Below are 72,089 nucleotides of genomic sequence, written 5' to 3' on the forward strand. Positions count from 1 at the left end.
GGAATTTGACGTCCTGTAGGACGTATTTTTTGTTTTAGGACGTATTTGATGGTGGCTGAAAATTTTTCCACGTCAGATTTGACGTGTCCTATAAAACTGCAACCCGTCGTTTTGACGTCTAGTTTCAGAGTTAAACCGTCAAAAACTATAATACCACTCTGGGCTTGGTACCGATACACAAGACAATTTAATGCTATTTAAATTCTACAGCATTTGACTGCCTAGTAGCCAGTACCTAATAGTAGTAACTCTCTCATCGACCATAGGCTAGTACCTAAAAAGTGTAACTCTCTCATCTACCATCTGCAGCTTTGGCCATACGAACGATATGTGCAAATTTAATCTACAACTACCATTACCATTAATTACTGGTTTGTACTCAGTGCAGAATTGGAGACAAATGTGGTTTTAAAGTTTGCTTGGACGCCATGCTAAACCTAATCTGATGAAACGTGCAAATTGCAATATTTAACTATTCATCACCCAGGTTCCAAGGACTGCGTGCAATCTCACTATCGTTTTCACGAAAATGTTCACTGTCCAGGTCATTCTCACTGTTGTTTTCACGAAAATGTTCACTGTCCATGCCATTGACAGCTGAATTAGTGGCAACCGTCATTCTCACTGTTGTTTTCACGAAAATGTTCACTATCCAGGCCATTGACAGCTGAATTAGTGGCAACAGTCATTCTCACTGTTGTTTTCACGAAAATGTATACTGTCCAGGCCATTGACAGCTGAATTAGTGGCAACCGTCTATCATCAATCTACATGAATTTGAAGTTATCTACCTGATTTCCCAAGAAAATGGAATGGTGGCTTTGTTCCATGATTCATCCATTAGAATGGAGGAAGTACAATTACAGGCAAGGAAGAAATAGGCAATGGGCATGTTCATGTGTCATCACTGAGGTAATACACTTTCTTCTTTGCCCTGACCATTACCCCAAGGCTTATTCTTGCAAGTTGTTGCAGTAATCCTTGTCGTTTGATTGGCTTGGACGTTTCTTTGTGGACATGCAGCTCTGGTGCTCCTTGGCAGATTGAAGATCTCCGGTTGAAATTTGAGGAGGCCTGGATGCTCAACAAGGTTAACTTATTAGCAAGAAACCCAACTCGCCATTTCAACTAGCTCTGTAAAAAAAATTTCGACAAGTTTTTCAGGTCAGATCATAACACTAAATTATTTTCTGAGTAGAGTTTAATTCGAGTGTTTTCTTATTACATGAAACAACTTTATAATGGTGTATAGATTTTATTACCTCACCATAATCTTGCTTGAGGAGAAATATATAACATAGCAATGCAATCACATCTCTACAACAACCCAGAACCTCGGAAAATGCTTCAGTACTATGAGACAATGTAATACTTTGAGGTAGTGCTGAGTGAAAGATTTATGTCCCGACCCTTAACCCTAGTGAACTCTTCAACGAAATCATGCCCATTTTCTATGAATAGCAGGGATGTATAGGAACACCGCTTAAAACATTTGGGTGGTTTTGAGAGAATAGGTTTCTCTCATCCAATGCTTCTCAGGCCTCGTCTATAAAACCGTGGGTGATTTTTTTAAGTCTAGAGTTTGTTAAAAGGTCCACTTTGTTAATTACTTTGTTGTCAACTAATTGAAAGGATCCCTACAATATCGCTGCTTGCCACAAAGTGATCCACACCTCTACAATATCGTTGCTTGCCACAAAGTGATCCACACCTCTTTAGGTTGCAGTAATCGTATTTAGTGTAGTTTTATTTTTTTATATAATGTAATGTTGTGAGCATGAAATCAATATAAAAACAATATAAAAATTAGAGAAACTTGTATTGAGCAAAGGAATGTAAACCATGTAAATTAATAACTTTCTTTAATTACAATCACAAAAGTGGATTCTACTTGGTTTTCTTGATATTATATAATAGTTGTTTATTTTTTATTTGTTGTAATACCCCACTTAAATCTTATCCTACAAATTGTGTTAATATTTACATTATCTGAAAATATTGAGAAATATTGGTCTAAAATAAATTTATGATTTCCATTATTCAAATTCCCCACTTACCTTCTCAATTGAATATTGTGTGGGATATGGTCTCCTTCCATTAATTCAAAATATATTTATTCATTCACACACCCCAATGTACCCTCACATTTAATAAGGAGAAGACAAAGTCCTCTCCATCATATCATCAATATATATTTATTCATTTCACATTCCCCAATGTACCCTCACATTTAATAAGGAGAAGACATGGTCCTCCCCATGTAATTACACTTCACATTCCCAAATGTACTTTCCCATTAAATTCTCAATTTTAAATTCATATCACAATTCCAAATGTACTCTAGCTTGGAAGAGAAGTCAACCAAGGATGGGTGAGAGTTAATGACATTTAATGAGAGGTGGTTGAGGAAAGAGGATATAAAAGGGAAGGGGGAAGGAAGAAGAGGGGGGGAGTTTTGCTTAGGATTGTGGGGGTTGGTTGTGATTGTTGGCCTTGTTATGATTTTTGGGAGACCTTGGAAACCTGTGGAGGTTTCTTGGGTTTGAGAGGAGGAAAGTATCATTACCTAGTTTTGCACATTCTTTTTGAGGACACACTATATCTGGTTGGACTTGGGCACGGAGGGCTAGGGAACCTGTGGAGGTTTCCTGGGCTAGGAATTTATTTCCTAGTTGGCTGGGAGGTAAATCCGGTTGGGTCGGCCAGAAGGAGCGTTCAGCTGGAGCTATCAGACAAAGGTATCGTCATCAACCGCCGGAACAGGTATTTTTCCATGGACTACTCTTGTTAAGTTGATATCAATGGAATGCTCACCTTAATTTATGTTGCTTATGATAAAATGATTAGATGTTAAATGTTTAAAGATATGTGAAAAGGTTAGCAAGCTCCTTTTATTATTTATAAATTAACAGGAAAATAGATATGTTAGGGTATAACGAAATAAAGGCTCTAATAATAGGATTCAGGTTCTTACACATGGTATCAGAGCCAAGTTCAAAATCTGGACCCAAAGTCCACTAAACCCCAAATTCTGCTATAAAGAGCTTGTAACCTTCCTAAGGACTTGTAATCCTAAAATATATTCATATAACAAATTGTTTTTAAAATGAAAAAAAAGGGATACCCTCTTTATCGCCATAAAAAGCAATACTCACAACGCTGACACAATGTGCACCAGGCCATCGGTACAATGATGGCGAGGCCGAATAGCAGCGTGCAGAAAAAAAAGCTTCATCCCCATCACTAATATTTCTCACTACTATCCACTGTAGTCTACTCAATCTGAACGGTCCGTTGTAAGACTTTGGTGGAGGGTGGAGCTTATTTGAATAAGATCGAGTAGAGTGAGCGATGCATGTAGTTGATCTTTCAGCTTGCTCGTCTTGTCTTTTCTGTAATTTTGTCTCATTTCTTTTTTTTCGCTTTAGGTCGTGAACATTTCAATATAGTCAAAGCTCTAGGCTGCCTCTGTTATTTATGCCGAGTGTTTTCACTCTGACTTTTCATTTTTAGAAGTAGTCCCGGTCGCAATCTTGGGCATGTTCTAAGCAACCCTTTCTTTTCAGTCGTGGGAAAGCTTGTCATAAGTTTTGCCTTCTAAATTTCCTTGTTTTTCTAGATTCTTTGAGTCCCTTGGACTGTAAAATGTATATTCTGGATGTTTTTCTGGTCATTTTCTTTTAATCAAATGATTTATGCAATTTTGCTTAATTTTCGGTCTTTGTTCTAGATTCTTCGAAATCCTTGACTTTAAAATATCTATATTTTACACGTTATTTTTGGTCATTTTCTTTTAATCAAATCTTTTAACTGTACGAGGACTTTTGCTTCTAGATGACGAGGGTTTCGGAAATGGCTAAAGTTTGCTTTGTAAGCAAGTTTTGAGGTCATTTCCTTTAAACTTGTACCTTTGTAGTTGTATCTAAAAGACGATTACTGCTTATCGTGATTGTTGAAAACCCATACAATGGAATTTTTGCCTTTTTGGCTTATGCACAGCGTAACTACAACGGTTTTCTCATCTTCATCGAGTTAGAGGTTTTGTTGAACTTAACGTTACTTATGTGAAAGTTCTGCAATTCATACATGTCAGTAGCACCATGTCCATCCATGCGAAGGCCAATTCATAGGCTCTGTAATTTACTACACACAATATTGCAGGGATACAGACTTTAAAAGCCACATAGCAAGCAGAGAATGCCAATTTCTCAGCCTTATAAAACAAGAAGGCTTCGTTCCCAATACCTGGCGATGTCCCAAAACCTTTCCAGCCCTTGGGGGTACTTGTGATTTACGGGTTGCTTTGAGACTACTTGCTCTCTCCATTGCCAATGCAAACATCCAGGATCCTATAATTACACAGCACACCCTATTCATGTTAATCGTGACATCGGTAATTTAATGACCAATCATCAACTACTTCTCCACAGCAATGCAGTCAGTAATATCTATGTTCCATGCCCACTGAATAAAAGATTCTGTTTGAACTCACGCTCAAAGCAAAAAGGTCTATGCTATTTTATGGTACCCAATTTAAACTCTGGGTACATGCAGAGAATTCTGGTTGTGCCCAAGTGTTGGTATCTGCCAAGAAAGATCAAGTCCTATCAGCTGGCAGCCTATCTTGCAAAGCAGTGCATAAACAAGCTTTAGGACTCCAAAAACTTACTAGACTGCCCAGCGCAACAAGGAAACAATACAGCGACCTGTAGTCCCTCTGTCTTCTTTGCTTCTTATTGGGGATGCATTCAATACCCTTTTTAGCCTTTTACTATACAAAAGCAAAGCAGTGCACTGACTAGACTCGAAGACTGACTACTATTATTTGGGGTTGCATATTAGCATTAGGCACAGTAGGGGCAGCAAAGGTTGCACGTTTGGCACAAATGGAGCATTATGTGGGATGGAAGTTGGAAACACCTCCATTGGTTACACATACATGCAAGAAGAGGATGCTTGACATAAAGAGAATATGTCTTTTAAACATATGGGTAACCGACAAGTGAAGGGACAACAAACTTTCGTTGATTGACTCCAATGGAAATACAACTTTAGGAATGAGTTTATATATAATTAGAGGGAAAGTCTTTAATCTAGCACCAACCCATTCCATGTTGCTGTGGTATTTGCATGTGGGAAAACTTTGCAAATTATGGCTGTCTACATCCATTATTTCCTCGATGAAAAGAAGTTTTGGGTAGTCTTTTTCTATGGGATCTTCAATGCAAATCTTACATTGTGTCTTCGCTGCACTAACAAGGTAGTGATTCCCTGCATGTCTTATCCAACATGCTCGGAAGATAATTCCATTCATTTTTTTTTTGCCTTGAGCTTTAGGCTGCTAAGATGTGCTGCCACAGAGGACAAACAATCTCAACTCCTACTTCATATCTCCGACAAGATTGCTCAATTGCGACCTTGTCAAGCTTCCCATACTCCTCGTGGCTACAATGTCTCTCCTTTCTCTGCTTATGGGATGTTCAGATTCTTTCCTCCCTATTTTTGTGAGCAATTTAATATTGAAGGTATGGAGTTTGGATATCTTCGAGGAACTGCGGGGCAACATCTCCACTGGCCATAATATCAAGCCAAATGCAGGAATCTTCCTGATTTCTAACAAGAAAAACAGTTTTTAGGTCTCTATACCACGCCTATGCAGCGGACATTTCTGAAGCACATACTGCAGGTTATCCAAATAATCTCCTAGGTTGCTTCTCATTGCTTGAAGCACAAAATTTGTTCTTTAGGATCTATTGCCTATTAATATTCCTGATACTTCTCCACTTCTCCAAAACAATTTGTTTTATTTCCTTGCATGTATTTATCCAATCCTTTTCTAAACTCGTAAACCACCTCATGCCAGAATATTTTAAACGAGAATGGAACAAATTTAATTTCTGCACATTTTTACGTAACCATACCCGTGAAACAATACTTCAAATTGATATAAACATGCATGAAGGCCTTCACGAGTTTCACATGTGACTCAGGGCAGTGCATTAAACATGCATGAAGGCCTTCATTCTCTTTCTTTTTCCTATAGAATTATAGTTTGTTGGTAGGACCGTAGGAAAACGGGAAAGATGATGGAATCATTACTGCTCTTCCCCACATTGCTTCTGGTGACAACCATACTGTTTCCTGTAATGGCTATCTCAGTAGTTTCCTCAGAAAAGAGGGAGAGGGTGTCATGTGCCACCAATCACCATTTTCTCCGCTCAGATTAAAAAAATAGATTGAGACCTGAAATTTTTTGTCCAAAGGTGTGAGGCACATGTCCCTATAACAAAGCCAAAAGATGACAGAAGTTTCCCCAGATAAAAAAAAAATTGCAATAAGCAATCCACTGACATCCATCACTGTTGAGATCAATTTAATGTGTAATTAGTGTCTGAATTGTATGAATGCTGTCTGCTACAACTGCAAGGTGCAGATTGATTGTGGAAAGGTACTTTTCCAGGGACGTTATTTAGTTCATGGATCTTTTTGGCAAAATTGAGTTTGCTGTTATTTTACTCTTCAACACTTGAATGAATGAGAGACCAATAAACAGAAATCCAGAGATAAGTTGCTCTCCCCAGTCTTGTTGCAACAATTGGAGAGATCTATGATCAAATGGACGGGCACTTCTTCCAACTATAATGTGCACCAAAGATGCAAAACTAAAACCCATGTTGCTTGCATACATAGATGGACATCAAACTTTCCATTACATGTCATTGCATGAGGTTTGCCCCAAATTTGCCTGCAAACAAAGATATTGCTAGTTCTATGTGTGACTTCCCAGATCCACGCTTAAATATATTTAAAGTCCCCCAAAAAAAAAAAAAAGTACAACCCTATAAGCAAGTAGGAAGGTTGCTCATTGTCACTGCAACAACTCTTCCTCTCACTTTAGTCTGGCTCTCCTCTTGTTCGAGGGGGCATTCCCTAGAAAAGAATGTGAAAGATAATATATGCTTTAAAATTAAATGGGATGGTGGATTGATGGAGTCAAGAAAAAAAAAACAATAGGGATTGAACAGTGTGGAAGGAGGCATAGTGAGGCTGTTACAGACATGCTCAAACTAACCATATGGATTTACTTTAACATGCCAAAGATTAAAGGAGCACTATTCCAAAGATACTCCTCACAACAAGTACAAAAGTCAGCCACGTAATAATGTGTAACCATGAATTATTAGGAGGGACAAGCACAAATGAAATCATAAATGAAGTAGACACAAGTAGGAAGCTCTCTTTATAGAATGATCAACCAACAATGCATCTGTCTTCAAGTATAATTTCACCCCAGATCAAGAGAACTTAAGGGTGTTGCACTTAACTTGAACCCTAGCTAGGGTAACCCTAAAAATAGAGTGAACCATCCCTAACTGAGACATTAAGACAACGGATATTATTCAAATAAATCGAATAATTACAAAAAGACAAAAGGAGGGTTTCATTCAACCCTAACATCCCCTTATTGGAGAAATGATGCTCTTCTACAAATATTATTCCAGCGGATTTGTATTAGTAATTTCCAGCCATCAAATCAACCCAATGAAACAAAAAAAAATGATGAAGAACTTTACATCAAATGCCCCTTGACATCCTCCTCCCAACAAATCTTCAACTAAGTGTGGAGGGGATCTCCACAACTCCAACCATGCCTCTAGCAAATGAAACTCCCCTCGATTTTATATCTTTTAAATCAAAAGCTAATTTATAAATAATATTTCTGTTTTTAGAAGGTCCTATAATCGTCCTTGAATGTAGCACTCATTTTTTTCCTTTTGAATGACTAAATTGGGTATATATTGCCACTGGCCATCTTTCTATCTCATTGAGGTCCTTTTGAATCTTGTATTTATTATTTATTTGAGGGTAAACAATGCCACATGGCCTCTCCTCATGAAAAGATCTTTCCTCCAAATATTGTGTAAATGCCTCGAACAAAATGTTCTCATCCAAAAGTCCCTCTCAAAGGTGAAACATGCCTCTAAATCTGTGACAATGTTTAAAATTTAAATAATGCAGCCTTAGCCCCAAAAGTTCTCCTCAAAGGGGGGACATGTCTCCATTCTTAAAAATTTCTCTTTATCATAATGATAAATACAAATTTTCTTTTCATCTGTAATCAGCATTTATGTTTTCATTTGTAATCAGCATTCATGTTTTTCATCGAGGTGGAGGTGGAGGAATTGTATAGAGAATTAAAAGTGGTTGAAATCTGGTAAAAATATATATATATATATATTTGCCAAAAGACTTATAACTATATTTAAATATCTCCTTCCAACCCTTTCAACCGGTGATTAGCACTACACGGTTCTTGCTGTCATAGGGGACAAATATTTTGTTCTCCTCATCTTTCATCCATTTTCACTGAATTGAAGTTGAATATTCACTATCCATGTATGAAATGCTTGAAATTGCTACAGAATTTTGATTTTGGTTGCTTGAAGAGCTAAATTTGACATTTGGGAAAATCTAAATTATTGCATTGATATAACTGTCTTGATGTCATCATGTTAATTTGTATCGTTACAAGAGGAAATCGTGGAGCCTCACTAAGGTCAGAGGAACCACATAAATTAACAGTATCCATATTTCTTCTGGTTATCACATAAGCCCCAATTTATGCAATCAGAAATATTGGGCACCCATTCACATTAGCTGAAACTAGCAAAGGTGATTGTTGGTTTAAAAGACTTGAATCAAATGATATCAGTGGGTAGCAATTCTGTAGAGAGTCAGGATTTGGTGCCAAATCTTTTCTAGCATCAGCATTTGGTGGCTCATGTCACTTGATACCTCTGAATGCACAGAAACACTAAACCACTTGATCAGAGGCTTGGAAAGAACCTGCAGTTACAAAGAAGCAGTAAAACGGAAACTGTTAGAAAAATTAACAACAGACATGTAAACATGTATCAAGAACAAAATGACAATTCCACACTAAATTGATCTAGGTTATAAATCTTATAATATCACCGTATCGAGCTAGAATTACAGCTAGGTTATCAACCTGCATAAACGCCAGTGTATCATGTTGCAGCTTGAGAAAATTGGGAAAAGAAAATGAGTGACACGCAGACCCTACATAAAACAAGCTGTGCTGTAAAATCCAAGAACAGAGTACATAGGTGTAATTCAAACCAACGACACTTTTACACAGTCAATCCTGTCATGGTTGAAAGTTTCTCTGTTCGGACTGATGCTTTCCAGATTTGCGTGATAACACGTCCCTATCCAATCTGTTTGTATTTTGCTTCAAATGCTCACTTAAATTTTGTGAAGCCGTTGATTGTAAAGATGCTCCAAAAATGAAGATTTATAAATGCTTCAAGTGCATGATCTCCAATTCCTGTCTAAGTCTGCCTGCCTGTTCTGAAAATATAACAAGCTTTATCTGAGAGAAACAGACATAAGCTCAAAATACGATAAGTAAGCCCTTTGTAAAGAAGAAATTTACAAATCAATGGCAAGGACAAATGTTATACCACTATAAACGTCTAATTCCAGACATGCTTCAGACGCATGCCCTGTGCTTCCTATGCATGCATCAGTGTACTGGCTTTCAACCATGGAAGCTATATTTTAAAATTCACATTGAAATAAGGTAGGAATGCAGTTAAACAACATCTCTCTGTCCTGTGATCCTAAGGCATTTACAGATTGTCCCTGCGGCCTTAGTCTAATCATTAAGAGTAATTTGGTGACAAACATGTGAAACATACGTAGCCCCTTGATTTATCTATCTTGCGGCCTAGGTCTTGTTCTAAAATACTCCTGTGGTCTTGTTTTACTAAACCTGGGCATGATTTCTGAATCACCTTAAAGTAAATCGCATGATTGATGTTTATACTTCAGCAACCTTGATCTACTCCTAAGGCATCCTTATATATGCGGTCTCATTTTTGGACAATTTAGATGTTACAATGGCTTGATGGTCGCATCGTTTGGATCTTTTCTCAGTGCCTCGTAGGCCAGCAAAGGAGGTGAAGTTCGTGCATGATCCATAGCATAATTGCGATATGTTTGAACTCCATAAAAGAGCAGAGACTTATCTCGCATTACTGGATGAATTTTGTGGACAATCTCTGAAATTGAAGTGTTGTCTGAGCTTCTGTGATAGCATTTAAGGCTTGCGACCTTGACTGGTTGGCATTGGTCCCTCATAAATCACTCGTTGGTTGGACCTTGCGTGACAATTCTTATATAGCGAATTTGATTCTCGGCCTATTCTGAAAAGGTATCACTCCTGTAGCAATGTGTTTTCTCTTCAACAGTGAAAGGTTGTGCCTTATCTACAGCGATATGGATATGAAGTGTCTTGTATATATATTCTTGTTTTGTGTCTGCCCAAAGAAGTCGAACTGTGCAAATTCTATGCTTTCATCTTATTCTTCAGATCGGCCTATGAACAAGGAAGTTTGCACATTTACCTATTGTCTAATTACACTCTAATCATTTCAAGCGAGAGTTGATTCTTGTGACCTAGATTCAAATCTAATATATTCTTGTGGCCACATTCCAATCTATGATATATCACATGTACACATTAATGGCATGCCCGTAGGCAGCGCTGAATGTGTGCACTGCACCAGCCTACAGTCTGATCATCCAATCATCAGCATTAATTTTGTCTCCCAGCAAAGCGGAAGGTGTCACTTGCCAGATCGAGTCCCATCGTTACCTTGCAGCAGCACTAGGGTTATATATATACCTGACAGGCATCAATTCTGAGTGAAAATTCAAAAGACAGATCAATAATAAGGATGTCAGCAGTCGGGCCTTCACCATTTCACTATATCATTGTTATAAGTCATTCTCATCAAAGAATAGGCAGAGAAGGTATGCTTGAATGTTGCTTGTTGAATTGTTTCAGTTTCAGTCCCGTAATTGAAAGATGCCTTCCTGTAGATGTGCAAATTTGTGGACAGATTGTGATATATGCGTAGACCTGCAGTTAACCTTATCACGATAAAGTGACCGAAACTTTTCATAAATAACTGTGACATGGATGAAGAAATCCAAACAATTGAGAAAAATGAGACCTGAGAGATAGTAAATCTTCTAGAAGAAAAAGGAGTTATTAGTGTGAGGTGAGTTTATAAACCCATGAATGATGTATAATGCATAATTGACAGGCACAAAGCACAACTTGTAGTCAAGGGTACAAACGACAATATGGAAGAGAATATAATCAAACCTTTGCTCTTGTACAAAGAATGGAAACCGTTACAGTTGTCATGGCAATAGTAGCTCAATACAAATGATAAGTCCATCAAATGGATGTAAAATCAACTTTTCCCAATGACGTATAAGTTAAGAAAAGCATTGTGTGGGTTCAAGCAGTTGCCAAATGCTTGGTTTAGCTGCATTGACTCGTAACTATTGAGCAATGGTTTTAGTAAAAGTAGCAGGAAGCCAAACAGTTTACATCAAAGTTAGCAATGAAGGTGAAATTATCAAAGTTAGCAATGAAGGTGAAATTATAATTATTTGCTTGTATGTAGATGATTTTATTTTTACAGGAAATAATCTATCCATAGAAGAATCTAGATTAGCAGTCGAGAAAGAATTTGTAATAACAAAAATGGGATTATTGAGATATTTTTTGGTATTAAAGTCGAACAAACAAATGAAAGTATCTTTATATCTCGAACCAAGTATGCAGGGGTTATCTTGGAAAAATTTAGGAAGATGAATAGCAAGCTAATGCCAACAATTATTGCATGGTGCATAACAGATGGAGGCCTTACAAAGATGGTCTAGTGGGGTAGAATTTTCTAGTGAAAATATTAGGATACACATTTACCCTTATTCTAGTGTTGAATAAAAATATCGTGAAAAGTAATGTGTTGCTAGTTTTGGATAAAAAGACCCTCAACTTTCTTCGCAACTTTGTGGTCACTGGCCACTTATGAAAGGAGTAGGCATCTTTAGAAATGCGGTGCCATTTAGAGGAAATACTAATAGCAACAGGGAAAAGGAAATTATTCCGTTCATTTAATTATTTTTCAATTGTCTGGTCATATTGTGAGCTGCAATATATATCACAAGATTGTTTTAGTACTAGTAAACAATGATTAAATATATAATAAATTTGAACCTTTTGACATTTACAGGACATTCCTCTCAATTTACAAAAAAATAAAGTATGAAAATCATGTTGGAAACAGTTCTGAAGTTTGGAGTTTTTATTTTATTTCAAGATTAATTAAATGGGTCTGGAAGATTGGGACTTATCTATTCACTAAGGTTTTAAAGAAATTATATGCATAAAACTTATACTAACACCTCCTAGTGGAATTGATAGTGCACTAATTTGTTGCTTGCTATTATCTTGGTTTTGGTACCACCTTATAGCATATACGGGTTCAAATTCTATTTTCCATGATGGACAGTTGAATCTGTTCCAACTCTAATTATTATTGAGGGGTTCCACGAGGATGACACATGAGCGTTTATGATGCCCATTTTAACATAGATAGCCACATATGTTAAGGTTCTATTGTGCAGTTCCATGTTGTTATTTATGAACATTATATACATTTGATTGGACACTTGAAAATCAATTGATGGATTTGGTATTGATGATGGAAATGTTGGATGTATAACCAAATGTATGACTTACTTGGTTACAATTTATCTAGTGCATGACTTGTCAAAGTCATTATTGCATCATATAGGCTTATATAGATATGATTTATCTAATCGATGACTTAGTGAAATTATGATTTATCTGATGTAAGATTTAATTCCAGTATGAACAACAAAAATTGACAAGTGGACACTGGGCTTAATAAACATGTTGTTTAAGATCATGTATCTATATCTATTTGTGGTTATATATATGCATGGATGAGAACTAAACTACAGATTGGAAAGAACCATATGATAGCCAAGATATACTATTCCATTGGGGAAGGTCGAGACAACCAATGAGGAAAGGTACGATGTACATTGTTCTATTACATTTGGTATCTACTTGATATGCACTCTTATGACATGAGTAAAATGCAAATGACAGGTGGCAAGACGACCTGACTGGATTATTCGATGACAAGTCCAACCAGCTCTGTAGTGTGGTCCGTGCTCTGAAGGAGGGGTGGAGGTGTTTCCCACCGTGTATCCTCCGAAACCTGGAATCGTGGGGAGGACAGCTGAACGCTCCCCCTAGATATGTGATGACGATTGCCAGATGCCTGCTGGGGACAGTTCGGTCGAGGTATTCGACGCTTCCACCATGTCGGTTTTATCAGTGGTTAGTATGGTCGTTGCCACTGATAGAGCAGCAGAGGATGGATAGGGTGGGAACGGAAGTAGGCCAGGGTGGATAGGAAGATATAGATCAGTTGGAGACTCTTGATGGGAAGTAATGCCATTGTCTGACTTATCGAATTTTAATGCTATAACTCTCTCTGGTCTGCTATGCTTTCAAACTCCTTGTATCTTTTCATTCTAACTTCGGGACGAAGTTTTCTGAAGGAGGGGTGTATGTAATGCCCCACTTAAATCTTATCCTACAAATTGTGTTAATATTTACATTATCTGAAAATATTGAGAAATATTGGTCTAAAATAAATTTATGATTTCCATTATTCAAATTCCCCACTTACCTTCTCAATTGAATATTGTGTGGGATATGGTCTCCTTCCATTAATTCAAAATATATTTATTCATTCACACACCCCAATGTACCCTCACATTTAATAAGGAGAAGACAAAGTCCTCTCCATCTTATCATCAATATATATTTATTCATTTCACATTCCCCAATGTACCCTCACATTTAATAAGGAGAAGACATGGTCCTCCCCATGTAATTACACTTCACATTCCCAAATGTACTTCCCCATTAAATTCTCAATTTTAAATTCATATCACAATTCCAAATGTACTCTAGCTTGGAAGAGAAGTCAACCAAGGATGGGTGAGAGTTAATGACATTTAATGAGAGGTGGTTGAGGAAAGAGGATATAAAAGGGAAGGGGGAAGGAAGAAGAGGGGGGGGAGTTTTGCTTAGGATTGTGGGGGTTGGTTGTGATTGTTGGCCTTGTTATGATTTTTGGGAGACCTTGGAAACCTGTGGAGGTTTCTTGGGTTTGAGAGGAGGAAAGTATCATTACCTAGTTTTGCACATCCTTTTTGAGGACACACTATATCTGGTTGGACTTGGGCACGGAGGGCTATGGAACCTGTGGAGGTTTCCTGGGCTAGGAATTTATTTCCTAGTTGGCTGGGAGGTAAATCCGGTTGGGTCGGCCAAAAGGAGCGTTCAGCTGGAGCTATCAGACAAAGGTATCGTCATCAACCGCCGGAACAGGTATTTTTCCATGGACTACTCTTGTTAAGTTGATATCAATGGAATGCTCACCTTAATTTATGTTGCTTATGATAAAATGATTAGATGTTAAATGTTTAAAGATATGTGAAAAGGTCAGCAAGCTCCTTTTATTATTTATAAATTAACAGGAAAATAGATATGTTAGGGTATAACGAAATAAAGGCTCTAATAATAGGATTCAGGTTCTTACATTTGTTGTAGCCTTTCTAAGAGAGTATCTTAAACGTAAGAACAACCTGCATCGTGAACTCTTTTGACGGATTTCCATGTTCATAATAGTGATTGCATTTATTATTTTGCTTTTCTAGTTGACGCACTCCCAGCCATGAAAAATCTGCCAACTCTTTCATAGGAGGGGATTATAATTGGTTTTTTTTTTATACTGTATTAGCTTTTCTCACATAACAACAACCATTGAATACACAGGTTAGCTACTTTAGCGAGGATCCAGTTTCAGTAAACCAATTTTTGTTTTCCATTCAACTACATATTTTTTTCAAATCTAGAAAACCTTTGTAAAATCGTTCAATATAAAATGACTGGGAAGGAATTTTTCATCAGCTTTCGAGCCGAAGAAAATTCTGCCAACCTTTCCAAATCATTATTATACTCCAGTAAAGGTATAACAAGGAATGGAATGGATGGCAATGAAAATATAATCAATGGCCTGCTTAGTAGACGATCATGGTTAACTTTGTCAGAATCTCAATGAACATAATGATTCCAATAAGAACTTTCTAACCTAATAGATGTTTTTCTTATTAGAGAAATAGTAGGTTTAGAACCCTTAATGTGAAAACTTTGAAATGAATACATTGAAATAGACTCTAAGAATATTATATATTCATAGTTTAAATATTAGATTGCAGTGATAATAACATATTTCAATGAAAAAAAATTGTGATATTGCTTAATCACAGTTTGGAAAATAAATAAATAAAAATTTCATTCATTTTAAAACTATCAATTATTTAAATTTTAATAAAAAATTATAAGAAATATAAAAGAAATTTCAAATATTTATTTCGTTTCTTTTAATTTAGTGAGATTGATTTTATCTATTTTAATTAATAATATAATTTTTAATAAAAATATAATGTTTTATTAAAATGGGAGCAGGTTAAGAATTTCATTGGGAGAGCCGTAAAAAAGGTTGTAAAAAAGGTTATTCCCATATTCAGCTCTTCATTTGTCCAACAATGAACTAAGATAATTGTCGTTGTGAATAGAAATTTTTCCCTTTTGGATACGATAAAAAAATTTTGTTGCTAGAATTTGGGTATGTGAGAAAGTGTACGTAACAATATTATAAAGGAGTAAGTTATAATCTAATTAGGGTGTGAATGCTTTCATGTAGTATGAGATAAATGAGTGTTTTATTCCTAAGTTGTTATATTTATTTATTTTTGTACAAGAGGAGTTGTTATTCTGACTATCTCAATTTTATAGAGTGTTGGTTGTTGAACTTTAATTCATTCCACTTTAAATTTTTCACCCATCTTTTAGATTTTTTTCCTCATATTATACATTTTCAATTATGAACTATCAAAATGCACAATTTCCCAATAATTGTTATCTAGCATGTAGAATTTGGCAAGGACTTTGTTAAGATAGGAATCTTCTTGTGTCAGCTTGTAGATTAAGGGAGGTTGACATTCATAAATTTGAGTAGAACTTAAAATGAAGGGCATGAAAAATGTAAAAACGTCAACAAATTTTCATTTGACAGGCAAAGGGAATTTGAAATTCCAGGCCTGGTTGCAACAAATCTTTCACAGATTTTCTAAAAATTCTAATTCCAATGAAAAATATTAAAATATAATAATATAATAAATAAAATAGGTTATACACCCCACTCTGTGGGATTGAAGGATGATCCGCCTGCTACACTCAAAGCTGCTAAGGCCATTGCAAATGACTCCCCAGTGTGTACTATGTTGCCACTGAGAACTGATGAGACCTTCCTCCCTTGCCTGTGGGAAATCCTCCTCTTTTATAGAGGTGGCAGTGGCCAAATTGAAAACCTGATCGCTTGCAACAGGAGGTGTGATTGACAGTGCAACATGCAGACTAGGTGGCCTGCAGGAATCATTCAGCTTTGCCCTTCTTTCCGTGACCAATGGGAACCAGTTCTCCATTGATAACCTTTCCTATTCCAATAATTCCTGCCATGCAACTTGGACCCTTCCAATGATTTTGGAGCCTCTCATGCTTCTCAACAAGCTTGATCCGCTTCTGCACCTTAATTCAAACACAAGAAACTCAGGTCTAAGCTTTGATACCAGATCCCCATTTTCTATGCCTGAAGTGCATTCCACTGATAATGTCTCTCTCCACTCTGGATGTGACGAAGCCAACACTGGCCTAGTATTCATTGTCACAGTACCACCAGCATTTTGTATATAATAGCGAACAAAGAGACTACCAGTATCCTCCTTCACATGTCTTGCTCTGACCACCTCCAACATCAACTGCATACTCTGCTGTGTATCATCAACCTGGATTTGACAATTACTAGGTCGCGGTATAACTAGTTCTTCTCTGCCCATGGCTCCAGCCCTCCAATAACGCTGACCAAATACACTTTCCCATTGCTTTCTGGTTTCTGCAAATGCTTCTCTATGCCTTGTGTGAGAATCAGTGTGAATATAGGAGCTCAACTGTGTCCTTCCTATAAGCCACTGGATTCAACTGGTGAGAGCGCCACATTAATTCTATGTCGTAGGTCGGCACATAACAAGACTCAGCCGAAATTGATTTCTTGATGAGGTACATATATCCTCTGTATCTTTCTTCTGCTACTCTTAGAAGCCTTTCATCTGCCATGTGTGGCAATGATACCTGCCATCCACAGCCAAAACAAAAAGAATTTAGATACTGCAACAAGCATTACATATATCTAAATTTCTGAAATTAAGCTAAGCTTTTGTGATTAGAATTAATTTCAAATTCATTTTCCGGATTAATTACATTAAGATTATTATGGTCTGAGTTTCGAATTATCAAGTGTGATTGATTTTCTGGATAAATTGATGATAAACCATATTGTGTGATTGATCTTCTCGAAAAATTGATAATAAACCACATTTGATAATTGATAATAAACCACACTTGATAATTCCAAAGATCAGCAACAATAATCTCAATATATCAAATCTAGTAGATAATTCTATACCAGTACTTAAATCAATGATAATGAAAACTAACCTGCTGCCAAAAGGATCGCTGCCTTCTCATAACTCTGGCCAAATTATATTGGATTTTTCTGTTGCTCATATGGTGATGACGTAGGGTATAATTAGACTTTGCAGAGCAGAATACATCCAAATCCAAAGCAAATGGTTCGTTAGCATATGCATCTTCCCACAGTTTAGCTGTCACATCCAGGGCAGAATTCCTCTCAGCAGGGGGCAGAGCATTAGTAACTAATACTTTTCCATGTAAACGTTGACAGTCCTCTGCATACTGCAGCGGATTAAGCCTGTGGCAGTGCCACACCTATTCACAGTCAAAAGGAGGAACCAATGTGGTCTCAACTTTGGCCCCGGCTAGCAAAGGAAGCCAGCAATTCTCATACCTGCAGGCAATGCAGGAAAATAGTTAATAGTTGAAATTTCTTAGTATTACAAATTCAACTATCACGAATTAAGAAAGCCTTTTTTTGGGCATCTTTATTTATATTACAGATTCCAGAATATTTATAAATTTTCTTAGTATTACAAATTCCACTATCACGAATTAAGAAAGATTTTTAAATTGGGCATCCTTATTTTTGTTACAGATTGCAGAATATTTATAAAATCTGACCCACAGTAGCAAAGACCCTGTTTGATTTCACTCTTGTAACTCAGATTTCCAGAATATTCATACTGCAATCTAGTTACGCTCCAGTCTTCCAACGCATATAATTTCATAGATATGAGTTTCATGGAACAAAAATTACCTCTGAATGGCTCTTTCCACAGCAGGGCCTTGATAGAGGCACGGATACCTATCCACAGATGCAAAAAATACAAGCTGTGCTTTAGCTGCTGCTACCAGGTCACAGGTAATGTACATGGCCTGAGCTTTCCTCCATTCGGCTTCCTGCAAACTATCCATTATGAAGTTATTTGCCAAATTTTTTGATCTCCTCTATCTGAGACTCCTTTCGAGCTTACTATGAACTCATGTTTGTTTTTAAATAATCCAAACAGATGGAGTAAAACTTATTAGATACTATAGAAAACTCGATGGCATTTAATAAGTTTACCTACTATTGGATTTGAACCAATGACTCTCCCCGTATGAAAGGGATTGTCTAACCACTGAGTTAAGTGGGTCATTTATTCTCATACGTAGAATTAGATTTATAAACGATTCTAAATCGAAATTGAATTAAATGTATAAACACTGTATGTGTCCCTGGCACAGATCAAACTTATTAGAATGTATTGGATCATAATATTGGATCATGAAATATCTACCTTGACATAAAATGATCCATCTGGTTAGTATAATAGTGTATCGCCAAGACTGGTAAGAAATGGTTATAGCTCAGCAAGGTAAAGCACCTCGTTTACACGTGCGCCAATGGTACACTAAAACGTTTGTGGTTGTGAATATGAAAACTGTTTGCAATTTATACACACATAATAGTTTATGATTACTACGAATGCCTGTTCCTCAGATTAAATTTTGTAATGGGTTCATGAACCTTTACTTTTTGGATGCGCAGAATCCTTGAAGGTCAGTGCAGATCGCCTACAATTGTCAAATTGAATGGTGGATGATATCTTGCACCAACTCACTTATTATTATGGAAAGAATGGTTGCCATCTGCTTTATAATTACTATTAAGAAGTAAGGTATATATATTTATCATTATGGAAAGAATGGCTGCCATCTACCATTTGCTTTATAATTACTATTAACAATTAAGGTATATAATGATAATAATTTACCAAAAAAAATATTTTGAAATATCAGTTAAATAAAAAATAAATTGTGATCTTGCACCAACTCACTTGTTATTATGGGAAGAATGACTGCCATTTACCATCTGCTTTATAATTACTATTAACAATTAAAGTATATATAATAATGATAATTTATATTTTTTTGGGGAAAGATTAGTTAAGATAGAAAATAAATTAGTATATGGGACATATTCTTGTTTAGATAGAAAATAAATTGGTATATGGGATATACTCTTGTTTGTGGGATAAGGAATTCAAGGACTTATCTTCACTTATCAATTTGAGATAGAAAATAAATTGGTATATGGGATATACTCTTGTTTGTGGGATAGGGAATTCAAGGACTTATGTCCACTTACCAATTTGAGAGACTGTAGAAATGTATACATAATTATTAAATTTTGCGGAATTGACTTAAAGAATAAAAAAATTAAATGATTCCATTAGTATGGTGATTATAACACCAATTTCAATATAATATCTCAATATTTAGATTGATAAAGTATTTTGTGTTAAAAACATTGCTAAAAACCTAAAACTCATTTCTAGCTTACCCAACAATTTTTTTAGAAGGATAAAACTCATTTCCAGCATACTCAACATTTTTTTTCCCTTCTTCTTTTAGGAAGGTGTTGTGCTCTACAACAACCCCCCCATTTCATAACATTTTCATTCACACAAAAAATTAACATATGGAATGGGTCCCTTTTAAAATTTTATTGGCATCAATGCTTTTGTGTTCAAAAAGGTATGATAATCAAATGAGTTTATGTATTTAAGCCTTTTTGAATAACAGTGTTCCAATAATAAAGCAATCTTTTGTTATTGCGATAAAGCGATCGCAAGATCGCATATCGCAATGACATGAGAAATACATTAAAACGACACCTTGTTCTCCACTGATGCGATATCGCTACCGGAAATCGGCAATATTCCATGCACACCTAAAAAGGGCACATAACTCACGCCCCGACGCGACGCGATATCGGCGATCGGCTATCGGCACTGCCTCATGTGGGAAGAAACGCTTTAGGTTATACGCCTGACCCGATGCGATATCGCTATCGGTCGTCGGAAGAATCCCATGCACTTTGATAAGGCGCTCGGGTCTTACCCCCGATGCGATGCGATATCGTAATCAGAAATTTGCGAATCACTTTATATGCACTTTGTAATGTTTCCACGCGCTAGTCCGATGCGATGTCGCAATCGGCACTCGGCAAGATCTTTTCCTAATGATTGTGTAGCATCTATTCCCCGATGCGATGCGATATCGCTCATTGGCGGTCGGCATTCTCAAAAACTCATCGCTTGAAGCCTTAAAGTTATATTGATATCCGGTTGATAAAGCGCAAATTTCAAAATGCCGTTAAATGCAGGGATAAGGTAATGCATGTGTATTTAAAACCTTGCCCCTTCGATTAACGAACACTTGCGTTTAACCGCCAAAATATCTGTTGCACGCTTAAGGGGGTCATTCAGCCGGATAACGGTGTGATACTTATTTAATGGGTAGCAGGCCTTAAATCACCATTAATGCATCTGCAATATCTTTCCAGTGATTGGATCCGCAGCCACTTTTGAGAAATAATCTCACCACGCTTTAAATGATATATCTTTCCCTTTATGGATTGTCATTGTTATTTCCTTGTTACGATTTCTCTTGCATTTGTGTAGAATTCATCTGTTGAGAGAAGCCTGAGCATGATGGGGAAGAAATCCAAGAGGACCGCGGGCTCCGCTGCTGCATCTGTTGCAGGACAAGCTGCCGCGGATAAGAAGAAAGGCCTAATTTCAGACACTACGTGCACTGGTCTCACTAGGACTTCATGGCAGGGCACATATAATCTATTAGAGGTTGAGCAACCGAAAGTAATAGTGACAGAAGCTAGTGTGGATGTACTGAAGAAGTCCGATGCTACTCTCAAAGACTTGGCTGATTCCTTCCTCCACAGGATAACAGCCAGAGAGCAGGTCCTTCCCTACACTGATGTAGTGCGTTGGGCAATCGAGGAAATCCCAATCATCGATAGAACGTTTCACACAAGGGATGGAAGGATTTTTGGGTCGTTCAAGCCAGAACACCTAAGGCAAATGTATCATTTGCCCGAGCCAGAGAAAATCTATAACAAAGCCTTCGTGGAGAAATTTGCAGCCGAGAATGAAGTACAATCTGAACCCATCCGAGATTGGAGGCAGAATCCGGCCAAACACAAGCACGCAAGCTCGGGTAAGTACTCTGGCGATTCTTTGGCTTCTCCCTATTGCTATGCGGGGATTATGATGTGTAGGCTATGGGGGTTACATGACTCTGCTAATTTCGACATAGAAATGGTTCCTCTGATGGAAGCAGCTGTTAACAGTATAATCATGGATTGGGCCACCATTCTTTCTGATAAGTTGGCCGTAGTTGTTCGTGACTTTAGAGCCAAATCCAGAGTTACCGAAAGGAAAATCCCACCGTTTTATTATAGTGCTTACATTATGGATACTTTGTGTTTTAATTCTGAGTTTCCTATCCTCGGTTGGAGGTGGACCACCCAAGACCCCTCACCCATTCATTTGTACCACCAGAAATTGTGGAAGTCCTCTTACAAGGACCATTTGTATCAAATTTGCAATGGTTTTATGGTTCCCATTCATTATTCCATTTTTGATCGGCCTATTCCCAAAATCTCCTATCTGGCTTCCTTCGACTTACCAGCTGTAGCAGGTTGGTTTGGAGAAGAGCATTTTACCTATATTAGGGTTTATGGGAGCCAAGCCAGGCCGCATGTTCTCCCTTTATATGTTCCAGACAAATTGTTGGCCCGAGAAATCTCCTACCAGATTATGGCCGAGAGTGTCACGCAAACTCTCAAGAAAGAGAAGAAGAGGGGCTGGCCCTCTTTTCCCTTGAGAATTGGTGTTTTTACTTTGCATGATCTCAAGCATGCAGAAAAAGAGGCAACAAAGATGCAAGCTTTATCCCTGGCCACTATCCCAAGCAGACTCTATGATCCACGTAAAACTGTCTACACTGCCCTAGAACAGGCCAAATTAACAAAAATTGACCATCAAGAGGATATGTTTGATGACCTTTTCGTCGCCACCGATACAATAGGCCAGACCAAAGAACTTGCTAGAATGAGATATAATGATGAGACATTAACTAAGTTCAATAAACTTAGAGAGCAGAGGTTGCAAACTCCGCCTCTAGATTTATTGACAACAACCCCAGCGTCTTCCTCAAGCGAGCCTGGTCGGCAACAGATGAGCCAACCTCCTGTTACAACTAATGATCAAAAGAAACAACAGGAGGAAAGGCAAAAGAAGCTGCAGACAGAAAAGCAAAGAAAAGAGCAAGCTGAGAGGCAGAAGAAGGAGCAGATAGAAAAACAACAAAAAGCGCAGAAGGATCAAGAACAGAGAAAGCAGAAAGAGATAGAGGAGCAGAGGAAGAGAGAAGAAGAGGAGAAACAAAAGAAAGAACTGGCAGATAGGCAGAAAAGGGAGCAAGAAGAGAGACAAAGAAAAGAACAAGAGGAGCAGCAGCGAAAAGAGTTAGAGGAGCAGCAGAGGTTAGAACAAGAAAAAGAGCGGAGCAAATCCCAGACAGAGCAACATAAACAGACCTCCATTGATCCTGAATTGCTCAAACAATGGAACCAATTCGATTCCATTATCAGTGGAAAGGAAGGCTCCAAAGATACAGACACCTCTAAGACAAGCGATGCGCCAGAAACCACTTCTTCTCAGGTTCTAAGCGGAACCAGCGGCCCACCCATTTCAAAGGATGTTGAGGTAATTACTATAGACCCTTCCGATCAAATTGTTCTCCAGGTGGAAGATATTCCTCCCTTGGATGTTTTCTATAGCCCAAAATATAAAGCCGTTGTTAAGCGCTCAAGGAAGAGACGAAGGCTTGATCAACCTTCTATCTTTCTTGACCAAACAATCACGGGCAATGTAGTCTGGAAGGAGGAATTGGATCCCTCCGATGATCTAACAAAGCTGTCGCAGTATGCGGGAGCTTATTCTGCAGCAACTATTGACAAAGCATCGGAGGTAAGTCTTCTATTGAAGACTAAGGACCAGGAAATTTGTGCATTACAGGCAGAAGTAACCGAGGTGAAAAACAAGGCAGTGCAGGTAGAAGAGCAGTTGCTGGCACAACAGCAAGAAAACAATATATTAACCCAGCAACTGCAGACTGAAAAACAGAGAATCGACCAGAGCGCAATACAGAAGCAGAAAGAATTGTCGGAGGCATTGGCACAGTTAAGAGAGGCGAATGAGCTGATGACGAAATCAAAAGACGAGCAAATAGCTCGACTATTAGCCCAGCTTGAAGACATCAAGGGCACCCGGAAAGTGGAGGATTTCAGAGCAGAAGCAGCTCAAATAAATGGCGCATTAATATCTCAGATTAGACTCCTATGCCAGCAACTTACAGAGGTTGAGCCATTATGCGAAATATCAACAGCAGTATGTCAGCAGATAGAGAAAGCCAGAAATGAGCTAGATCAGGCCGAAGAAACCATAACCGGATATCTTGATTGGCAAGATACTGATGTGGGGAAGGCAGCAAACTTGCCTAGAATCTATGAGACATACAAAGACATACTCTTCACGGAGTGGAACACTCAGGTGATGAAAGCGGAAAGGGCAGCTTCAAGGTGTAAAATGATTGCCAGCAATATGATTGATTTGGTCAACAATACACTCTATTTGGCAAACATGATCTCTCAGTGCACACCTAGAAGCATAACAACAGCAAACATGATTGAACAAACAAGTTATCATGACTTGGAGGAAAGGGGAAGGTTAATCGCTGGAGTAAATACTTTAACCTCCGAGGCATATTGGCTCTTTCTAATCAAGCCACACACTCAAAGGTCGGCCCTCAAATGTTTAACAGATGCTCTCGGATGCCTGATCCCCGACATTCAGGATGCCACATATGATGCCCAACTCACTTCGCGTCTCAACACTCCACCAGAAGTAGAGCCAATGCTGGCGATATGTCAACTGAGGTTTAAAGGCAAAGAGCCCACCGAATGAAGCATTGCTGCCGACTGCCAGATCGCCAAGGAAGATGGAAAAATATTTATTGATGCCAATTTAATAGCTTTTCAGTTTCTTAGATATTTAGATTAGCTTAGTATTTATAGACCCTTTCATTGTTTTGGAAAGGGTCGTAAAATTTTGTAATAGACTTAAAGGCTGAAGTTTGCACGACTGTGCTTCAGCCTATATTCTTTTGTGAAACTCGACCGATAGTTCTTAATTTAACGAGAAGGTTGTTTTATACAATTGCGCACTATTGTCTCTTGTTTGGAATGCTTTCTTGTTTGAAGGAAGGACTGCGACATAGCGATTAATATACTGGAGTGTTAAGCAGCTTACATGGTACTTTTATCTGCATCTGTCTTCTTTCCTCTTATATGAGTTGCTGTGTTATTATTTTTGCTATTGTTGAATACATGTATGCGCTGTAACAACAAATCTTCATTTCGTTCCACTATTGGATGTTTTGTGATATGCCCTCTCTTTTAATCATGCATGTAGCAATGATATGAATGACAAAGTGTAGTAATTCGCTAGTATCGCTTTGCATAACTAATTATGCAGAGCAATCTTAAATGGTTTAAACATCTATGCTTTAGTGTTAGAGTCATCTATATGCCTGCCTTAAAGCACAGATTATCAAACGCTACGCTCTAAAAATTGATAAGTGCCGGGATTAGATTATAGTTAGTATATTTCGCCAATAGTTTCAGTTGTTCGCTTATCACCACCATATATCATAAGTCACTCGTACATCCCGTTTACTTATAATTCTTGGGAGACTGGTCCCATTATCCCCAATCGGAGCCACTATTCCAAACGGAAAAGGAGTTGTACTAAGGTCCGGACCGGGTGGTTTCCCCAATGTTGTTGCAACGATTTTCGGGGCATCAACAGGAGGATAGCAATTGCTAAGGGCCTGTCCACTGTCAACCTGTGAGTATTTGATTAGTGGAATCTATTTTCAGTGGTTTACTATAGAAAAAGTTAGTTTGTTCAATCTTATCTCTGTTATTGTTGAATAAGTTTAGATTTGATAGCTAAGTGGTTTCAATGTCTATAAATGGCTATGGCTATAATATTATCTAGGCTTACATGAATATGTCTAATGCTTGAGACATCAATTTCCTGGAGATCATTTGAAATATATTTTTGATATACAAAATCTCATTTCTTTACATTAAACTATCTTATGCGAGACATCAATTTCCCAATATATAGAAATTATTTGAAGTATACTTTTGATATACAAAATCTCATTTCTTTACATTAAACTCTAAATTTAACTTGGATATTATTAGATTAAAATCTCATTTCTTTACTTTTTGATATTATTAGATTTTGTTTTCGTATTTTGACCCATTTTGTTTCTCATCATTTCTAGAGTATCTTAAATATGAGGTGTTTATAACATCTCAAAGAAAAGGTCAATGTTGGAAAATGCAGAAATTTTCTTTTCTATTTAAAATTTTGAAAAACATATTTTTGAATAACAATATGTTTGAAAGTCAATATTGGAGAATTTAGAATTTTTTTTTTTTTTTTTAATTTTGAAATATATATATATATTTTTTATTTTTTTTAAATAATAAGTTTAAATAAGTGTAATATATTTTCTATTTTATAGAAAAATTTCTATATGGAATCAAATTAGAATTAACAGTTAGAATTTGGATTTGTTAACTATAAATATGTATACTCTGTCTCTCCATTTTGATTTTAAATATGTAAATTCTTATTAAAAAAAAAAAAAAAAAAACAAAAACACCATTAAACTCCACTCAAACTACATTGAATGGCAGATCACAAACTATCCATCAAATCGTGACAGCCATGATTATAATCATACTTCGTTACAGAGATTCTGCTCCCCAGCAAGAGATCACACACTAGCAAATTGTGACAGCCATGATTATATTCTTTTTCCGTTACAAAGAAAAATGTGCATGATATTGTATTCTCATGATTACAAAGAAAAATGTACAGTCACACTTTATGGGGAAAGGGTTGAAACTGTTGCAGCCGAGGGGAGATTGATAACGATAACTATCCTGTTAAAATATGCATGAGATCTTTCATGAGAGCGACCCACATGTCGATAAAAAGGAAGCTGACTGCAGAAAATTCATAAAATATTGCACTGTGAAATATGACAGTTCTCAAAATACTATAATCAACCGATAGCCCATCCATAGCCAGCTGCTCCATCTTCTACCTTGGATTTCTTTATTGTCCATCATTTACTTTGTGCAACACAGCTTGATGAATGGGAGAGCTTCTGGCCTTAGGATTACAACTGGTGTGGACTGAAATAAATTCTAATCCTGTGTACGGTATGGCTTGTTTAATGCATTTCACCTTTTGGGGGGCCGATCCTCATCCTCTGGTCCTGGAAGGCTTCCACTATATTTTATTTTTCTATTTAGTTTCTCCACGTTTTTCACTTACTTTTTTAAATGGTCACTAATATTTACTGTGTTATTGATTATTAATGCGTTGGGACTGTATGGGCTTACAATTTGATTTAAGTAAATACATTATCCTGTCTGGTTATAAGCATATACAGCTACTCAGCGTTAATGAGTCAATAGCCCTTTAAATATTGGTTGCCTTATTGAATGTGATCATCATCCACAAACTGACTTGCATTCAATTAGATATTCCGTTTTGTTTGCATCCCACAATTTTTTTTTGAGGTGGCACTGTGATGAGAGGTTTCATTTAATTCCACTTCATGATTTTCTCAATCAATATTATTTGGTTGGATGCTTAAAAAAAAAGAAAATGGTTAATTAAAGTGTAGTCGTATGATTAAAAAAAAATTCCAATGTTAAATTAAATTCAGAATTAAATTTAAAATAAATAAATAATTTATTAAAATTTAATAAAATTATATTAATTTTTACAAAAAAATTTGAAAATATTGTAAAATATTTACATTTTAAATATAAATTTTCATTTTTAAAATTTTCCTAATTTATTTGGATTAAATTAAAATTCATTCATTACTTCAAACAATAAACAACCATTAAAAGATATATTCTTATAGTCTCTAAAGGTGAGCACAAGTATTGCAGCAATAATGCTGCAACTTCCTGGGGCTTCCTACTTTACTTTTATCAATCTGGTAGTTCGTAACAAATTTGGAAGTGATGGTATTGTATGCACAAGTACTAGCTCTCACCGCACGCTGTCACTTGGTTAGTTGACACAAGATCACTAAAAGTTTAAGCCAACTTCTATGAGTTTTCACAATAAGCTTTTAATTGTGATGAAAGAAAGCTAGCTCTACAGAGACTATTCTACTTGCAGAAAAAAGAAAGAAGACTGAAGTGTAACGCAAACCCTAGCAAACCTTAATTTTTTCAACTAACCCTACTTTTGCAGGAAAAGAGATGAAAATTGATAAAATGAGTGATATTGACTACTGAAAAGGTAAATTGCATCTATTCAAGCTATTTCTGAAAGGCAATGAGAAGAAAACATCTTTTTGTGTTTTTGAGTGTTTTTATGTGAAATTATTATGTTTGTAATTTATCTGTTTGTGATTGTAGCAGAGGTTTGGTGGCGATGGAGGATGGATTTGGTTTTTGTAGAGTTGGAGGAAGGTGTAGAAAGATCCTAAGAAGTCCCTAGTACCCTTCTGAAGACTTCCCCTGCAATCGGACTTTGAAAAATCACTTACAGGAAATTCTACAGGAGGCTATAGGGGATCTACAAGGGGAGACCGAGAGCTATTTTTTGAGGTTTTGAAGGTGGAAAAATGGTGGGAAAGGATAACTAAAGGCTAGATGAAGGTGTTGAGGTGTTTAAAGCTTGTCAAGGAAGATCAAGAGGGAACATGATGGTTAGATTTGTCCAAATGGCAGGAGGGAAGCTTATGGAGAAAAATACAGAAATTAGGGTAGATTGGTGAAATGTTGTGAATGACTTGGAAAATTTGTGAGAGGTGAGCTGATGCTGGCTGTTTTATGGATGTATGGTGAGCTGAGGTGTCCTGCAAGAGATTTGCACATCTACTTACAAAAACTAATCAAAGAAAAGACTAGCTATACCGTGAAAACATAAATTTCTCTAGCTTGACCTAATTTTTGACCTACAAACAGAAAAAGCTGAACAGTAACCTTTGAACAGAAAAGCATGCAAAGAGATCTATTGTAAAAGAACAGGAAATGATCTAGGCAACTGAATCTGAAGCAACGCATTAATTTTAGAATCAAGTCATCACACTAGAAATTGCATGGAAGAGAAAAACTGTGTTTTTAGTGGCAGCAATGGTGCCAAAACCTCAAATCATGATCCTAGAAAAGGAGAAAGGAGATTAGGGCCCACTGTTGGTCTTTCTGAATCTTAGCCTATCACTGCATTAACCTACTTGAGCAGCTAATGTTGAGATTTTCTGTTTGTAATGAAATAGGAAAAATCTGAGCTGGTGACAACAATAGGAATTCAGGTCCTAGATTAACTCCAGGTTGTTGGGAGGGAGTTAATGCCTCCTATATTTGATGTGAGGGAATTAATGAGGCTGTTAGATTCTCTAGGCTATATAACAGGCAACCATTCGGATGTTTGCTAAGAGAGTGTGAGGATTTCATGATGTAATCTCCTGATTTGATTAATAAATTCCTGATGCCTATGTTTGGTGGACGTAGCCCAGATTGGTTGGGTGAACCACGTTAAAAACTGTGTTTATGTGCTTGATTTATTTTGCTGTGTGTTTTAATTGATTTGCTGTGCCTCTGAATTCCAACAATTGGTATCAGAGCATGTTGGAGGTGCTGAGATTGATTGTTGTTGGTGCGTTTGACTGGAGGTGTCCAACATCGTTGCTGTGGTGGAGAAATCGATTGTTGCGTGCGCTGTTTGTAATCGATTGCTGTGGCTGCATAACGTGGATTGCTGGAGCCGTCCGTTGCCCTGCGCGCTGAGCGTGGATACATTTCAAACCGGCGTGGATCTGGTATACACAAACTGCGTGGAGTGGATATAAAACCTGCGTGCAGTGGAATGAATATATTGTGAATATATTGTTGCGTGCGGTGACACCTGCGTGCAGATGGAGGTAAACAGCATTAATACATATTTAAAAAAAAAGGTGCGTTAATACAAACGATGTGAACTATTTTTTAATACAAAAGGTTCAAAAGCATTAAGAAAAACGGTGTGAACTATTTTTAATACAAAAGGTTCAAAAGCATTAAGAAAAACGGTGTGAATTTATATTAGAACAGCGGGGGTATGGATTTATATCAGCGTGGATATATTTTTTTTTAAACGGCATGGATATATGTTTTAAGAAACAGCGTTCATATGTAAAACTGCCTGGTAAATTGAATACGTGCACTGTGTTGTTGTTCTTTTAATATATGCGTTGTATATATGGTGTGCTGGGATTGGCACAAAGCACAGAGGTTTATTTAATTTAGCTGTGCATCTCTCTTGAGTTTGATACTCAGTTTATATACTGGAATTTTGCACAGCAATAAGGCAGTTTTTTTTTGTAAAGGCATAGGCAGGTTTGTTCTTTGTTATGTAAAAACAAAGGCATAGGTAATTTTTTTTTAAATTGTTGGTTGGATATTGGAGATTATTGTGTTTTTTGTTGATACAAATGGCGAAAACTCAAAGTGCCCGGTTTGAAATTGAGAAATTTAATGGCAAGAATAATTTTGAGATTTGGAAGGTGAAGATGCACGATCTGCTGGTTCAACAAGGTGTGGCGAAAGCACTGTTGGGGAAAAACAAAAGACCTCCTTCCATGACGGAGGATGAATGGGATGAGATGGACGATAGAGCTCTGAGCGCAATTCGGTTATGTCTGGCGGACGATGTTCTGTTCAACATTGTGTCAGAGAAAACCGCCGCAGGCTTGTGGTCAAATCTTGAGAAGCTCTATATGACGAAATCTTTGACAAACCGGATTCTCCTGAAATGGCAGCTTTACGGTTTGCGGATGAAAGAAGGTACCTCAATTGCTAATCACCTGAATGTTTTTAATACCTTATTGGTGCAATTAGACAGTCTAGATCTGAAATTTGATTCAGAGGATAAGGCAATAACTCTATTATGTTCTTTGCTTGAATCGTGGGATCACTTTGTTACTTCCATAAGCTTTAGTACATCAGATATCCTTGAGTTTGATGATGTTGTTGGAGCCTTGTTGGCTGAGGAGACGAGGAAGAGGTCGAATGCAGATACCTCTACATCAGAGGTAATGATGGCCAGAGGTCGCTCACGAGAGAGACACTCCGGGGGAAAGCATAGTGACTCTCGTTCGAAGTCCAAAGGAAAGAAGCCAAAGGTGAAGTGCTGGCATTGTGGCAAGGCTGGACATCTAAAAAAGGATTGCTGGAAGCGAAAGCAGGCTGCTAAAGAAGGCTCTTCGACAGAAAAGAAGGAAGCCAACACCACAGATACAGGTTCAGTATCTGGTTCAGGTATGAGTGATGAGGTATTGTCAGTTAATATTTCAAAACATGATCAACATTGGTTGTTAGATTCCGGGGCATCTAACCACATGTGTATTCATAAAGATTGGTTTAAAACATATAGATCAATTGATGATGGTGTTGTGTACATGGGTAATGATGTAACATGTAATATTGTGGGAATTGGGAGCATACAACTGCAAATGTTTGATGGGACAACAAAAATATTAACTGATGTAAGGCATGTACCAGATTTAAGGAAAAATTTGATTTCATTAGGAGCACTTGATTCAAATGGATATAAAACTGTAATTCAAGGTGGAGTTATGAAAATCTATAAAGGCATCTTACTAGTTATGAAAGCTAAGAAAGTAGGAAATCTATTCCAGTTAGAAGGTAGAACTGGGTCAGATCATGTGTCTGTGTCTGAACATGACAGTAGTTCCATTCACTTATGGCATCAAAGATTGGGGCATATGAGTGAAAGAGGATTGAAAATTTTGGCTGACCGAAAGTTACTTCCTAATCTAAGATCTGGAAAATTGGATTTTTGTAAACATTGTCTGTTTGGTAAACAAAGTAAACAAAAGTTTAAAACAGGCAAACATACTAGTAAAGGCATACTTGATTATATCCATTCAGATGTGTGGGGTCCAGCTCCTACAGCGTCATATGGTGGCTCGTCATATTTTGTATCGTTTATTGATGACTTTTCTCGGAAAGTATGGGTCTACATGTTGAAAAAGAAGTCTGATGTTTTTACAGTTTTCAAGCAGTTTAGAGCATTGGTAGAAAACAACACTGGTAGAACTATAAAATGTTTAAGAACTGACAATGGTGGTGAGTTTTCCTCCAAGGAATTTGACAGCTATTGCAAGGATGCAGGGATTGAAAGACATAAGACCACGGTTTATACTCCTCAGCAGAATGGAGTTGCTGAACGCATGAATAGGACTCTTCTAGAGAGAGCAAGGTGTATGCTGAGTAACGTCGGGTTGCAAAAGGAGCTGTGGACGGAAGCAGTGGCAACAACTTGTTATGTGATAAACCGATCTCCATCAACGGCAATACGCTGCAAGGTTCCGCAAGAGGTATGGACAGGACACCCTTGTGACTATTCTAAACTCAAAGTGTTTGGTTTTGATGCATATGCTCTAGTGCCTAAACATCAGCGAACTAAATTAGATCCGAAATCGAAAAGGTATATCTTTGTTGGGTATGGTGATGGAACAAAGGGATTTAGATTGTGGGATCCTACTACCCGCAAAATCATCATTAACAGAGATGTAAAGTTTGATGAATCCTCTCTTGTACAGTTAGATGTAGATAGAAGATTGAAACAAGATGATGTATCTGATTTCCAGCATATTTAGTTTGACAGCATTTCTAATGATAGTCATAACGACCATAGTTCAGATTCTAGTCATGAACAGGTTTCAGAATCAGATTATGAACAGGGTTCAGATGGAGGACATGAACAGGTCTCAGATGGCGATCATGAAGAAATTCCTACAATTGATAGACAGCCAATTATGGAAGCACCAGAAACTTTCTTAAGGAGGTCTACAAGGATCAAACGCCCTTCGAGAAGGTATGATGATCATGTTACTTCAGTTGCTTTGATCGCTAATGATGATGAACCTTTGTGTTATTAGGAAGTTGTAGAAGGTTCGAATAGTGACAAGTGGAAAGCAGCTATGAAGGAAGAAATGATGGCCTTAGGTAAGAATGGCACGTGGGATCTGGTCGAACTTCCCAAAGGCAGGAAAACTATGGGATGCAAGTGGGTGTTCAAGCTGAAACGGGGAGTGAATGATACGGAAGACAGGTACAAAGCGAGGCTGGTTGCAAAAGGGTTTTCTCAGAAAGCTGGCATAGACTTTCATGAGATATTTTCACCAGTGGTTAAAATTGTTTCAATTAGAATTGAGTTAGCATTAGTGGCTTTGTTTGATTTGGAGTTGCAGCAATTAGATGTTAAGACTGCATTTCTACATGGTGATTTAGGTGAGGAAATATATATGGAACAACCAGAAGGGTTTGTTCAGCATCGCAATGAGAAATTTGTCTGCAGGCTCAAGAAGTCATTATATGGCCTGAAGCAGTCGCCTCGGCAGTGGTATAAGAAGTTTGATTCTTTCATGTTGAGTCAGAAATATGTAAGAAGTGAATATGATCATTGTGTTTACTTTAAGCAATTAAATAATGGCATGTTCATTATCTTAGTGTTGTATGTTGATGATATGCTTTTAGCAAGCAAAAGCATTGAAGAAATCAACAGGTTGAAGACTCAGATGGCAAGGACATTTGATATGAAAGATCTAGGAGCCGCAAGACAGATTTTGGGCATGGAGATTTTCAGAGACAGGAGCAATGGTAAGCTATGGCTATCACAACAAAAGTATGTTGAGAAAATACTTTTGAGGTTTGGTATGAATAATGTGAAGCCTGTGTCAGTCCCTTTAGCTTCCCATTTTAATCTTTCTTCGCGTTTATGTCCTAATACAAATGAAGAAAATGATTATATGTCTCGAATTCCATATGCCAATGTAGTAGGGTGTTTAATGTATGCGATGGTTTGTACTCGACCAGATATTTCACATGCAGTTGGGCTTGTCAGCAGGTACATGGCAAATTCAGGTAAAGAGCACTGGTCCGCAGTAAAATGGGTGCTTCGGTACTTGAGAGGCACAAGTAGTTATTGTATTTCTTAAAATAAGAGTAGTGAATTTGTTTGCGGATATGTTGATTCCGATTTTGCAGGTGATTTGGATAAGAGAAGATCAACTTCAGGGTACGTCTTTACTTTTGCAGGTGGAGCTATAAGCTGGATGTCAAAGCTACAGAATATTGTTGCTTTATCCACTACTGAAGCAGAATACATTGCTGCTTCTCATGCTTGCAAAGAGGCGGTTTGGTTGAAAGGTTTGCTTGCTGAGTTTGGTAGGTTACAGGAAAACATCAGGTTACTTTGTGACAGTCAAATTGCAATACATTTGGCTAAGAATCCGGCCTATCATAGTAAATCAAAGCATATTCCAATCAAATATCATTTTGTAAGACAGGTTATCACTGAAAGAGGAGTCTCTCTTGAAAAGGTGCCTACAAAGGAGAACTGTGCAGACATGTTCACGAAACCAGTTTTGTTGGAGAAGCTACGCTGGTGTTTGGCTTCTCTTGGCTTGCAGAAAAGATAAAATAATAATAACAGGGCATCAGGCGAATTGTTGTCAAGGTGGAGATTGTTGAGATTTTCTGTTTGTAATGAAATAGGAAAAATCTGAGCTGGTGACAACAATAGGAATTCAGGTCCTAGATTAACTCTAGGTTGTTGGGAGGGAGTTAATGCCTCCTATATTTGATGTGAGGGAATTAATGAGGCTGTTAGATTCTCTAGGCTATATAACAGGCAACCATTCGGATGTTTGATAAGAGAGTGTGAGGATTTCATGATGTAATCTCCTGATTTGATTAATAAATTCCTGATGCCTATGTTTGGTGGACGTAGCCCAGATTGGTTGGGTGAACCACGTTAAAAACTGTGTTTATGTGCTTAATTTATTTTGCTGTGTGTTTTAATTGATTTGCTGTGCCTCTGAATTCCTACAGCTAAAACAAAAACATCTATGCAAACCATCAAAAGCAACCTATTCTAAACAAGGTAAAATAAATCTATATAACAGAAATTAACTCATGAACTGAAACAAAAAAACATATAAGTACAAAGCAAGAGGTGCTGAGCAGCTTGGGTTGGGCCCTAACCCAAAAGCTTCAGCCCTCTGAAAGAGATCAGTGTTGGCTCAAAAACTGTTTCATCTTCATTATCAAAAATAATAGTCACATTACATGAACTGTCCACAAAAAGAAACTCAAAAATGAGTTGAACAAATGCTGCACAAAAATGCGAAAATTCTACTAATGACTGGCTAACCTATTAAGGCTCTAAGCCCCCCTATTTATACAAATGGAGTCCTCCAACAATCCTCCTAAAATCAAGGAGCTCGGTTTCTCAGAACTGGAGATAAACAACATTCTTTCTTTACTTGCTCAGCTACCCCTTGGATGCATCAATGTGACTGTTTGTGCTCCGAGTTGCTGATGGAGGATTCGAGGAAAGGGGTCATAAATGAAGGAGACACCCCCCTACAAATCCTTTTCCATGTTTTCTGTTAGGACCTCATATTGTCTCTTTTTGACCATACATTTTGCTATAAGGTCACCCTTTTTCAACTTATATCTCAAGTCCTTGTTATTTAACCCAAGTATCCCAAAGGTACACAATATTTCTTCTGAAATCTTGGAATTTAGTTTCCATTAAAATGGAAAAACACAAACCTTTGTTTGTTGTGCATACACGAACCTTTGTTTGTTGTGAATGCACAATTGTATGTCTGACTAACTATCCAAATCCTTATTCTACCATTGAAACTGGGCAGAAGCCTGATGCCATGAACAAATTGTAATTTTAAACCGGTCGATCATGCCCAAGTAACTCATATTAGAATAATTTGGAAATAAATTGTTAAAAAAACTAAATAGTTCTTCAAAATGTTTACAAAGAATAATGGTCGAAATATTTTGTAAATGAATTAAACGATGTTTGCTTAAATGGTTTGGTGAATAATTTGTTTCCCAACTATATGGGTCTGGAGATATGTTGTAACTGGCCTATTTGTCATATTATCTAGAGATATATTGTAACTAGTCTGTTTGTGATATTTATGAAATACTTATATCTTATATAACAGTTGCAACACATCTTTCACAGATTTTCTAAAAATTCTAATTCCGATGAAAAATATTAAAATATAATAAAGAAAATAGGTTATACACCCCTCTGTGGGATTGAAGGATGATCCGCCACTCAAAGCTGCTAAGGCCATTGCAAATGACTCCCCAGTGTGTACTATGTTGCCACTGGGAACTGATGAGACCTTCCTCCCTTGCCTGTGGGAAATCCTCCTCTTTTCTAGAGGCGGCAGTGGCCAAATTGAAGACCTGATCGCTGCAACAGGAGGTGTGATTGACAGTGCAACATGCAGACTAGGTGGCTTGCAGGAATCATTCAGCTTTGCCCTTTCTTTCCGTGACCAATGGGAACCAGTTCTCCATTGATAACCTTTCCTATTCCAATAATTCCTGCCATGCAACTTGGACCCTTCCAATGATTTTGGAGCCTCTCATGCTTCTCTAACAGGCTTGATCCGCTTCTGCACCTTATTTCAAACACAAGAAACTCAGGTCTAAGCTTTGATACCAGATCCCCATTTTCTACGCCTGAAGTGCATTCCACTGATAATGTCTCTCTCCACTCTGGATGTGACGGAGCCAACACTGGCCTAGTATTCATTGTCACAGTACCACCAGCATTTTGTATATAATAGTGAACAAAGAGACTACCAGTATCCTCCTTCACATGTCTTGCTCTGACCACCTCCAACATCAACTGCATACTCTGCTGTGTATCATCAACCTGGATTTGACAATTACTATGACTGTGTATCATCAACCTGGATTTGACAATTACTATGACGCGGTATAACTAGTCCTTCTCTGCCCATGGCTCCAGCCCTCCAATAACGCTGACCAAATACACTTTCCCATTGCTTTCTGGTTTCTGCAAATGCTTCTCCATGCCTTGTGTGAGAATCAGTGTGAATATCTTGGTCATGTTGCAAAATTTTTCCAAGGAACTCAACTGTGTCCTTCCTATAAGCCACAGGATTCAACTGGTGAGAGCGCCACATTAATTCTATGTCGTAGGTCGGCACATAACAAGACTCAACCGAAATTGATTTCTTGATGAGGTACATATATCCTCTGTATATTTCTTCTGCTACTCTTAGAAGCCTTTCATCTGCCATATGTGGCAATGATACCTGCCATCCAAAGCCAAGACAAAAAGAATTTAGATACTGCAACAAGCATTACATATATCTAAATTTCTGAAATTAAGCTAAGCTTTTGTGATTAGAATTAATTTCAAATTCATTTTCCGGGTTAATTACATTAAGATTATTATGGTCCGAGTTTCGAATTATAGTGTGTGATTGATTTTCTGGATAAATTGATGATAAACCATATTGTGTGATTGATCTTCTGGACAAAGTGATAATAAACCACACTTGATAATTCCAAAGATCAGCAACAATAATCTCAATATATCAAATCTAGAAGATAATTCTATACCAGTACTTAAATCAATGATAATGAAAACTAAAAAAGTGCACGGCGCTGGAGCGATGGAGTCCCCTGCCGCTGGAAACCCTGCGACCTGAGCTTTTGGCAGGCCCGCTGCCGGGCCGCAGCCTCTGCTGCATGCCTTCCCGCCCTTTACCCGCCTCCCCTGCGCTCTGGGCCATCTGCCCAGCCTCTTTCAGCTCGCGCTGCCCCCGTGGGCAGCCTCCCGCTCCTCTCTTCTTGCTGGGCCTCCTGCTCATTCCCCCTCCCTTCCGTCTTCGTTGGAGCGACTCGGATACGATGGGCTCCCCAGGATCTGGACAAGCTGACATGGAGAAAGCTTTTGCAACACTCATTCCAGAGAACAACGCTGAAAGGATCCGACCCACTGCCACAAAATTTATTAAGAAGCTTGACGAAATCCCGGAAATCCCTCTCCCCCCAACCCTCCCAAGGAGATCCGCTGTTGCCTTGGCAGAACGTGGGCTGGTTGGACAGTTCACGGGGTTATGGCCTTCCCCCAGAACGGTTCAGCGTTGGGTGGAAAGAAACTGGAACGCCATGGTTCAGGGGAAAATAGCGATACGGTTTTGTGGAAGAGGCTTCTTCACCTTCCTCTTCGAAACAATTGAGGACCGAAATCTAATTTTCAGGAATGGACCATACTTCATGGACACCAGAGGTCTGTATCTCAATCGCTGGACCCCGGACTTCGACCCAGAAATGGACGTCCCCAATGCAGTCCCCGTTTGGGTTCGCCTTCCGCACCTGCCGCTTCACTGCTGGGCAGACGAATCAGTCAGAGCAATCGGAAACGCAATAGGAAAGTATGTGGACAGATCGGAACCAAAAGAAAACATGCATGCATGTGCTAGGATCTGTGTTGAAGTGGACTTGGGAAAAGGGCTACCAGAAGCAGTCAAACTCAGAGTGGATCAGTGGACGCATATTCAACAGGTGGACTACGAGCAACTCCCCTTCAAATGTAAGGTATGTCATGAATATGGTCATTTCGCAAATAGGTGTTCTAAAGCTAGATCAGAAACTAACGCCAACCCTGAATCCCAAGAGGAAGAATGGGAAGTTGTCAGGAAAAAAAAGAAATCAAACCCTCCCCCAGAACCAGAGGCACCCCTCTCTGAAACCCCTCCCCCCCCCTCTGTCCCCGCAAGCATAGACCAATCCATCCCCTCATCCTCCAACCCTTTTGAAACCCTAGCCTCAGAGGAACCCTCATCTCCCCCTCCATCCCCCAAGTGCATCAGAACCCCCCCCTCCTCCCCACCTCAGGCTTCCCCTCCTCACACAGTGGAAAGGATCATAACAAGAAACAAAACAAAGGAAAACATTGTAGCCACGGATCCCCCAAGGAAAGCTGGAAGAAAGTCAAACAAGGAGATAAGAGATGAGAATGCAGCAAAAGAGATGACCACAGGAACTCAACAACCAATAGATACATATCTGGACAAGAACAGGGGAATCGGCGAGAAGGCGAAGGAGAAAAGCGGGAACCACAACAAAACAGGTAAATGATGATTTTGGTCTCTTGGAACTGTAGGGGGATGGGCTCCTCCCTTAAGACAAACGCAGTCCGAGATCTAATTAAATCAGAACAACCAGACTTCCTCCTACTCCAGGAGACCAAAATCAGCGACCAAGAATTTCAACACAGCATTTCAAAAAACAGAAGGTATGAAGGAATAGCCACGAGCGCCTTAGGAGCTTCAGGAGGCATAGGAGTATTATGGAAAAAAAGCAATTGGACTCTCATCAGTAATATCCAAAGCAGATGGTGGATCAGAATCGACATGCAAAGCACAGACCAGAAGGAGGAACTCACAATCTACAATGTGTATGCACCCCCCCACTTCAGAGACAAGGTCGAATGTTGGGATTCTCTGAAAGCAGACATAGAGACCTCACAAGGGGAGAAAATTTTCCTTGGAGGAGACTTGAATCTAATTAGGAACGCAGAGGAAAAACTCGGAGGGAAGTATTTCACAGACCCACTCAGAGACAAATTGGAGGAAATCATCCAAGCTCACAAATTCATAGATATCCCTCCACAAAATGGGCGATATACGTGGTCAAATAAGAGGACAGGAAGGAGTAATATTAAAGAGAGACTTGATAGAATTCTTGTTCAAGAAAGTGCTGCAATCAACTTTCAAAGGATCCACAGCTCAATCATACAGGGATACACTTCGGACCACAAGCCTGTGGCACTGCACTTAGAAAAAGAGGAGGACCTGGGGCCGCTTCCCTTCAAATATAACAAGGTCTGGGATGCCAATGAGGATTTCAAATCCCTGGTGAAAGAAACTTGGAGGACTGAGATAATAGGATCTCCCCATTTTGTATGGGAATCAAAAATTAAACAAGTAAGGATGGCCATAAAAAAATGGGCGAGAAACTATGCTAATGAGGAAAGGAGGGTTAAAAACGAGCTGCAACGAAATCTGGAGAAATGGAACCAGGATAAGGAGACAATACAAGAAACGGAGGAGGATCAAAGAATAGAAGGTGAGCTAAACAAAGCTTTATACAACCAGCATCGAAATGAAGAGGAAGAGTTAAGGCAAAAGTCCAGATGCCTCTGGCTCAACTCGGGGGACAAAAATACATCGTTCTTTCATAACTGTCTCAAGGTCCGAAGAGCTGGAAATAATATAGGCAAGATAACCTTCAATGAGAAAGAGATCACAGATCGAGAGGAAATAAAGGACGCTGCCTCAAATCATTTCCAAACGCTGCTCTCAGCTGATCCGCAGTATGAAGATATCCCAGATTTCATCAACATCATCGAAAAGAAGGTTACAGAAGCTCAGAATTGCGATTTGGACAAAGAGATATCCACAGAAGAGGTGGAATGGTCCATTAACAGCATGCCCCTCGACAAAGCCCCAGGGCCGGACGGTTTCACGGTAAGTTTCTATAAAACTCATTGGGAAATCATAAAAAAAGATTTTCTCAGAATGGTGAGAAACTTCCACAAAAAAAACAAATTGGGCAGCAGCGTTAAATCCTCGTTTCTTGCCCTCATCCCTAAAGAGCCAAGCCCTCAATCCTTTGATAGGTTCAGACCTATCTCTCTATGCAATGTCTCGTATAAAATAATCTCAAAGATTCTGGCAAACAGGCTGAAACAACTCCTACCCTCAATTATTTCGGACAACCAAGGTGGATTCCTCCCAAAGAGACACATTACTGATAATGTAATTTTGATACAAGAGGCAATACACAGCAGTATAGCTAGAAAGGAGAAAGGCATGATTATAAAGCTGGACATGGCCAGCGCATTTGATAGGGTAAACCACTCATTTTTGGAGAATGTGCTTGCAAAATTTGGGGTCTCAAGGCTCTTCATCAACAAGGTCATGGCATGTGTCTCTCAGAATTGGACAGCCCCGCTAATCAATGGGAGGCCTTGCAGGGCTTTTAAAAGCACTAGAGGATTGAGGCAGGGCTGCCCTCTCTCCCCCTTCCTCTATATTATCATGGCGGAAACCTTAAGCCTACACCTGGAAAACAAAAGAAGGCTAAAGGAAATAACGGGAGTGGACATAATAAGAGGAGCTAAAGGGATCAACCATTCCCTATTTGCAGACGACACGCTGCTAATAGGTGGAGCCTCTAGCCTTATGGCAAGGAGATTCAAGGCCATCCTGGACCTCTTCCTACAAGCCTCAAGGGGTAAATTAAATAACAACAAATGCAAGATATACACATGGAATGTCCCAAGATATATAACTCAAAGAATCTCTCTGATACTAGAAATCCCAGCCCAATCGAGCTGGTCATACTTCATGTACTTAGGACTTCCGCTTGCAAGAGAGTCAATCAAAAGTGAAGTATGGGTCAAACTAGTTGAGAAGATGAGAGGGAAGCTTCAAGGTTGGGGGATGCACTGGCTCAATCTGGCTGGTAGAACTATCCTAATTAAATCCATCCTATCTGCCCTCCCTATCTACCAATTCGCCATAACGCTTGCCCCCTCAAGCATCCACAAGCATTTGGAGTTGATCCTCAGAAGCTTCCTTTGGAAGGGAGGAAAGCAAGAAACGAAGAAATTCAGCCTTGTAAAATGGGAAAAAGTCATCCTTCCCATTGAAAAAGGAGGCTTGGGAATTAGAGTCCCTAGACTTGCAAACTTGGCAATGGGATTTAAGTTAATATGGAGAATTTTAACTGAAAAGGGCACCTGGTGGGCAGAGGTCCTCAAAAGGAAGTACCTGAATGGAAGCAACAGCAATATACTCTCAGACACAATCATAGAAAGGCATTGCACCCCGGTCTGGAAGCTGATAAAGAAAACTCTGCCTCTCCTCAAGTCTCACATCTCCAAAGTCCCAGGCAACGGGAAACAAACCAGCATATGGAGAGATAGAATAATGGGCCAGGAAGCCAAGGAAAAGCTCCTCCACCTGAGGCCGTTGCAACAGTGGATGCTGGACAAAAATCTCACAAACCTCTTTGACATCTCAAATTGGGACCAGGACAGATGGAAAGGATGGCAAATCAGTCGACTACCGGATGGTTTAAAGGAACTTTGGACTAATCTCAAACTCTTAATGGCAGGAGCAGCGCCTTCAAGCAGAGAAAAAGAGGACAGCTACATATGGGATCCTAATGGTGGCAATTATTCGGTCAAGGAAGGCTATAAAGCGCTCCAAAACCAAGCAATCTTAAACAATTGGCAATATCATAAGAATGTCTGGAAAATCGAGAGCCTACCGAAGATCAAATTCTTCAATTGGACCTTGCTCCATGGCAAGCTCCTCACAGCAGAAAACTTGAGAAAAAAGGGGATCCAGGGGCCCTCAATCTGCTTTATGTGCAAGAAAGAGGAAGAAAGTCTTAACCATCTATTCATAGAGTGCCCTATTGCCTCGTCCTGCTGGAGGCTCATAACCAGCCCTCTCGAGATTGGGGAACTACCAAATCAAATCCCTCTCCTTCAGAAAGGCTGGGGAAGACTTTTCCCTTTCGCAAACAAAAACATGTCCCTAGCCAAGAGACTCTGGTCCAGCATACCTTCCAACCTCTGCTGGCAGTTATGGCTAGCCAGAAACTCCAGCATTTTCAAAGATAAGAAGCCTAGTGTCCAAAGCATTTTGGCTAAAACTATTGCGCTCACAACTGAAACAATCGAAGCAAATGGGATCCAACATGCAGACCCTGACTACACAGTAGAGCAGGTGAAGGATTGGGTACAAAAATTCAATTATAAGGTAATTCCAAAACGCAAGCTAATCACAGGATCTGCACAGAAGGAATGGAAGATTAGAGGTACAAAAGAGGAAGTAAACAATTGGATACAAAGGCAAAAGCTGCACACGCTCCACTTTGATGGGGCTTCTAAAAACAACCCAGGCATAGCTGGAGCAGGGGGAGTAATAAGGGACCCCCAAGGGAGAACGATGGCCACTTATGAATGGAGCTTGGGGAATTTGTCAAACAACAAAGCAGAGGCATATAGCCTCCTTCTGGGGGTCTCCATTGCATGGAAGATGGGCATTCACGACCTTCTCGTGTTGGGGGACTCAGCCATCCTTATAGCAGCCATGAACACAGGGAACAACTTCAATCAATGCGCACTGAACAGAATAAAGGAAAGAATTCTGGAACAAGTCAGGGGTATGAGCAAGGTGACATATAAACACGTCCTCAGAATACACAACACGACAGCAGATGAGTTGGCCAACAAGGCCATAAGAAGACCCACGGGCCAGGTGAGGGAGAACGAAGAAATCTATGTGCACGATATCCCTTAGTCATTTCTTGTCCCTCATGTCTCTGACCACAGGTCACCTCAGGCATCCAACTAGAGATATACGATCAGGGCAACAACGATTCTCTACTCTCATAATCTCTCTCGACTGCCACAACTGGATAATCAGGACGGGGAATCGGTCTAAGGATCCGAGCAGTGATGCAATCCAAAGGGGCTCCTCAGGACACACAACAGGATTTGACAGAAGACGGGACCGCACCCATGCCTGCGGCAGATTTCAAGGACTGAGAAATATCATCACAAATCCTTTCTCGACAGACACGATCAGATCCTCTTCTCTCAAGCACGAGTGGGAGAAAGCCCGCCTCAGCCTTTATAATCTCAGTAGGCACACCAAGGTCCTCACATTTCTTCATAACCTCAGAGACATACAGAGAGCTCTTTCAAACCGGTGGAAGGGCCAAGGCGATCTCCTTCACAGCAGCAAGGCCAGCATTGAGGATCAAAGCTCCGAGACCCTCTCAGCGGACAACATCCGTCGGCAGTCCTCAGCACAGTGTAGCAGCAGTCATCAGCGACACTTCTCTTCGAAGGGAGACACAATCGGCCTCTCTCTGCGCAGGGTATACTCTCCTTCTTTTAGCTGTGGTTTTTATAAAACTAACTATCGAGATTGTTTTCCAAACAGTGTCCACATCCAGCATCAGCGCACGCAACTACACTCTGCCTCAGGCAATCAGTCCAGCCATATAATCGGCAAGCTGCCCAACTCACCAGCATTTGACAAAGCAGACATTGCTCTTAGCAAGATGGCTGATCAGAATAACCAGCAAGCTAATCAGCAGCAACCAAGGAACCCAATGGACAACATCTTCAATAATAGAGATTGTCACATGTGCAAGGCTCACGTGGTTATGATAAACGCCCTGAAGAAATAGGTGCAAGAACTAACTGAAGACTTTCATGCGGACAGAAACTCCAAAAGAAAGAAGTTGGAGAAGAGGAAAAAAGACATTGAAGACCTCAAGGATCGCTGCATTCACATGGAAGCAGTAATAGATCATCTCCGCACCTTAACAGAAAGTCAGCAAGGAGAAGCTTCAACAAGAGTGAGCAGGAGGGAACCCCTCCCAGATGACTCGGTTACCCAACACTCTCCCTAATCCTCATGCACTGCAGATATAGCTGGATAGGAGGATCTTTTGTAAGGAATTATAGCCGTTTATGTTCAGTTTTAAGTGTAGTTAAGAGGAGTCTAGAGAACTACGGGTCTGCGAACCCAATTTTGAATATCATCTCTCGGAACTCCCTCCGTCTTGTAATAGAGATTTGAATCACAAGTTTTATAATATACAAGTAGACGATGTTGTTAAAAAAAAAAAAAAAAATGATAATGAAAACTAACCTGCTGCCAAAAGGATCGCTGCCTTCTCATGGCCCTGGCCAAATTATATTGGATTTTGCTGTTGCTCATATGGTGATGATGTAGGGTATAATTAGACTTTGCAGAGCAGAATACATCCAAATCCAAAGCAAATGGTTCGTTAGGATATGCATCTTCCCACAGTTTAGCTGTCACATCCAGGGCAGAATTCCTCTCAGCAGGGGGCAGAGCATTAGTAACTAATACTTTTCCAGGGCTTAATCCGCTGCAGTATCTGTGGCAGTGCCACACCCATTCACAGTCAAAAGGAGGAACCAATGTGGTCTCAACTTTGGCCCCGGCTAGCAAAGGAAGCCAGCAATTCTCATACCTGCAGGCAATGCAGGAAAATAGTTAATAGTTGAAATTTCTTAGTATTACAAATTCAACTATCCCGAATTATGAAAGCTTTTTCAATTGGGCATCTTTATTTCTATTACAGATTCCAGAACATTTATAAATTTTCTTAGTATTACAAATTCCACTATCACGAATTAAGAAAGCTTTTTAAATTGGGCATCCTTATTTTTATTACAGATTCCGGAATATTTATAAAATCTGACCCACAGTAGCAAAGACCCTGTTTGATTTCACTCTTGTAACTCAGATTTCCAGAATATTCATACTGCAATCTAGCTACGCTCCAGTCTTCCAATGCATATAATTTCATAGATATGAGTTTCATGGAAAAAAATTACCTCTGAATGGCTCTTTCCACACCAGGGCCTTGATAGAAGCACGGATACAATCCACAGATGCAAGAAATACAAGCTGTGCTTTAGCTGCTGCCACCAGGTCACAGGTAACGTGCATGGCCTGAGCTTTCCTCCATTCGGCTTCCTGCAAACTATCCATTATGAAGTTATTTGCCAAATCTTTTGATCTCCTCTCTCTGAGACTCCTTTCGAGCTTATTATGCACTCATGTTTGTTGTTTGAATATGAAAACTGTCTGCAATTTATACACACATAATAATTCATGATTACTATGAATGCCTGTTCTTCAGATTAGATTTTGTAATGGGTTCATGAACCTTTACTTTTTGGATGCGCAGAATCCATGAAGGTCAGTCCAGATCGCCTACAATTGTCAAATTGAATGGTGGAAGATATCCTGCACGAACTCACTTATTATTATGGAAGGAATGGTTGCCATCTGCTTTATAATCACTATTAAGAATTAAGGTAGACATACTTATTATTATTGAAAAAGAATGGCTGCCATCTACCATTTGCTTTATAATTACTCTTAACAATTAAGGTATATAATAATGATAATTTACAATTTTTTTTTTTTGAAATATCAGTTAAATAGAAAATAAATTGTTATCTTGCACCAACTCACTTGTCATTATGGGAAGAATCGCTACCATTTACCATCTGCTTTATAATTACTATTAACCATGAAAGTATATATAATAATGATAATTTATATTTTTTTTGGAAAGATTAGTTAAGATAGAAAATAAATTAGTATATAAGACATATTCTTGTTTAGATAGAAAATAAATTGGTATGTGGGATATATTTTTGTTTGTGAGATAAAGAATTTAAGGACTTATCTCCACTTATCAATTTGAGATAGAAAATAAATTGGTATATGGGATATATTCTTGTTTGTGGGAAAGGAAACTCAAGGACTTATGTCCACTTACCAATTTGAGAGACTATAGAAATGTATACATAATTATTAAATTCTGAGGAATTGACTTAAAGAATACAAAAATTAAATGATTCCATTAGTATGGTGATTATAAGAACAATTTCAATATAATATCTCAATATTTAGGTTGATCAAGTATTTTGTGTTAAAAACATTGCTAAAAACCTAAAACTCATTTCTAGCTTGCCCAACAACTTTTTTAGAAGGATAAAACTCATTTCCAGCTTACTCAACATTTTTTTCCCCTTCTTCTTTTAGTGAGGATAGCAATTGCTAAGGGCCTGTCCACTGTCAACCTGTGAGTATTTGATTAGTGGAATCTATTTTCAGTGGTTTACTATAGAAAAAGTTAGTTTGCTCAATCTTATCTCTGTTATTGTTGAATAAGTTTAGATTTGATAGCTAAGTGGTTTCAATGTCTATAAATGGCTATGGCTATAATATTATCTAGGCTTACATGAATTTGTCTAATGCTTGAGACATCAATTTCCTGGAGATCATTTAAAATATATTTTTGATATACAAAATCATATTTCTTTACATTAAACTATCTTATGCGAGACATCAATTTCCCAATATATATAAATTATTTGAAGTATACTTTTGATATACAAAATCTCATTTCTTTACATTAAACTCTAAATTTAACTGGGATATTATTAGATTAAAATCTCATTTCTTTACTTTTTGATATTATTAGATTTTATTTTCATATTTTGACCCATTTTGTTTCTCATCATTTCTAGAGTATCTTAAATATGAGGTGTTTATAACATCTCAGAGAAAGGGTCAATGTTGGAAAATGCAGAAATTTTCTTTTCTATTTAAAATTTTGAAAAACATATTTTTGAATAACAATATGTTTGAAAGTCAATGTTGGAGAATTTAGAATTTTAATTTTTTTTTTTATTTTGAAATATATATATATATAGAAAAATAATAAGTTTAAATAAGTGTAATATATTTTCTGATTTTTTTTAAATTTTTCTATATGGAATCAAATTAGAATTAACAGTTGAATTTGGATTTGTTAACTATAAATATGTATACTCTGTCTCTCTATAAATTTACATACCCTGTCTCTCCGATTTTTATTTTAAATATGTAAATTCTTAAAAAAACACCATTAAACCCTACTCAAACTACATATATTTTAATAGCTGCAATCTTGCTCCCTGGATTGAATTGCAGATCACAAACTATCCATCAAATCGTGACAGCCATGATTATATTCATACTTTGTTACAGAGATTCTGCTCCCCAGCCAGAGATCACACACTATCAAATTGTGACAGCCATGATTATATTCTTTTTTCGTTACAAAGAAAAATGTGCATGATATTGTATTCTCATGGTTACAAAGAAAAATGTACAGTCACACTTTATGGGGAAAGGGTTGAAACTGTTGCAGCCGAGGGGAGATTGATAACGATAACTATCCTGTTAAAATATGCATGAGATCTTTCATGAGAGCGCCCCCTATGTCGATAAAAAGGAAGCTGACTGCAGAAAATTCATAAAATATTGCACTGTGAAATATGACAGTTCTCAAAATACTATAATCAACCGATAGCCCATCCATAGCCAGCTGCTCCATCTTCTACTTTGGATTTCTTTATGGTCCATCATTTACTTTGTGCAACACAGCTTGATGAAATGGAGAGCTTCTGGCCTTATGATTACAACTGGTGTGGACTGAAATAAATTCCAATCCTGTGTACGGTATGGCTTGTTTAATATATTTCACCTTTTGGGGGGCCGATCCGGGAAGGCTTCCATTATATTTTATTTTTATATTTAGTTTCTCCACACTTTTTTATTTTTATTTTTAAATGATCACTAATATTCGTTATTGATTCATTAATGCGTTGGGACTGTATGGGCTTACAATTTGATTCAAGTAAATACATTATCCAGTGTAGTTATAAGCATATATAGCGACTGAGCGTTAATGAGTCAATATACTTAAATATTGGTTGCCTTTTTGAATGTGATCATCATCCACAAACTGACTTGCAATCAATTAGATATTCCATTTTGTCCGCATCCCACAATTTTTTTTTGAGGTGGCACCGTGAGAGAGGTTTCATTCAACTCCATGTGACTTCATGACCTCATCAATCAATATTATTTGGTTGGATTTTGCAGAGAGCTAAAAAAAAAAAAAGAAAAAAATGGTTAAGTAGAGTTTAGTTATATGATTAAAAAAAAATTAATGTTAAATCAAATTCATAATTAAATTTAAAATAAATAAATAATTTAATAAAATTATATTAATTTTTACAAATTTTTTTGAAAATATTGTAAAATATTTACATTTTAAATAGAAATTTTCATTTTAAAAATTTCCTAATTTATTTGGATTAAATGAAAATTCATTCATTACTTCAAACAATAAACAACCATTAAAAGATATATTTTATAGTCTCTAAAGCTATAGCACTGGTGAGCACCAGTGTTGCAACAATAATGCTGTAATTTCTTGGGGTTTCCTACTTTACTTTTATCAACCTGGTAGTTGGTAATAAATTTGGAAATGACGATGTTGTATGCACAAGTACTAGCTCTTACCACAGGTTGTCACTTGGTCAGTTGGCACAAGATCATTAGAAGTTTAAGCCAACTTCTATGAATTTTCACAAGAAGCTTTTAACTGTGATGAAAGAAAGCTAGCTCTACAGAGACTATTCTACTTGCAGAAAAAGAAAGAAGACTGAAGTGTAACACAAACCCTAGCAAACCCTAATTTTTCCAACTAACCCTACTTTTGCAGGGAAAGAGATGAAAATTGATGAAATGAGCGCTATTGACTACTGAAAAGGTAAATTGCATCTATTCAAGCTACTTCTGAAAAGGAATGAGAAGAAAACATCTTTTTGTGTTTTTTAGTGTTTTTATGTGAAATTAGTATGCTTGTAATTTATCTGTTTGTGACTGTGGCAGAGGTTTGGTGGTGATGGAGGATGGATTTGAATTTGCAGAGGTGGAGGAAGGTGTGGAGAGGTCCTAAGAAGCCCCTAGTACCCTTCTGAAGACTTTCCCTGCAATCGGACTTCGGAAAATCACTTACAAAAAATTCTACAGGAGGCTGCAAGGGATCTACAAGAGGAGGCCAAGAGTTATTTTTGGAGGTTTTGAAGGTGGAAAAATGGTGGAAAAGGGTAACTGAAGGCTAGATGAAGGTGTTGAGGTGTCTGGAGCTTGTCAAGGAAGATCAAGCAGGAACATGATGGTTGGATTTGTTCAAATGGCAGGAGGGAAGCTTATGGAGAAAAATGCATAAATTAGGGCAGATTGGTGAAATGTTGCGAATGACTTGGGAAATCTGTGAGAGGTGAGCTGATGTTGGCTGCTTTATGGATGTATGGTGAGCTGAGGTGTCCTGCAAGAGATCTGCACATCTACTTACAAAAACTAATCAAAGAAAAGACTAGCTATACCATGAAAACATAAATTTCTCTAGCTTGACCTAATTTTTAACCTACAAACAGAAAATGTTGAACAGTAACCTTTGAATAGAAAAGCATGCAAAGAGATCTATTGTAAAAGAACAGGGAATGATCTAGGCAACTAAATCTAAAGCAACACATTAATTTTTGAATCAAGTCATCACACTAGAAATTGCATGGAAGAGCAAAATTGTATTTTTGGTGGTAGCAATAGTGCCATGACCTCAAATCATGATCCCAGAAAAGGAGAAAGGAGATTAGAGCCTGTTGTTGGTCTTTCCGAATCTTAGCCTATCACTGCATTAACCTACTTGAGCAGCTGAAACAAAAACGTCTATGCAAACCATCAAAAGCAACCTATTCTAAACAAGGTAAAATAAATCTATATAACATAAATTAACTCGTGAAATGAAACAAAAAAACATATAAGTACAAAGCAAGAGGCGTTGGGCAGCTTGGGTTGGGCCCTAACCCAAGAGCTTCAGTCCTATGAAAGAGATCAATGTTGGCTCATAAACTATTTCATCTTCATTATCAAAAATAATAATCACATTACATGAACTGTCCACAAAAAGAAACTCGAAAATGAGCTGAACAAATGCTGCACAAAAGTGCGAAAATTATACTAATGACTGGCTAACCTATTAAGGCTCTAAGCCCCCCTATTTATACAAATGGAGTCCTCCAACAGTCCTCCTGAAAACAAGGAGCTTGGCTTCTCAGAACTGGAGATAAACAACAGTCTTTCTTTAATTGCTCGGCTACCCCTTGGATGTATCAATGTGACTGTTTGTGCTCCGAGTTGCTAATGGAGGATTCGAGGAAAGGGGTCATAAATGAAGGAGACACTCCCCCTACGAATCCTCTTCCCTGTTTTCCTCGAATATTTGCAGCCATTTACTCATAAACCCTTTGACTTTGTCCAAAATTGACTACATGGCACATGACTAACCCAATTCACTCGATTAGCATAAATATAATAAAAAACATGCAATAAACTAATGTGAATGGTGGATTAAGTCGAATTAAAAGGAAAAATGAGCCCATATAATTACCCATTTCTGGGGCTCATCATCACCCCCTTACTAAATGTGTTGTTCATCCTCTGAGCAACTAGTCTATCTCTTCATCCTTGATGGCTCTGATAGAGTCCCTGACATCCCATATTTTTGATGTGATATCTTCCTCTTTATCAAGGAATCCTACCTTTCTATCCACTTCTTCCCACTGTTTCTATTCTTCCTCCTCTTTTACTCCTTCCAACAGTCATAGGAGTAGTGGAGGACTGATTTGAGGCCAATCCAATTGGCCTTCAAACTTTGCATAGAGTGCTTATACAGTGGAACTCTCCTCAAGGCTTCTCTCATCCTGTTTGGGGAGTGATAGTCCCTGATCTGTAGGCTGTGTGGCAATGTGTTCCACCTTCTCATGCAGGCATGAATGCAGTCATCTCCAAACAATCTCTCCATGTCCTCGAAATGTGCAATAGCTTGGGCCTGCTCATCGATATATTTGGGGACACTTTGAGGATTAGCTGCAAGGTGTTGGTGGGCATTGATGAGAGCCATGGGGTCTGTTGGCTCTGCTCTAATCATCAGAGGTTCATTCAGCTCTTTTGCCATCATTTTCTGGATTTATGTTGCCCTTTTCTCTTCATGGCTCATCCAAGATGCCATGGCCATCAGTTGCAAGTCTCCTAACACAACATTTAGGTCCCATAGGTTCATATCAGTAAGGGCCATGTTGTGTAAATAAAACTATGCTAGCTTTGCTTTGTCCTCAGCTGAACTGTGGTCACATAGATCCATGAATTGGCCATAATCTTGAAAAGGTCTGGTGCCTCTCTGGGCCAGAGTCTTGATTTGGAACTCGAGCCACTGATCCTTGAGGTATACTACATACGATTTGGCTGCCTGCCTGCACTGTAATGCCTCCATAGCCCAGCTGGCCATGTAGGCTAATTGGGCTTCCCTTTCCTGTAGCTACCTTCTTAAGATCAATACCTCATTTTCTGCCTAGGGTTCCCTTTCTTGTTGCTATCTTATTAATATCTCACTTTCTGCCTGGGTTCCTTTTCCTGTTGCTGTCTTTTTAAGATTAACAGCTCATTTTCTGCCTGGGGTTCCCTTTCTTGCAGCTGCTTCTTTAACATTTCATTTTCTGCCTCTAATTGAGCTCTTCTGGTGCTTTCTGTATGCCTGACCATGCTCAATTCTTTGCCCATTTTCCTCAATTTGTTTTCCATGTGCCCAATGTCTTCCACCCCTTTTGATTTTGAAATTTGCATCCATGTATGGGTCCTTACTCTTTCCCTTTCTAGCTCAAAGAAAAGATGGATTGCAAACTTTTGTGGGATGATTTTCCCTCCTTCGAGAAGGTTGTAATAAGAGCCTAGATTAGGCTGAGGGTCAGGCTCTGGTATCTTTTTTGCCTTATCTTTCTCCTTGATCTATTCTTTTGTCTTCTTTTCAAGATTCTCAGTCTCTTGAAGCTTTGTCAATGTCTCCTGTAAAGCGGTCTACGCCTCCTGTAGGACTATTTTATAGTCCATAAGTTTGATCCTTTCTTTCCAAGTAGAAGCTCTAGGACTTCCCCTTTTATAGGTAATGGGGGTTTGGATGGAGATTCCTCCTTTTTTGCAGTAGGGGAATCTTCAATGATGATGGGCTCCTTTGAAGGTGGCTGAGGCTTCCCCATCTTTATTCTGGTGCTTTCTCGAGCCTTGAAGTACATGAATGGTTGTCTTTTCCTTTTTCCTTTGGGCTTGGCTGGAGTACTAAGTGCAACAAGAACAACTGTTGCCTCTCTTGATAGTGTCTCAGGAGACACTTCTTTCTGCTTTGATTCTTCTTCTTCATCTGTTTTTTTCCTGTTTCTTTTGTCTCTGATTTTGTTTGCTCCTCTTCTTGCTTAGCTTCTGCTTTTCCTGTGGCAACTTTTTTCTAAACCATCTTAGGCTTCTTCCTTTCGGTTCTTGGCCTCTTATTTCTCTCTGTTGTGGTTTTACCCTCTTCTGCTTTTGATTCTTTCTTCTTTTCTGCTTTAGGCTCATCTTTGGTGGTGTCATGTTTCTCCTTTCCTATCTGGTTTTCTTCTTTCTCTGTGTGGGGTTCTTCTTCTTCCATTTGAGTGTTCTTTTCTTCTTCATAGATTTCTTTCTCAGCTTCCCCTTTTTGTTCTTCCTCTTCACTTTCAGATGGACTAAGGTCATAAGTGAGAGTTTTTATATCATCCTCTTTAGTCATGTTTATGAAAATCTCCTAGGTTATGGGGATTGTGAAAGTTTGGAGGGCATCCTCCACCAACAATTTAATTAGCCCATGGTGAGCCAATTGGTCTGGAACTCCTGCCTTCAATTTGGTGCTAGATTGTATTAAGGATTGGAGGAGAAAATATGGAATACTGACTTTTCGAGATGCAGAAAGGTCCATGCCATATCTTAGTTCATGTAACAGTCTGAAATGGTACCCATAAACTACGTTGTATCTTCCTTCATAGGAGACGTATTTCATAATCTGATAACTGACCTCATCCCACGGGTAAGGTATACTTGTTCTCCTGATGCCATTCTTGTCCTCCATAGGATGTTCATTAGGCTGGAAATAAGCTTTCTTGGCAACTTGACCCAATGGTTTTTCTTCCTTGCTCCAAGGTAGTCCAAGTGGGAGGCTGGTAATCCTACTGATGAACTCTGGGATGATTTATATAGTTAGACCCCTGAAACTGACAGTGGCATGGGTTTTTGAGTGAGATTTTAAATACAATGCAAATTCCTTTGTGATTTCATCATCATATCCATGCAACTTTTCAAAGAAAGGCATCCAATTTTCTCTAGTGAAGACGGCTACCACTTCTGGATGTTCATGTAGCTTAGTTGAATTCAGAGGCTCCTTCCTCATAAAACCCCCTATCATGATGTTTCAGATTCTGCTGGAATATTTCAGTTGAAGAGGGAGGCAGTAGGTTTCAATCCCGAAAACAGAGGAACAGCTGAGGTTTTCTTTCAAGAATCAAGGAGAGAGTTTTTGTGTTCTTTCTTTTAAACAAAAACAAATTGCAACTTTCCTTCCTTCCAAACTCCGTTCTCTAGACTCACATCGCTTCTCTATCTGTTTAAAGGAAACAATACCTTAAAAAATAGAGAACATACAGAACTGTGTTTTTTCCCTTTTATAAAATAAGCCTACTACCCAATGCAAGTTCACTCTTTACAGGCTTAATTTTCTAGAGTTGCATCATTTCTTTACATAGGAGCCACGGAGAAGAAAGAGACAGTATTTCAGTGCAAAGAACAAATGGAGAAACTGTATATATATATATATATATATATATATATATATATATATATATATAGATATATAGATATATATATATATATATATATATATATATATATATATATATATATATATATATATATATATATATAACACAGGCAGACTCTATTCTCACTTTCCTTCCCTTTTCAACTCAATGCCTCACTTAGAATCACACCACCCTTTGTATATATATGGAAATACATAGTGGGTTTTCACCGAGCCTACCTTTTCCAGCCTGAATTTGTCATAAAATCCTAAATTTTCCTCTGTGATGTTGCTCACTGGCCCTCCTATAAAATGGCTCCTATATGACTGTGTTTCCGCTCCTATAGAACCCGATAAACGGGTAGGTCCTGAAAATGAAAGAATTCAGCTATTTTGATGCTCTATAGGTGGTAGGTAGGTTGCTACAGTCGAGAGCTCATCGACACAAATGAGAACAAAGGTGGTGAAGACAGTCGACTGCAGTGTACTTAAGCTTACAGGAGTGTTCTGCAGTGATGAGGTGAGGTGGCAAGAAGGGTACATTACCCTCATCCGGACCGTTGGTCCCTACTTCAATGTCATTATGAAACTTTTATGCTACCTGCCGCAATTATTTCAATCATTCCCGTTAGATTCCGCCACTACCTATTTTGAGATTTTTTCAAGTTGACTAAGCACACGTGCTGAGCGCAGTTTGAACTAGACGAGGGTGGTCAGTTAGCTAGCCACCGATCTAGTTTAATCACAACCATCTCACATGTTCATGCAGTTTTTAAAATATACCCATGCAACAGAGGAACGGATTTAGTCACTTACCTGTTAGTCGAGAATTGCGTGCTACTGTGCTGTTGCATGCTCAGAATTTGGCGTTCTATTCATGGATTTCTGTTATTGGCGCCCGTGGCTTCTAGATTGGTGGCTCAACTACCTTGTACTGGTGATCTTCAATCAAGATCGGACTCCTTGCACGTTCTACACATCTGTCGCTGCACTGACCCTGCCTCTGGAGCTAGATTTTTTAGGGGATCAGCTGCTACAGGAATCCTACAAGATTTGTTGTAGCTGCTTCTCCCTCTAAAAAATTTGTCTAAGGCTTGAGCAGGGACTAGAGAGGCAGTTGAGGAAGATTATGTCAGTCATGGAAAAGCAGATGGTATGCACTAGGTAAGAGTTAAGTTAATGATGCTGCTTGTTTATTCTTCATTTTTCTAAAAAACAAAAGAAACATGATTTCTATGTTTTCTGTGCAAGGGAGAAAGAAGCGAGTGGAAATGTAGTAGTGCAAGTATGGAATGGAGATTTATAAGGATGAATGGTGGTAGAGGGGTCCACAGGTCTTCTGGACAAGTTTCTAACCCTTTTATCCTTTTCTTGACTTGATTTCAAGCTCTCTGTGATTTCTACAGGAGCCTCGTGTAGAATGCACAGAGCCTCCTGTAGGATGCATAGTTTTCCAGAAAAAGTGAGATCAGGGACTAAGAAAAGACAATAGCAATGGAGAAAGGGTCTATCAGAGGTATATTCGGCTTGGCCATGTCCCTTTTTCTTTTTTGGCCCTCCTGCAACCTGCGATGCATTCAAAAGAAGTTAATTTTTCTGTTTCTGTTTTTTCTTTTCTCTTTTTTTTTGTTTTTTTATTCTTCTTTTTTAAGAGAGATAGTTAGGGCGCCTCCAGGAGGTTTTCACCCTACCTGCCTACCCTAGGCACCTCCAAGGGGAGGTTTTCACCAAGGGATCTTTATTCTCCTCATTTTTCTTTCCTTTTCTTTTTTTTTAGAGTGGAGGCAGAGACTCACTCCACTACCAACACTGTTTTACTCAGATTTTCCATGAATTCTTGCTTGGAGAGGGGCTTCCTGTAGATTTTCAACCTATGCCCATTGAAAAGCATGGAGATGGCTTCTTCATAGATGGTACTGGTCAGAACTGAACCATTTTCATTGCACTTTTCCACTGTGTATGGTCCCAGTGATCTTGTCCTCAGTTTGCCCTTGAAATCTTTATACCTTGAGTCATACAGCAGTGCCCAATCTCCTTCCTGGAATTGTTTCTCTTTAAGGTGTTTGTCATGCCATATTTTCCTTTGAAGATATACTACCTCTGTGTGGAGAAGAGCCTGCAGTATTTGTTCATCCAATCCATTTAGCTGGAGTAACCTTTCCTTTTGTGCATGGCTGAGATCTAGGTCCAGCTGAGCTTCCATCCTTAGTGTGTTGTATTCAAATTCTACTAACAACAAAGCCTTCTTCCCATAGACCAACTCATAGGGTGTGAACCCTGTGGTGGTCTTCCATGTGGTGTTATAGGCCTAGGTGGCCTCAACCAATCGATCTGCCCAATCTTTTCTACTGTTGCTCACTACCTTGGTAAAAATTCCTTCCAAAGCTCTGTTAGTGACTTCCACCTGTCCATTTGCTTGCGGATGGTAAGGGGTGGAAGTTCTATGCTTAATTTTGTGATGTGTGAGCAGGTCTTCAATTAGATTGGAGGTAAACTGACTCTCTTGGTATGTGACTAATTTTCTTGGATACCCAAACTGATAGAATATATTCTCCCTTAAAAACTCAGCTGCTTTTTCTTCTGTTGCTGCATTGATTGCCTTTGTTTCTGCCCATTTTGTCAGATAATCAGTGCACATGATGATGTAATATTTCTGCTTTGAAGGAGGGTTGACACGACCCACAAATTCCATGCACCACTTCTCAAATAGCTCGAAAGTCACTTGAGGTTGTAGGGGCATCTCATCCCTTGGAGTAGGTTTCCCCACCTTTGACACTGGTCACATTGGTTGATATATCTCCTTACATCTTGATGAAGAGTGGGCCAATAGTAACCTACTTTCAGAATTTTGAAGGCAGTCCTCTTTGCTGCAAAATGGCCTCCACAGGGCCCATCATGATAGGTCAGAAGAATATCAAAAACTTCCTCCTCCCTAACACATCTTCTCAGAACCTGATCTAGGCCAAGTTTGAAGAGATTGCCCCCAATCCAAGTGAAAGGGGAACTTTTCCTCACGATCTTACTCTTCTCTTTTGAGGACAGGTGTGGCGGGAATTGTTTGTGTTAGTGTTAGTCTTTGAAGCCTTCCACCAGTGATCAAACATGCTCTTACAAAGTGATTTTAAGGTGTCAAGGTCAAATTTTGTCATTTCAGCGAGTCTTTAAGCAAAATTTTGTCACTAGGTATTAGGTCTAGGGTTTGTTTTCACTCCTTTCAAATTTGTCCAAATGTCGGTCCATGTCACCATTCAGCTGAGTGTACCATCATTCAGAGGGTTTTCATCATCATTTCAGGTTCCAATGGGTCATTTTACACCTTGTTCATGCTTCAGTTGTGCCTAGGTAAGGTTCATTGCCCTCTCCTGGGGTTTTGAAGGTAATTTCTCTTGGATGGTCAAATCATCAACAAAATTTGTATCCTGGTGTTCATACAAATTCCCCTATCCTTAATGTACCTTATTAAACACTTCGCATCACTGATATCCCTCAAATTCCTCATTTTCGCACAAACCCTAGTTTCTTGCTACAATTTGACAATTTTCTAAGCTAGGCCTGTGTTTTGCCCTTTTGGACCCCTTCCCCTCACTTAATCTTTGAAATTCCACTTTCCCCTGCTTCCTGACATCTCTCCCTACTTCTAAAGATTTTCTAAAAAATTTAGAAGTCCATTATCCCCTTCATTTCACTTCATTTTGATAAATCCCCTATTCCACACATCGGGAAAGGTTTTACTCAAATGATGTTTCTAAGCAAGAAAAACTGAATTTGGAAAACCTGAGAGATTTTTTGTCCATAACAAGCCAATGAAGAAAAACCTCCTTCACTTTTTACAGAGGTATCATGGTTTTAGAGAAATGTCAAAAATACAGTTGCCTCACTAGAATTGATGCACCTCTGAAGTGAATTTGGTAAAATCAAGATTTCTCTTATCTTGGTTGGCCAAATGACTTGCTTGATGAGTTAAATAATAACTAGACACAAAGAGCTTTCCAATGAGCTACCATGAGCTCAATTTGAGTTGAGAAATACCTTCAAAAGTTGACTGCAACAACACTCTGCCTTTAGGAAATCTCATTTTTCACAATTTGACAAGTCTTGGGAGATTTGACTTTTGGCAAGGCAAATGAACTCCAAATTGAAAAATTCAAGTTGTGTTGGAAAGTAGACGCAATAATCTTTCTAATGAGATATTGTGCACCCAATTTGGACATTGGGAATGCACTATGCACAGAATTGGTGCTATGCACCTATGACAGGTTTCCAGTGTAAAATTACGTTGGCGCTATGCACCTGTTGAAAACACCTCAAAATTGTTATCAAAACACCTCCAAAGCTATTTAATGTTGGTGCCAAGTAATTTTTCCATTCCTCCTTGCTAAGAAATAAGTGTGCTTGATTTCTTGAGTGTGTTTGGCGTCATTTCATAGCAAACCCTATTGGCATTGAGATTTCTCTCATAAACCCTAAATAAGCTAACCTACCTCTCATAAGCCACTAAGGGTCATTGGCTGCCTTTCTCCTCCATTTAAACTTGTTTATCAACTCTTCCTCACTATCCATCACTCATCAAACTTCATTCCATTAAACCCTAATTTCTACATCAAACCCTAGCCCTATACCCTACTCCCAAACCCTAACTCCCACATCCTACTCTTTCACTACTCCTACTTCTGTATCAAACCCTTATCCTACATTCTAAAACCCTATTCACACCCCTCATTCCCTAAAACCTCAAAACCTACACTCCCTCAAGCACTCATCATCCCCATACACCTCACTCATCTTATCTTTTAAAATCTCTTCATACTCTTCTTGTCCCCACCTCATCCCTTCATTCCTCATCAGCTACTACATCATTAAAACCTATGGAGAGGGACCTTAGATATTTTCATCAGTGCCTTAAGAGGAAGGAGGACCTTCAGGACAACAGAAGTTCAAAGAGACTGAGACCTTGAACAATAAAATAGGCAACTTACTAACAAACAAGACCTCATGGAGATGTGAATCATCAAAAAAAAACCGGCAAAGGGCCAAGAAGGCAAAGGTCAAGTTGACCTGCATTGAACAAGAGAGAGAGAATGACAAGGAGTCTTGGTTGGAGAACATGAACATGCACTTGGAGAAGTTGCTTGAGAAAGGCAACAAGGAGAAAAAGATGTTGTGCCACATAGCTTATCACTATTTGGCACAGAACAAAATTTGTAAAACAAGAATAAGGAGCCTAAAAGCCAAGTTAAGGAAGACTTTGAGGAGCAAGAAAGATAAAAATAAGCTCAAGATCTTGGTTGAAGCTTCACAGGCCTAGCATAGCACCTGACATAGATTACTCATGCCAAATTTCAAGAAATTTGGTTAACTTTTTGGCATTTTTGAATTTTTCATGGAAAAAACAGGGTTTTTCGGTAGGGGCGTAGCTCCACCGGCACTCGCTTTTGATAGGGACCTCCATTTGAAGAAAACTTTGCATTTTTGGATTCCTCATGAAAAATTGTGCATATTCAAAGATTACTAGGAAATTTTTACAAGTTTTGGACCTCCAAAAGGGCCAAAAACACCCAAAAAATGCCCTTTCTGCCACTTTTTGGCCACACATGAAGAAGTCTTGGTAGATTGCAATTTTGGAGGGGAAAATGGACTCCAAATCAAAAAATTCAAGTTGTTCCAGAAAGTAGACTCATAGGGCTTTCCAACAAGCTATCCTACACTTGATTTGGACCTCGAGAAGCCTTCTAAAAACATTTTGGAAAAAATGTTATGCACAAAATAATGGCGCTACACACAGGATGAAAAAGTGCCAATTTTGCTCAAAAACTCTGTTTTTCACCTAGTTTTCTTCTAGTTTGAATTTTTCTCTCTTGTAGTCAAATTCATGATGTGACATGATGTAAATTGATGTACTATGATGCAAAAATGATAAAAAATGACTTGATGAGGTAGATACATCAGTTGTAGGTGGTTTAAAGTTGAATGAATCAGTTTCCTAGGTTTTAGAGGCAAGTTGTTCCACTGCCTATTTTTGTGTTCCTAGTTTAGAAATGGTTGAAACCACTCCTTTTCTCATGGATTCGACCCCTGATGGATAGCACAGGTGGTTTGGAGGTCTATATCATTTGTTTTTCAATCACTTGTAAAGGTTGGACTCTTGTGAATGCTTTGAGCATTATTGTACATTCATCTCTGCAGTTTGGCAAGAAAATAGACTAGGGTTTGCAGCATTTTGTGGGATTCTTGTGCAAGGTTATTTATTGTTGTTTTTCCTTCCGTGATTCAAGTTTACATATGTTTATGTGTGCCATCATCTCTCTCTTTTCAGCTTAACTAAATGAATCAAGGATAAAGGTAGAAATCATTGATATTGTAGTGCTCTACCTAGGGTTTGTTTAGCTATACATGTTTTCAACTGTTTGAAGAGGGTTCCTAATACTTTCATCCCCTCTCCAACTCCTCACCAGTCTTAAGACTCTCCATTTCACTTAATTCAAGGTACTAAAGCATTTGCCTACCTCGCCCCACAGAAACCTCTGCAAGACTGAGTTCATTCCCTGAACCCAAATCTGCCTTTCACATTTGAGCCAACAAACCAACATTATTAAAATCAATCAAACTCTTCTGAGCATATACCTAGCCTAAAACTAGTCTTTATATAGTCATCTCTAGCATTATTTGCCATATTTTCCTGAGATTGAAAAGGAGAGAGCCCTATCCCGACCTGGTAGGGCTAGCTACCAGGTTAAGCGTGGTTTGATGTTACCCTAGACCTGTCTTTCTCAGTGTGAGGTAGATTTAGGCCCTAATAGTGCGGAAACCAAGTAATTCTCTATATCATCAAACCATCGAGAGAGTATTGAGATAGCGAATAGGTTTTTATCTGGCATTTTATCATCCACCATTCCTTATTCACCTGCAAGCAGATCTATTCTAGACAAAAAGTCAGCAACAACATTTTCCTTACCCGGCTTATCAACAATGGTTAAATCAACTTGCTACAATAAAAGGAACCATCTATTAATGCGAGTATTTACATCTAGTTTGTTCATTAAATACCTAATTGCAGCATGACCAGTGTGTAAAAATGTTTGATAGCCAGGGATGTAGTATCTGAATTTATTTAAGGAATGGACTATAGCTAGGAGCTCCTCCTCAGTTACAATGTAGTTTAATTCTGTCTTCGAAAAGTTTTTACTTACAAAATATATGGCATAAGGTAGCTTCTCATCAACTTGCCCTAAGGCTGCTCCTATCACTTTGTTCGAGGCATCTGTATGAATGTGGAAAGGTAGGGCCCAGTTCAGACCTCTCAAAATTGGGGCAGTCACAAGTTTACTTTTCAAGGTATCCAAAGCTTCTTGACAGTTGTCAGTCCATATGAACTCAACATCTTTCCCCAAAAGACCAAACAATGGAGAGGCTAGCTTACTGAAATCCTTAAGAATCTTCTATAATACCCTGCTAAACCTAGGAAACTTCGGACATTTCTTACTTTTTGAGGAGGTGGGACCCTTTGGATGATGGCAATTTTGTTGGGGTCCACCTGTAATCCTTGCTGAGAGATTGCATGACCTAGCACGTTCCCTTCAGTCATCAAATATTCACAATTTTTAGGACTGAGGGACAGGTTCATTTCAATACATTTGTTCAAAACTTTTCCCAGGTTAGACAAAGCTTCCTAGAAGTTAGAACCATAAGGGGTAAAATCATCCATATATATTTCCACTGCATCATGAACCAATTATGAGAAAATGCTTAGTACTGCTCTCTAGAAAGTGGCAGGAGCATTGCACAATCCGAAGGGAAGGACCCGATATGCAAAGGTACCCTAAGGACAAGTGAAAGTGGTCTTATCTTGGTCTTCCAGGCTAATTTGGATCTGGTTGTACCCGCTAAACCCATCTAGGAAGGAGAAAAACTTTTTCCCCGCTAGGCCATCTAACACTTGATCTACGAAAGGCAAAGGAAAATGGTCCTTTTTGGTGGCCTTGTTTAATTCCCGATAATCGACACAGATTCTCCACTTCCCATTTTTCTTTGGCACTAGCACCAAAGGAGAGACCCATTCACTGTCAGAGATGGGGTCGATGAATCCTGCATCCAGTAACTTTTGCAGTTCTTCTTTGACAATGTCCTTAAGGGCTAGATTCATCCTCCTTTAAGGTTGCCTGACTAGTTTGCAATCTTCCTTAATGTAAATGTGATGAGTACAGACTAAAGGGTGTACTCCCTTCATCTCCTTATAGCTCCAATCCAAGTGGTTTCTCAATAAGCTACACAGTTCCTTCTCTTGAGAGGTGGATAGGAATTAGTTGATTTTCAAGGTTCTTTCTGGGTCGAACTCCATATTCTTAACTCGGAGAGAATTCGAGTCGGCCACAAAGAGATCAAATAAAGGATTGGCTTAGGTTTCTTTCACTAGCTCTTCTAATGGAAACATACTGGGGGGGTGGATTCTGAATCAAGTTTTCAATGATATCATCCTCAATTTGTGGTTCTCCCCCCCATGGTAGCTTCTACTGCACACAGTGGTGCAGAATAGACTTCATCCTCATCTTCCTCCTCCAACCAGAGAGGAGGTAAATCATGTTCTAACAAAAGTTGGGCAGCAGGATATAGGACTAGCTGCTTGGACATATGCCCATTCTTGATTGTCATGTTCCCAGCTCGACAGTTGATGTAGGCATCTGCAGTAGCCAACCAGGGTCTTCCCAGGATGAGAGGATACCCTGTGAGCTTTGCCTTTGGCTGGAGAACCAGGAAATCAGCAAGGTACTCCTTAGAATTGATGGAGACCATTACATCTTCCACAATCCCTTCAGGGATCACGGTGGAGTGGTCTGCTAACTACAGTACTGTTGTGGTCTTTCTTAGGGAGCCCTAAAGGTTGAGCTTGAGCATAGTGTCCTTGGTCATCACATTAATGACAACCCCTATATCAATCAGGGTATAGGGGATTATGGTGCCATTGATGTGGACATCATCTACAAGGCTTCCAAGGTCTAGATATTTTGGACAAATTACCTGCTCCAACATTAGGTCAGACAGTTGTCCTATGACATTGATAGTTGGGGCATCTCTCCTACGCCTGCCTGGATGCCTGAAGCACTTCTCCTTGATCATCTTGTTGTATATAGGCACATCCTTTATGGCTTGGAGAAGTGGTATCTTTATAGATAATTGTTTCAATTCTCCCAAAAGTTCAGTTTCTTCTGGGGTAGGCTGTGTTGTTCCAGATAATCTCTCAGGAAAGGGTGGAATGGCTTTTGGTTCAATTTCCTCTTTTTCTTCCTCATCCTCCTTAGGGGGAGGCTGGTTATCTGGGATAACCTTCCCAAATCGCAGGTTAATCTCCTGAATCTCCACATCATAAGTTGGGCATGATGGTTCCCCACTATATACTTGTTGGACCTGTCTGTTATTCAGGTTCAAGTTTGGTAGAGCAAGTATTTGGGGTTGCCTCAGTGGAGCAGGAGGCAATGGTTGTGATTGAGCAGGCGGTGGAGGCAAAAGAGCGGGAGGAGAGTTGTACTGGGGCCTCCACCCCTGATGAGGTGCATTCCACTGAGGTTGTGGCTGAGCATAAGAGTGAAATGAATGAGCAGCTGGTTGAGCATGGTATTCAGATGGATATGACCAAGGAGGGGGTGTGGACCAGGAAGGATGAGCAGGGGGACCCCAAGTAGGCATGGAAGTGGCTTGATTGGGGTTGTAATACGCCTGGGATGTCCCTTGCATTCCCTGCTGGTAAGGTTTGGGTCCATGTGGCCTCCTTTGGTTCATGAAATAGAGTGGTTCAGTGGCTCCTTCAGCCCCCTAGTATACATCTTTAAGTCTGGGCAAGGAATGGCACTTATTTGTATGATGATATTCTTCACACATTGAACACACTTCTATAGAGTTCAATGGACACTCGTTCCTAGGATGCCTTCTGGTGCACCTAGGGCAAAAAATGGCCAAGGCCCTTTCTGCTTCCTCTTATTTCCTTTTGATATGCAAGGTATCCATTTGCATGGCAAGAGTCTGCATCATTTCGCTCTTGAAATCTTCCAGCAGATTTCCAAATTCTCCTTTAAGGGATGAACTGGATGAGGATGTACTGGCTAGGGGTTGACTTCCCCTACCTCTCTTTCTGGCTGCCCTAGAATGGTTTCTAAACACAATCTTTATGTCTTCATAAGGTAGTTGGTAGATGTTCCCCCCAGTCAGCAAATGGAGGGTGTCTAGAAGGTCTTCCGGGACTCCTCTGAGCAGGACCAACTTCAGATATTCGGGGTCAAGTGTGCACCTGGTCCTTTTATAACTGAGCTAAAACCTCTCTTCATAATCTTCCAAGGATTCATCGCTTCCCATGGTCATCCGGAAGATTTCTTCCTTGGTATCCTTTGACCTATAGTAGTCTCGTATTTGTTATTAAAGGCTTGCTGCATCTGATCCCAAGTTGTGATGTTGTTACCAGGTAACCCCATGAACCAGTGCAATGTTGCATCCTTGAGGGTAGAAGGAAACAATTTCAACTTCTGCTCATATTCTGCATAGTCATAGGTTCGACAGATAACAACAAATTCAAACAAAATGGTATCAGGATCTTCGGTAGTCAACCCATGGAAGTGAGGTAGGGCTGAAGGGCTTATGTTTTTCATTTTAGTGTCCCTATTGGTTTCTCGGATGGGAAAGGTACCCTCCAATCTTTCTCCATTCCCCCTAATGTTTCTGTTTTCAGCCATGGTCTCAGGGTGGATGGTTTTTTCCTCTTCTTCTACTATAGGATCTTCGTATATCTCTGGTTGCTCACCTATAGGTTCTTCCATATTACTGCCACAGAAGAAGAGAGAAGGGTGGCTTTGTGATGTGGTGGGGGTGTTGTGTAGGAATTTTCCTAAATTATCTTTGTTCCTATGAAGCATGAAAGGGAATCTCTTTTTGGGTGGTTTTTTGTCTTTTTTTCTTCTTGTACTTGCAAAACTGAAATTGATTGAACAAACAAATTGCAACTACTGCAATGAACTTGCTAAAATGAAATTGCAGAACTAAAAAGGAAAGCAAATGAAATGACTAATCTACTTTTGCTGGAACGGAAATTGCAGAATTGAAATGAAAGCAAGGAAATGAATAATCTAATTTTGCTGAAATGGAAATTGCAGAATTGAAATGAAAGCAAGGAAATGGTTAATCTAATTTTGCTGAAATGGAAATTGCAGAATTGAAATGAAAGCATGGAAATGCCTAATCGACTTTTGTAGAATTGAAATGAAACAACTACTCTACTTTTGCTGAAATGAACTACTTAGCAGAATGTTGTGGTAGAAAATAGAAGAAAAGCAGTAATCACAAATACTCTAAGGCTTCCCTAGCAACGGCGCCAAAAAGTAGTGAGCACCAGTATTGTAGCAATAATGCTACAACTACCTGGGGCTTCCTAATTTACTTTTATCAACCCGATAGTTCGCAACAAACTTGGAAGCGACGGTGTTGTATGCACAAGTACTACCTCTTACTGCAGGTTGTCACTTGGTCAGCTGGCGTAAGATCACTAGGAGTTTAAGCCAACTTCTATGAGTTTCTAGAAGAAGCTTCTAATTTTGATGAAAGAAATCTAGCACTACAGAGATTATTCTACTTGCAGAAAAAGAAAGAAGACTGAAGTGTAACGTAAACCCTAGCAAACCCTAATTTTTCCAACTAAACCTACATTTGCAGGAAAAGAGATGAAAACTGATGAAATGAGTGCCATTGACTATTGAAAAGGTAAATTGCATCTATTCAAGCTACTTCCGAAAGGAAATGAGAAGAAAACATCTTTTTGTGTTTTTTAGTGTTTTTATGTGAAATTATTATGCTTGTAATTTATCTGTTTGTGATTGTGGAAGAGGTTTGGTGGTGATGGAGGATGGATTTGAATTTGCAGAGGTAGAGGAAGGTGTGGAGAGGTCCTAAGAAGCCCCTAGTACCCTTCTCAAGACTTTCCCTACAATCAGACTTTGAAAAATCACTTACAAAAAATTCTATAGGAGGTTGCAGGGGATCTACAGGAGGAGGCCAAGAGCTATTTTTGGAGGTTTTGAAGGTGGAAAAATGGTGGAAAAGGGTAACTGAAGGCTAGATGAAGGTGTTGAGGTGTTTGGAGCTTGTCAAGGAAGATCAAGAGGGAACATGATGGTTGGATTTGTTCAAATGGCAGGAGGGAAGCTTATGGAGAAAAATGCAGAAATTAGGGCAGATTGGTGAAATGTTGCGAATGACTTGGGAAATCTGTGAGAAGTGAGCTGATGTTGGCTGCTTTATGGATGTATGGTGAGCTGAGGTGTCCTGCAAGAGATCTGCACATCTACTTACAAAAACTGATCAAAGAAAGGACTAGCTATACTGTGAAAACATAAATTTCTCTAGTTTGACCTAATTTCTGACCTACAAACAAAAAAAGTTGAACAGTAACCTTTGAACAGAAAAGCATGCAAAGAGATCTATTGTAAAAGAACATGAAATGATCTAGGCAACTAAATCTGAAGCAACACATTAACTTTTGAATCAAGTCATCACACTAGAAATTGCATGGAAGAGCAAAACTGTGTTTTTGGTGGCAGCAATGGTGCCAAGACCTCAAATCATGATCCCAGAAAGGGAGAAAGGATATCAGGGCCTGTTGTTGGCCTTTTTAAATCTTAGCCTATCATTGCATTAATCTACTTGAGCAACTAAAACAAAAACATCTATGCAAACCATCAAAAGCAACCTATTCTAAACTGGTAAAATGAATCTATGTAACAGAAATTAACTCATGAACTGAAACCAAAAAACATATAAGTACAATGCAAGAGGTGTTGAGAAACTTGGGTTGGGCCCTAACCCAAGAGCTTCATCCCTCTGAAAGAGAGCAATGTTGGCTCAAAAACTCTTTCATCTTCATTATAAAAAATAATAGTCACATTACATGAACTGTCTACAAAAAGAAACTAGAAAATGAGCTGAACAATTGCTGCACAAAAGTGCGAAAATTATACTAATGACTGGCTAACCTACTGAGGCTCTAAGCCCCCCTATTTATACAAATGGATTCCTCCAACAGTCCTCCTAAAATCAAGGAGCTCGGCTTCCCAGAACTGGAGATAAACAACAATCCTTCTTACTTTCTCGGCTGCCCCTTGGAAGCATCAATGTGGCTGCTTGTGCTCCGAGTTGCTGATGGAGGATTCGAGGAAAGGGGTCATAAATGAAGGAGACACCCCCTACAAATCCTCTTCCCTATTTTCCTCGAATATTTGCTGCCATTTGCTCATAAATCCTTTGACTTTGTCCAAAATTGACCAAAAAAATCTGCATAATGCACACATTAGACTACATGGCAAAATGACTAACCCAATTCACTCTATTAGCATAAATATAATAAAAAACATGCAATAAACTAATGAGAATGGTGGATTAATTCGAATTAAGAGGCAAAATGAGCCCATATAATTACCCATTTCTGGGGATCATCAAGCACAAGAATGGGAAACAGTTGGGCCACGGGCAATAGGAGGTGAGTAACAGGTACCCATGAAATCCGCCCAAAATTAAGGAAATTTAGTTTTTTTAATTGTTTTAACATATGTACGGGGGTTGAAAGGAAAACGCAAGTGCTGTTGCTGCTAACGGATCTACGCAGCCCTAGCCAAAGAACGCAACACGCAGCTGCCCCTTAGCGGCCTCCTACTGCTGAGGTTTTAGCAAGATGGATTCTCCAGAGGACGGAGATCCTCTCTATGATCACCAACAAGAAAATGAAGAAACAACAAAATCATTCGCCTCTCTCATTTCTGCAATGGGTCCGGCAAAGAATCAACTGTCAGTAACTAAGTTTGTTAAAAGATTTGAAGACATCCTTGAAATCTCTCTCCCCCCGCTCTCCCCATAGAACAACTCTGTCCCTGGCGGAGCATGGATCAGTTGGGCAGTTTACTGGGTTATGGCCCTCACCCAAGGCTGTCCAAAAATGGGTAGAAAGGAACTGGACTGTGTCAATAAATGGGAAAATTTCAATAAGGTTTTGCAGAAGAGGGTACTACACCTTCCACTTTGAAACCAAGGAGGGTCGCGATCTGATATTTAGGAATGGCCCATACTTCATGGATACAAGGAGATTGTACCTAAACAGATGGACACCAAACTTTGATCCAGAAATGGATGTACCCAGCGCTGTCCCAGTCTGGGTCAGGTTGTCGCACCTTCCCCTCCACTGCTGGGGAGACGATTCAGTTAAAGCTATAGGAAATGCAGTTGGGAAATACATAGACAGGTGCGAGCCAAAGAAAGAAGTGCATGCATGTGCTAGAATCTGCGTAGAAGTGGATCTAGGGAAAGGGTTTCCAGAAGCGATCAAAGTAAAAGTGGATCAGTGGATGCATATTCAATAATTGGATTATGAGAAAAGCCCCTTCAAATGCAATGTATGTCCTGAATATGGTCATTTTGCTAATAGATGTACAAAAAAAAATGAAAATCAAAAGGTTGAAGATCCGGAAAACAAATGGGAACAGGCTAAAAGAAAGAAGACAGCCAACAAACAACCCATTCATCCTTCTTCGCAGCTCCTTGCATCTTCTGACCTCCTCCCTCTATCACCAAAAGCAAACAACAATCCTCTCATTAGCCTAAATCCTTTTGGGCCACTAGACCCCTCAGCCCCCCCATCCCCCAGACCCAAATCTAGATCCCCCCCATACTCTCAACCCCCCAGCATCCCCTCCAATCTCAAACACTTAATCTCCTCCCCCTCCCTCAGTAGATAAAATTCTAACAAGAAATCAATCAAAGGAAACACTTCAAAATGTAGAACATAAAAAAAATGCAGGAAGAAATTCAAACAAAGAATTGAGGGATGAAGGGGCAACAAAGGAAATGGCATTAGGAATGCAATAACCAATGTAATCTTTCCTGGGAAGAAGCTCAGGAAATAATGATAAAAGTAAACAAAGAGGGAAAGGTCCCTTGCACCACCAAACAAGCAAATAATGATAGTGGTCTCCTAGAATTGTCGAGGAATGGGATCACCCTTTAAAGAAAATGCCACAAGATACATTCTGGAAAAAGAAAATCCAGACATTCTTATGATTCAGGAGACCAAAACAAATAGCCATGAAACGGAAAATTTTAAAAGAAAAATAAAAAATTATGAAGGGGAAGCAATACTGACAATAGGAGTGTCAGGAGGAATCTGCACAATATGGAAGAAAGGGCATTGGGAATTGATACAACAACAAAAAAGATTAGCACTAGATACAAATAGATCTAAAGCAAATAAAGACAAAAGAGAAGTACAATGTCATAAACATATACGCCCCCAACCACTACAAGGAAAAAGAGCAATGCTGGGACACCATAGAGGAAGCACTAAAAGAAATACAAACTGGGAAAATAATTCTTGGAGGGGATTTAAATTTGGTAAGAAGTATAGAAGAAAAGTTTGGAGGGATATATCACACAGACCCATCCAAGGATGCTCTAGAAGAGATAATGGAACAACACAACTTAATAGACATTCCCCCAAACAATGGAAAATATACCTGGAGCAAAAAAAGAGTGGGCAAAAATAACATTAAAGAAAGGTTGGATAGAATTCTGATTCAAGAAAACATAGCAGCAGTGCACAACTCTATTAAATCTAAAATTTTACATACCATGACATCTGATCATAAGCCGGTGGCAATAATGATGGGTAAAATGGAAAATCAAGGACCGATTCCATTTAGATACAGCCCAATATGGGACAGTAATACAGAATTCAATGAACTAATCAAGGAAGCATGGGCACCAAGAGTATGAGGATCACCCCAATATGTTTAGGAAACAAAATTAAAAAATTTAAGAGCCAAGTTAAAGCAATGGGCAAGAGCAAATGAAATAAATTAAAAAAAAATGAAAAAAGAGGTGCAACAGAAAATGGACAGCATACAAATTGAAAAAAAAAGCAAAGAAGAAGACAAATAGGATTATATAAGAGAGAATGATATATTTTGGGAAATATACAGGGAAAACAGGAAAGAGGAAGAAGAGGCCATATTGAAATCTAGAAGCCTGTGGCTCAAGGCAGGGGATAAAAACACCTCCTTCTTCCACAATACTATGAAGATAAGAAGAGCAATAAATCAAATAGAAAAAATACAAGCCGATGGTCAAGAGGTCAAAGGTGCAAAGGAACTAAAAAAAGCAGCCCACAAGCACTTTAAAAATTTACTTTCAGCCAGAGAAGAAACGACTGAGTATGAAAGCTTCCTACAGCATACAATTTTTTTTTTAAAAGATCAAAACTCAAAAATGTGCAAAGAGATAACAGAAGAAGAGGTAGTGGAGGCCATATGGAGATTACATCCACACAAAGTCCTAGGGCCAGATGGTTTTACAATAGCATTCTACATATTCCATTGGAATACAATAAGAAAGGACTTACTGAGAATGGTGAAGAATGTCTTCAAAAAAAAAAGGAAGCAATACAAAATCCTCCTATCTTGCATTAGTCCCAAAAGAATCCAACCCCTCCACCTTCAGTAGATTCCGCCCCATTTCCCTTTGTAATTCCTCCTATAAGATCATCACAAAAATAATTTCAAATAGAATCAAGGAAGTGCTCCCAACAATCATATCTAAAAATCAAGGAGGATTTGTGCCCAACAGGCAAATCATAGATAATGTAATTATTGTACAGGAAGCAGTACATTCCAGCATGCAAAGAAAAGAAAAAGGAATCATAATCAAAGTGGATATGGAAAATGCATTTGACAAGGTCAGCCTCCCATATCTAATGGCAGTCCTCAAAAAACTTGGATTTCCAAGAGAAATAATAGAAGTCATCTAGGCTTGCATCACCACTCCTTGGATTTCTCCTCTTATAAATGGAAGGCCCAGAAAATTATTTCAAAGCACAAGAGGCCTCAGACAAGGATGCCCTCTCTCTCCCTTCCTATATATTATAATGGCGGAAACTTTAAGCAAAGCCTTGGAAAAACAAAGAAAATAAAGAAACATCACCAAGCTCAAAATAGCAAGAGGAGTAAAGACAATAAATCACTCTCCTTTTGTTGATGACACTCTGTTGTTGGGAGGGGCATCAACAACAATTGCAAAAAGGTTCAAAAGGATATTGGATGATTTCCTACAGGTTTTAGGTGGGCTCTTAAATAACACAAAATGCAGAATATATGGATGGAATACCCCTCCTAGAATCATGCAAAGTATTTCACAAACCCTAGAAATCTCCATACAGGAAAAATGGACTTACTTCTTTTAATTGGGACTCCCCATCTCAAAAGAGAACATGAAAGCGAAAATATGGACCAAGCAGATTGAAAAAATGAAAAACAAAATCCAAAGCTAGGGAATGATGTGGCTAAATATGGCAGGAAGGGTAATATTAATTAAAGCACTCCTAGCAACACTACCAATCTACCAATATGCAATAATCTTGGCCCTAGCAAGTGCCCACAAACAAATGGAGTTAATCTTAAGGAGCTTTTTATGGTAGGGAGGGAAGCAAGAAAACAAAAAATTTAGTTTGGTCAGGTGGGAGCAAGTAGTATTACCATATGAACAAGGAGGCTTATCAATCCAGCTACCTGGGCTCATGAATGTTGCCCTAGGAATGAAAGTAATATGGAGACTGATCACAGGGAAAGAGAACTGGTGGAAAAAAACACTCATCTCAAGATACATGGACAGCTCTAGGAAAAGTATGCTTAATGGAAATATCCCATCAATACAATGTACTCATGCCTGGAAGCTAGTAAAAAATACAATTCCTTTAATGAACAACTATATCTTTAAAATTCTAGGCAATGGAAAAACAATATCGATTTGGGAGGATAGAGTTATGGGAAAAGAACCTCTAAAAACTCACTCAGAAATTGAAGGTATTCAAAAATGGATGAGAGGAAAAGGTCTAAATACTCTTCACTCAATCTCTCTTTGGAATCAAAGAGAATGCCAAGATTGACAAATCTTAACAATGCCTGCAAATCTGGAGGTGCATTGGAGCAAATTAAGGCAGCTTCTTAAAGGGGCAGCACCCATAAACTATGATGAAGAAGATGACTTCTTCTGGGATCCAAGTGGTGGAAAATACACAGTCAATATTGGATACGGAATCCTACAAGAAAAACCAAATCAACAAGACTGGGGTTTCTGAAAGACAGTTTGGAAATCATAAAGTCTGCATAAGATCAAAATGTTTACTTGGACTCTCTTAAAAGGGAAGATCTTAACCAGTGAAAACTTAAAAAAAAAATGCTTCCAAGGCCCATCACGATGCCCAATGTGCTTGTAGGCTGAAGAAAACATTCAACATTTATTTCAAGACTACATCTTTGCCAAAGAGTGTTGGAAACAGCTCATAAGCCCTCTTGAAATCAATATAAACTTTGAAAAGCCTCTGCCAGATTTTGTCCAAACTTTGGAGAAGGCCTATCCATACACAAGAAAAAGGAATGTCACGATACAGAGGATCTGGAAGTGCATCCCAGTAGTTCTTTTCTGGCAAATTTGGTTGACGAGAAACAAGTGCATTTTCAAAAACCAAACCCTAAGAATAGGGAAAACCCTCTCAAA

The 72,089-nt window shown here is 38.8% G+C and overlaps 2 protein-coding genes across 5 annotated transcripts; both read right to left on the reverse strand.

Annotated features, from left to right (window-relative positions):
• Positions 1-16,181: 16,181 nt before the first annotated feature.
• Positions 16,182-19,183, reverse strand: LOC149267134 (glycine-rich domain-containing protein 2-like). 3 transcript variants are annotated; one of them, XM_089398192.1, is made up of 4 exons: positions 19,041-19,183; positions 18,282-18,424; positions 17,546-17,915; positions 16,182-17,179 (listed from the first exon to the last, which is right to left on the reverse strand). In XM_089398192.1, the coding sequence occupies exons 2-3, from the start codon at positions 18,395-18,397 to the stop codon at positions 17,837-17,839; spliced, it is 195 nt and encodes a 64-aa protein (XP_089254318.1). In that variant the 5' UTR covers positions 18,398-18,424; positions 19,041-19,183; the 3' UTR covers positions 16,182-17,179; positions 17,546-17,836. The 3 variants fall into 3 exon arrangements, with proteins under 3 accessions (XP_089254318.1, XP_089254314.1, XP_089254311.1); XM_089398188.1 differs by having other exon boundaries at positions 18,282-18,431; XM_089398185.1 differs by lacking the exon at positions 19,041-19,183 and having other exon boundaries at positions 18,282-18,513.
• A 16,426-nt stretch (positions 19,184-35,609) lies between these two features.
• On the reverse strand, positions 35,610-45,258 carry LOC149267135 (glycine-rich domain-containing protein 1-like). Of its 2 annotated transcripts, none has more exons than XM_089398205.1 (3): positions 44,809-45,258; positions 44,093-44,441; positions 35,610-36,652 (listed from the first exon to the last, which is right to left on the reverse strand). In XM_089398205.1, the coding sequence occupies exons 1-2, from the start codon at positions 44,963-44,965 to the stop codon at positions 44,413-44,415; spliced, it is 186 nt and encodes a 61-aa protein (XP_089254331.1). In that variant the 5' UTR covers positions 44,966-45,258; the 3' UTR covers positions 35,610-36,652; positions 44,093-44,412. The 2 variants fall into 2 exon arrangements, with proteins under 2 accessions (XP_089254331.1, XP_089254325.1); XM_089398199.1 differs by having other exon boundaries at positions 44,809-45,257.
• Between the last annotated feature and the right edge of the window lie 26,831 nt (positions 45,259-72,089).

The sequence above is a fragment of the Pinus tabuliformis genome, chromosome 6 (genome assembly GCF_031772625.1).
Source record: "Pinus tabuliformis cultivar Carrire ecotype Pingquan chromosome 6, CPIR1, whole genome shotgun sequence".
In the NCBI taxonomy this organism is placed as follows: domain Eukaryota; kingdom Viridiplantae; phylum Streptophyta; class Pinopsida; order Pinales; family Pinaceae; genus Pinus; species Pinus tabuliformis.

What these genes read in the sequence shown, in the direction of transcription:
- LOC149267134 (XM_089398185.1), bottom strand. Translation starts at nt 18,439, where the DNA reads ATGGATAGTTTGCAGGAAGCCGAATGGAGGAAAGCTCAGGCCATGTAC. An exon ending in GTGGAAAGAGCCATTCAGAG is followed by an intron (nt 17,916 to 18,281) that starts GTAATTTTTGTT and finishes CATTGCCTGCAG; the next exon opens with GTATGAGAATTGCTGGCTTC.
- LOC149267135 (XM_089398199.1), bottom strand. Translation starts at nt 44,161, where the DNA reads ATGAGCAACAGCAAAATCCAATATAATTTGGCCAGGGCCATGAGAAGG. An exon ending in AGCGATCCTTTTGGCAGCAG is followed by an intron (nt 36,653 to 44,092) that starts GTTAGTTTTCAT and finishes TTTGGATGGCAG; the next exon opens with GTATCATTGCCACATATGGC.